The 72,089-nt window shown below is 41.7% G+C and overlaps 1 protein-coding gene and 1 pseudogene across 1 annotated transcript; both read right to left on the reverse strand.

Annotated features, from left to right (window-relative positions):
- Window positions 1-5,602: 5,602 nt before the first annotated feature.
- LOC104845402 (ribosome biogenesis protein NSA2 homolog) lies at window positions 5,603-10,549 on the reverse strand (annotated as a pseudogene).
- Window positions 10,550-23,057: 12,508 nt separating this feature from the next.
- ESX1 (ESX homeobox 1) lies at window positions 23,058-27,921 on the reverse strand. The gene is made up of 4 exons (XM_023553817.2): window positions 27,500-27,921; window positions 27,324-27,396; window positions 26,379-26,561; window positions 23,058-23,450 (listed from the first exon to the last, which is right to left on the reverse strand). The coding sequence occupies exons 1-4, from the start codon at window positions 27,919-27,921 to the stop codon at window positions 23,058-23,060; spliced, it is 1,071 nt and encodes a 356-aa protein (XP_023409585.1).
- Window positions 27,922-72,089: the final 44,168 nt, after the last annotated feature.

Raw genomic sequence — 72,089 nt, forward strand, 5'->3', positions numbered from 1 at the left:
GCCGTGGAGTTAATTCTGACTCATAGTGACCCTACAGGACAGAGTAGAACTGCCCCAAAGGGTTTCCGAGGCTATAAATTTTTATGGAAGCACAGTGGTATGCCTTTCTCCCACAGAGCAGCTGGTGGGTTTGAACCACTGACATTTTGGTTAGTGGCCAAGTGCCTTAACCATTGTGCAACCAGGGGTCCTGAGAACAGAGATACAGAAGATTAAGTGGCTTGTTCAAATTTCAGAGATAGTAGTAGAGCTGTGACAAGAACCCAGACTGCCTGACTTCTAAGCAGACCTCTTTCCATTATGCCATATATGGAAGGTGGACACAACAGGTTATCATGTGATGGTAGGGGATAGTATAAAATAATAGTTGTGAACGTTTCTTGAGTGCTTACTCTGTGGCCACACATTGTGCTAGGTACATTATGTACGTTATGTCATTTAGTCATCTCATTAATTGTATGGGAAAGATACTGCTATTATTCCAATCTTATAGAGAAGGACACTGAAGCCAGGGAGGTTAAGTAACTTGCTTTGGGACAAACAGCTGCGAGGTGGCAGAGCTGGAAGTGGAACCAAATCTCTCTCACACAAGCATTGCGAATGCATGGCCATTGTATTAAACTTGACAACGCGTGGGCTCTGGAGTCAGACAGACTTGACTTTGAACCCTCATTCTTTGTGGCTGTGAGCAACAGTTTTCTCACCTTTAAATGTACCAGACTTTTATGGTTAATGTGAGGATCAAATAAGATCTCCATGTAAATTATTTATCACATTGTTTAACGCAGAAACCAAAAAACCAAACCCATTGCTGTTGAGTCGATACCGACTCATAGTGACCCTATAGGACAGAGTAGAACTGCCCCATAGAGTTTCCAAGGAGCGCCTGGTGGATTTGAACTGCCGACCTCTTGGTTAGCAGCTGTAGCATTTAACCACTACACCGCCAGGGTTTTGTTTTAACACAGAGTAACCAAAAAAAAAAAAAAAAACAAACCCAAAATCATTGCCGTCGAGTCAATTATGACTCATAGTGACCCTATAGGATAGAGTACAACTGACCCATAGGGTTTCCAAGGAATGGCTGGTGGATTCGAACTGCCAACCTTTTGGTTAGCAGCCAAGTTCTTAGCGACTATGCCACCAGGGCTCCAACACAGTGTAAGCTATTCAAAAAAGGAGGGTCGGAGAAAATGACAATGCAATGGCTTGATACAATAGCCACAACAAGGAGCTCAAACATATCAGTGATTATGAAGCTGGCGCAGGACTGGGCAATGTTTCCTTCTGTTAGACAAAAAGTCACCATGAGTTGGAGCCGGCTTGACTTCAACTAACAACGACAAAACTGAAAAGACGGGGTGGGGTTGTAACAGCACTATTGCCACCAATGTGTCCCAGCAAAGGGAGTTGTATCTTCTTCCTGCCAGCCCCTTAGACTAGTCCCATCTTATGCTATCCTAGCAATATATGGTTCGTGATCTGTATTTCTATTCATTTTTAAACTATTTTGAAATGAAAGAATAATTCTTCTGAGCTTAATTGTCAGAGGCACAATAGCTTTGCTGTGGAAATTCCAACTCCAGTCTTCCACAAGCTAGATGGCCTCTTGGGTTTTCATCCTAACAGGTAACTTATCAGACATGTGAAAACTAACGCCAAGTGATTCTGGAAAATCTCTTTTTCCGGAGCTTAAGGGAAAGATGTAGAGTTGAGCAAACCTTTGAATGGTGTGAAAATTTTACAAATCTGATCAACATAGGGAGGGATGATGGGAGTACAATTTCAAGCCCTGCCGTTTTTCCCTTTTCTGAGCACCTACAGATCCCCAAGTGTCTTAAGAATTAAGGTGTTATTATTGTTGTTGTGTGCTGTTGAGTTGATTCCAACTCATAGTGACCCTATATGACAGAGTAGAACTGCCCCATAGGGTTTCCTAGGCTGTAATCTTTATGGGAGCAGGCCACCAGATCTTTTCTCCTGCAGAACTACTGGTAGGTTCCACCTGCCGACCTTTCGGTTACCAGCTGAGTGCTTAGCCATTTCTCCACCAGGGCTCCTTAGGGATGAAGGTAGAAGCAGGGGTGGATTATCCAATAAGTAAGGTAGGCACTCTACCTGGCTTACCAGATCATCTGTAGTGAACAATTTCACTTCAGATGAGTAAGCAAGCACAGGTAAGCCTATGCTTACCTTGGTTACTGGGTCATCCGTCCATGTCAGGATTGCAAATTTGAAAAGAGGCTTTGATTCTGTAGAAAGTGCTGTGGGATTGGAAGAGAGGCAGATGCCAGCCATACCTAGAAGCAGAATCTGGATGTGGTGAAAAAATGTGAAACTGTTCAGTATAGGTGATCTGCAAGCAAGGTATGCACTGTGCTTACCTTGCCTATTGGATAACCCACCCCTGTAGAAGTACAAAAATGGGTGCGCAGGAGTGGACAAAGTGGTACAGGTTGTACCAAGCAAAAACAACTAATTTCCAGAAAGACATATCCTATGTTCTGGAAGCTTTAAGAGACAGGGACCAAGGCCAGGCCTGCTAGCTTTTATTGGCCTCAGGGAAAGAAGGTTAAGGGCAGAAAGCATCAAGGAGAAACTTTTGCACAGCTTTCACTTAGCTAATATATTAGTTTCTTATGGCTCCTCTAACGTAGTAAACCGTCGATTTAGTGGCTTAACACAACACAAGTTTATTATCCTACTGTTTTGTAAGTTAGAGGTCCAACATGAGTTTCGCTGGGCTAAAATCAAAGTGTTGGCAGGGCTGCGTTCCCTCTGGAGGCTCTGGTGGGGAGAATCTGTTTCCTTACTTCTTCCAGTCTACATTACTTGATTTCGTGGCCTCCTTCTTCTGTCTTCAAAGCCAGCAGGAGTGAGTCAACTTCTTCTCACATCGCATCACTCTGACCTACTCTTCTGCCTCCCTCTTTCACTTTTAAGGACCCTTAGGATTACATTGAGTTCCTGGGTGGCACAAACAGTTAAACGCTTGGCTGTTAACCAAAAGGTTGGAGGTTCAAGTCCACCCAGAGGCATCTTGGAAGAAAGGCCTGGCAATGTACTTCTGAAAAATCAATCATTGAAAACCCTATGGAGCACAGTTCTATCCTGAAACATGGAGTTGCCATTTAATCAGAACTGACTCAGTGGCAACTGGTTTGGTTTTTGGTTTGGTGATTACACTGAGCCCACCAGGATAATCCAGGATAATTTCCCTATTATAAGGTCAGCTGATTAGCAACTTAATTCTATCCGCAACCTTAATGTCCCTTCACCATGTAACCTCAATATTCACAGGTTCTGGGAATTAGGATGTGGACATCTTTGGGGGCACATTATTTTGCCTGTCATAGCTAATGACTGTCCCAAAGAGAATGGGCCCCTATTACTAAAGAGGATAGATTAGGGATCATTGCAGGGCTTTAGCTATACTGGTAGAATACGTAAGATTTAGGTGTTATTTGTAAAATGGCCCACAATAGACCTCCTGAATGGGAAGACAGCATATTTGTAAAATGACAATTTGCCTCAAGTGGTTTTCTAATTTTAACACAATTTTGATTAAAGTGGAAAAATAAGCATGAAAACAAAAGGACAATCTAAAGAGTAATAAGTAAGGATTTATCTCACCACACATTAGAACAAGCTACAAAGTACTAATGTTTAAGACAATGATTCTGGCTCGAAAGCAAAATATTTAACAGTGGAACAGAAGAGAGAGGGTAGAAATACCTTTTTGCATACATGACATTTAAAAAAAAGGTGTTATCTAGTTGACAATGACTCACGGTGACCCCATGTGTGTCAGAGTAGGACTGTGGTCCATAGGGTTTCCAACTGCTGAAAATCTACTTTTTTAGAAGTAGATTGCCAGGCCTTTCTTCCAAGTCACCTATGGGTAACTCGAACTTCCAACCCTTTGGTTAGCAGCAGAGCATGTCAACTATTTTCACCACCTAGGGGCTCCTATATGACATTAACATGTCAAATATGCATTGCAAAAAAATGGGCAAAATATTTAGTATTAAATAAGCATGTTGAATTAAGTGAATAGTAATTTGAAAAAATTAACTTAGAACATGCATCTACTATAGGGCACAATAGATCTCAGCTGGAACATTAACTGAATTAAAATCAGATAAAATCAAGTGAAAAAATACAACAAACATCTCTTCATAATACAAATACTTGATAAAATATAATCTCGACTGGGAGGAGGGATAATTAAAAAAATCTTTATTGTGCTTTAGATGAAGGTTTACAGAACAAATTAGTTTCTCATTAAACTATTAATACACATTATTTTGTGACATTGGTTGTCAACCCTGCGATGTGTCAACACTCTCCCCTTCTTGACTTTGGGGTTCCCCATTTCCACTTGTCCAGCTTTCCTGTCCCCTTCTGCCTTCTCATCCTTGTCCCTGGGCTGGTGTGCCCATTTAGTCTCATATATATGGTTGAGCTATGTTTATTATTGTTTGTTGGGCCTGTTTAATCTTTGGCTGAAGGTTAAATGTCAGGAGTGACTTCAGTACTGAGCTGAAAGGGTGTCTGGGGGCCATAGTCTTGAGGTTTCTCCAGTCTCTGTCAGGCCAGTAAGTCTGGGCTTTTTTTGTGAATTAAAATTTTGTTCTACATTTTTCTCCAGCTCTGTCCAGGATCCTCTATTGTGATCCCTATCAGAGCAGTCAGTGATGTTGGCCGGGCACCATCTAGTTGTGCTGGACTCAGTCTGGTGGAGGCTATGGTAGTTGTGGTCCATTAGTCCTTTGGATTAATTTTTCCCAGTGTCTTTGATTTCCTTCATTCTCCCTTGCTCCAGATGGGGTGGGACCAGTGGGGTTGGGAGGGATAATTTTTTTTTCAACTTTTCAATATGTTGATTTTCCTCTTTTCCTTATGTAGCTAGGAAATACAGTATCAAAATATAGTTTCATTCATCCATAAATGAAAGAAGGAAAAAACAAGTTTAAGATGCTGATTCAACGACTTTTTATATAAAGAAGTTCTAAGGAATCACCATGGAGGTGAAAAGATTTAACTAAGTAGGAGCTCTTCTGAACTTTCAGAGAAGGTCCCAGATGTAAAGTTTTCCTGACCTTGGCCCTGTATTTGTGTTCCAACCTTTAAGAAGAGTTCTTGGGTGGCACAAATGGTTAAGCACTTGGCTGCTAACTGAAAGGTTGGAAGTTCGACTCCACCTAGAGGCACCTTGGAAGAAGGGCCTGGCAACCTACTTCCAAAAAATCAGCCATTGAAAACCCTATGGAGCACAGTTCTACTCTGACACACGTGGGGTTGCCATGAATCGAAGTCAACATGAAGGCAACTGGTTAACCTTTATGTATGAAAAAGGTGTTTTAAACTAGCACTGGTCATTTTTTTCAGTAGTGATGATAGATTTGCTTTGTTGAGTACCTGCTCATCACTACAGAGAGTGATGATGTTTATTTCTATAATTGCTCTTTTAATCACTCAGTCTTATGACACCCTGAAAATGCAAAAATAAAGACCAAATTGTAAAATGTGCCATTTTAATGTTTTTTTTTTTTAATCTCGTAATAAATAGTTCTCCTGATGACTGCAGACACGTAAAGTTGTTTGGTAATGGTGGTTTTCCTGATTGGTTTGTAGTCTTTGCCAATAATTATAATGAGTTGCTTGTATGAAACTGCTATAAAACCAGTAAGACTGCATTTATGCATCCATCATTTTCAGGATTGTTGGTAACCCGGGCATATTTCCCCCAAATAACCTTGCCTTCTTGTGTCACAAGGCCCAACTCGCTCACATTCACCTCCATGACAGTACCTTTGGTAATAACACCCAAAGTTGTATATAGTGGAGATGAGGGATTCTTCTTGACACCAAGTATTGGTAGGCAAAAGGTGGCTTTAAGTTCAGGATGTGTGACATGAGCCTTCTTGAAACATAAGCCCATTGGTCTGATGAATCTTTCATATTTAGGTGGTTTTCATGTAAAGCCGTTTCCAACAAAGCAGACTTTAGTAACCATCCTCTCCCATGCTTTCTTTTTTCTCTTTCCTGTTCTAATGACTTTTAATACTTCTGTTTCTACCTGAGCACGGACTTTGGGCAGAGGGACTTCCCATTTTCTTGCTTTCTCTCTTCATTTCTGTTTAATCATATTGGAAAGTACTTTAGTTGGAGACTGCCCCTCTCTGTCCAGCAGATAGGCAGCTACCGCACCTCGTGAAGTCTTCTCACCATTCTTTTGTTTGGTGTTTCTCTTTTCATGCATCTTGACAGTCTTTTTCATTCGTATTTTCTCAGCGTGGCGCTGCTTAGGTTAGAACTTAGCCTTTAGACCAATAATCTTCCTCCCCTTTTTTGAGTGTTCATGAGGCTGTCGACTTCCCTTCTCTTTTTCTCATGGTAACACAAATGATATCCGTAGTGCTTACGGTGTCGATATATTTGTTTTGGGGCTTGATGATGGCAGTAAAGCCGCCGGGAGTGGTCTCCGGGGCATGAAAAAGCTCTCAATTTTGGGGTCTCTGAGACCCACGAGCAGACTACATGCAACCTGAAACAGGAAAGTGCGATAATTTTCAAAGGATTGAAACACTAAAAAAGAAAAAAAAATCAGAAAGGAAAATGCAGACCACAAAACTAAGTGGAAGAGAACAGAATAGGGAAATATTTGCAATAAATGACAGATAAGCATTAGTTATTTCAAATACATGAAGAATGTACTGAACTCTGTAAGAATACCATGAAATCTTTGAAAGCAAAGTGTTCAAAAAAGAAGAGAACAGCCACTTTACAGAACAAGAAGCACATAGAGTAAGCCAACATTTGAGCAATGTGTAAACAAAAAAAATTTTTTTATTGTGTGTAAATAAGGAAGTAAAAATGCAAAAAAGCGCCATTTTATATGTATTTAATCAAAAAATATTTTTAAATTATAAAACCCAATGTTCATGAGGTTGTGGGGAAAAACATATGTTTAAAGTGGCCATCATAACCAGAACAGTTGTTGTTGCTGCTGTCAGGTGCCATCAAGTCTTTTTTGATTCATAGTGACCCTGTGTACCACAGAACAGAACACTGTCTGGTCCTACGCTATCCTCACAATCGTTGTTAGGCTTGAGCCCATTGTTGCAGCCACTGTGTCAATCCATCTGGTTGAGGGCTTTCCTCTTTTCTGATGACCTCTACTTTACCAAGTACGATGTCCTTCTCCAGGGACTGATCCCTCCTGATAACATTTCCAAAGTATATGAAACGAAGTCTCGCCATCCTTGCTTCCAAGGTGCATTCCAGCTGTAATTCTTCTTTGTTCATTCTTCTGATAGTCCATGGCATATTCAATATTCTTTGCCAACACCATAATTCAAAGATATCGATTCTTCTTGGGTCTTCCTTATTCATTGTCCAGCCTTCGCATGCAAATGAGGTGATTGAGAATACCTTGGTTGGGGTCAGCAGCACCTTAGTCTTCAAGGTGGCATCTTTGCTTTTTACCAGTTTAAAGAGGTCTTTTGCAGCAGATTTGCCCAATGCAATGCATCCTTTGATTTCTTGACTGGGTCTTCCATGGGTGTTGATAGTGGATCCAAGTAAAATGAAATTCTTGACAACCTCAATCTTTTCTCTGTTAATCATGATGTTGCTTATTGGTCCAGTTATGAGGATTTTTGTTTTCTTTATGTTGAGGTATAATCCATACTGAAAGCTGTAGTCTTTGAACTTCATGAGTAAGTGCCTCAAGTCCTCTTCACTTTCGGCAAGCAAGTTGTGTCATCTGCATATTGAAGGTTGTCATTGAGCCTTCCTCCAATCCTGATGCCATGTTCTTCATATAGGCCAGCTTCTCAGGTTATTTGCTCAGCATATAGACTGAATAAGTATGGTGAAAGGACACAACTCTGATGCACAATTTTTTTTATTTTAAACTACACAGTATCCTCTTGTTCTGTTTGAATGACTGCCTCTCGGTCTATGTACAGGTTCCACATAAGCACAATTAATTGTTCTGGAATTTCCATTTTTTGCAATGTTATCCATAATTTGTTATGATCCACACAGTTGAATGCCTTTGCATAGTCAATAAAACACAGGTAAACATCTTTCTGGTATTCTCTGCTTTCAGCCAGGATCCATCTGACATCAGCAGTGATATCCCTTGCTCCATGTCCTCTTCTGAATCCAGCTTGAATTTCTGGCAGTTCCCTTTTGATATACTGCTGCAACCTTTTTAGAATTATCTTTAGCAAAATTTTATTTGCATGTGATATTTAATGATATCGTTCAATAATTTCTGCATTCTGTTGGCTCACCTTTCTTAGGAATGGGTTGAATATGGATCTCTTCCAGTCGATTGACCAGGTAGCTGTCTTCCAAATTTCTTGGCATAGACAAGTGAGCACCTCCAGTGCTGCTTCTGTTTGTTGAAACATCTCAATTGTTATTCAGTCAATTCCTGGAGACTTGTTTTTCACCAATGCCTTCAGTGCATCTTGGACTTCTTCCTTCAGTATCATTGGTTCTTGATCATATGCTATCTCCTGAAATGACTGAAGGTTGACCAATTCTTTTTGGTACAGTGACTCTGTGTATTCTTTCCATCTTTTTTTTTTGTACTTTAGGTGAAGGTTTATGGCACAAATTAGCTTCTCATTAAACAGGTAGTACCCATATTGTTTTGTGACATTGGTCACCAACCCCACCACATGTCAACACTCTCCACTTCTCGACCTTGGGTTCCCTATTACCAGATTTCCTGTCCCCTGCTGCCTTTTAGTCCTTTCCTCTGGGCTGGTGTGCCTCTTTAGTCTTGTTTTGTTTTAGGGGTGCGTCTAATCCTTGGCCAAAGGGCGAACCTCAGGAGTGACTTCATTACTGCGCTAAAAGGGTATCCAGGGGCCATACCCTTGAGGTTTCTCTAGTCTGTCCTCCTCAGGCCAGTAAGTCTGGTCTTTTTCTTTGAGTTAGAATTTTGTTCTATATTTTTGTATAGCTCTGTCCAGGACCCTCCACTGTGATCCCTGTCAGAGCAGACAGTGGTGGCAGCGAGGCACCATTCAGTTCTGCTGGACTCAGTCTGGTGGAGGCTGTGGCAGTTGTGGTCCATCGGTCCTTTGGACCAATCCTTCCCCCATGTCTTTAGTTTTCTTCATTCTCCCTTTCTCCAGACAGGGTGATGCCAGTAGAGTGTCTTAGATGACCGCTTACAAGCTTTTAAGACCCCAGATGCTACTCACCAAAGTAGAAGTAGAACACTTTCCTTATAAACTATGCTATGCCAATTGAGCTAGATGTTCCCCAAGACCATGGTTCCCCCAACCCCCAGCCCAGCAATTCAATCCCTCAGGGTGTTTGGATATGTCTATGGAGCCTTCATGATGTTGCCTTGGACAAGCGGTGCTGGCCTCCCCGGGATTGTGTACTGTCCTTCCATCTTCTTTTGATGCTTCCTTCATCGTACAATTTTTTGCCCATAAACCGAAAACCCATTGCTGTCAAGTTGATTCTGAATATTGCAACACAGAGCTTGAATTTTTCTTCCGTTCTTTCAGCTTGAGAAATGCTGAACATGTTCTTCCCTTTTGGTTTTCTAACTCCGATGTTGGAACATTTCGTTATAATACTTTGTCTTCTTGAGTGGCCCTTTGAAATCTTCTGTTCAGATTTTTTACTTTGTTTCTTCCATTCGATTTAGCTATTCTAAGTTCAAGAGCAAGTTTCAGAGTCTCTTCTGACATCCATTTTGGTCTTTTCTTTCTTTCCTGTCTTTTTAATGACCTTTTGCTTTTTTCATGTATGATGTCCCTGATGACATCCCACAACTCGACTGGTCTTTGGTCATTAGTGTTCAGTGCATCAAATCTATTCTTGAGATGGTCTCTAAATTCAGGTAAGATATACTCGAGTTTGTATTTTGGCTCTTGTGGACTTGTTTTAATTTTCTTTAGCTTCAACTTGAACTTGCATATGAGGAATTGATGATCTTTTCTGTTGTCAGCCCCGGCCTTGTTTTGACTGATGATATTGAGCTTTTCCATCATCTCTTTCCACAGATGTAGTTGGTTTGATTCCTGCGTTTTCCATCTGGTGAGGTCCACGTGTACAGTTGCCTTTTATGTTGGAAAAAGGTACTTGCAATGAAGAAGTTGTTGGTCTTGCAAGATTCAATCTCCAGTGTCATTTCTATCACCAAGGCTGTATTTTCCAACTATGGATCTTTCTTGTTTGTCTCCATCTTTCGAATTCCAATCACCAGTAATTATCAATGCATGTTGATTGCATGTTTGATCAATTTCAGACTGCAGAAGTTGGTAAAAATCTTCCATTTCTTCATCTTCGGCATTAGTGTTTGGTGAGTAAATTTCACTAATAGTCGTAGTAACTGGCCTTCCTTGTAGGTTATGGTTATTATCCTATCACTGACAGCTTTGTATTTCAGGATAAATTTTGAAGTATTCTTTTTGATAATGAAAGTGATACTGTTCCTCTTCACTTTGTCATTCCTGGCATTGTAGACCATAAGGTTTCCTGATTCAAAATGGCCAGCACTGTCCATTTCAGCTCTCTAAAGCCTAGGATATCAGTCTTCACGTGTTCCATTTCATTTTTGAATACTTCCAATTTTCTGTGATTTATACTTTGTATATTCCATATTCTGATTGTTAATGGATGTTTGCAGCTGTTTCTTATTTTGAGTTATGCAACATCAGCAAGTGAAGGTCCCCAAAACTTGACTCCATCCATGTCATTAAGATCAGCTCTACTTTGAGGAGGCAGCTCTTCCTCTGTCATATATTGAGTGCCTTCCAACCTGAGGGGCTCATCTTCTGGCACTATATCAGACAATGTTCCACAGCTCTTTATAAGAATTTCACCAACCAATTTTTTCAGAAGTAGATCGCCAGGTCCTTCTTCCCAGTCTGTCTTAGTCTGGAAGCTTTGCTGAAACCTGTCTACCATGGGTGACCCTGCTGGTGTTTGAAGTACTGGTGGCATAGCTCCTAGCATCACAGCAACATGCAAACCACCACAGTAGGACAAACTGACAAATGAGTGGTGAAACCACAATGGTAACCAACATTTTTTAAAACATTTATTTGTGGTGGCAATATAAACAACCACACACCTAACCATTCACAGTTTCTACATGAGCATTTCAATAACATTGGTTACTTACTTCACCTTGTGTCATCATTATCACTAGCTGTACCCATATTGTTTCATCACCATTATTTTGGGGTGTCTGCCCCTTAAAGTTCTCATCTGTGTCAGATTAAGCTTATATAGATAATTCTTATAGGAGTGCTATGCTCGAGGCAAACATTCTTTATTAATTGGGCTAAACTGTTGTTTAAAATGGCTTCATGGGATAGTTTTGGTTCAAGGTTTAAGGATTATTTCTGGGCATTAGTTTTGGGCATTCCCCCAGTCTCAATAGATCTACTAAGTCTGATTTCTGTTTAAGTTTAAAGTTCTGTTCCAAGCTTTCCCTCCTTTTCATCTGGATACATGTATTGGGTCATTGATCAAAACATTCAGTAATGGTAGCCGGGCATCATCCATTTCTTCTAGTCTCATGGTAATGGTGGTAGTAGTTTATGGAGAAAAGGAGTCCTGGTGCAGTGGTTAAGTACTTGGCTACTAATTGAAAGTTTGGCAGTTTGAACCCACCACTGTATGGGAGAAAGATGTGGCAATCTACTTCCACAAAGATTACAGCCTTGGAAATCTTATGGGGCAGTTCTATTCTGCCCTACAGCATCAGATAGGAATTGACTTGATGGCACACAAAAACAACAAGTTTACGGAGGCAATTAAACCTGCAGTCTATTTCTGTCTCTGAGTTCTGGGTCTTCTTCTTCCTCTGCTGTTCCATCCAGGTGAATAGAAACCAGTTGTTCTATCTTGGGCTTAAGCTTTTTTTAAGCTTTTAAGACCCCAGGCGAGCAGCCAACATTTATTATGCTCACCTTCCTCATAACAATTCTGTGCAGGGGAATTATTTTTTTTTCCATTTCATAAATGAGGCAACCGTGACCCAGAGTGGAGAGGTAACTAGTCTAGCATCATACAGCTAGCATGGGCAGAGCCAGCCTAATAAAATTTTGTTGAAATCGAAACCCTATGTTCTTAACCAAAACTCTATATTGTTTCTGGTGGCAATATTTAACAAAAGCAATGAAAAGATTCATACCCGTTGACTAATGTATTCCAGGCCTAGAAAGTTGGCCTAAGAAAATAATTTCTAAGGAAAAAAAAAACATATAGATGTTTATTAATTCAACAAATACCTGTTGATTGCTCATTATTTTGACCCAGGAAACTACTGTAAAGAAATTATAAGATACTGATGCAGACACAACCTTGCTTGCGGAAAGTGAAAAGGACTTGAAGCACTTACTAATGAAGATCAAAGACTGCAGCCTTCAGTATGGATTGCACCTCAACATAAAGAAAACAAAATCCTTACAACTGGGCCAACGAGCAACATCATGATAAATGGAGAAAAGATTGAAGTTGTCAAGGATTTCATTTTGCTTGGATCCACAATCAACAGCCATGGAAGCAGCAGTCAAGAAATCAAAAGACCCACTGCATTGGGCAAATCTGCTGCAAAGGACCTATTTAAAGTGTTGAAGTGCAAAGATGTCACCCTGAAGACTAGGGTGCACCTGACCCAAGCCATGGTATTTTCAATTGCATCATATGCATGTGAGAGCTGGACAATGAATAAGGAAGACCGAAGAATTGACGCCTTTGAATTGTGGTGTTGGCAAAGAATATTGAATATATCATGGACTGCCAAAAGAACAAATAAATCTGTCTTGGAAGAAGTACAACCAGAATGCTCCTTAGAGGCAAGGATGGCTAGACTGCGTCTTACATACTTTGAACATGTTGTCAGGGGGGATCAGTCCCTGGAGAAGGACATCATGCTTGGCAGAGTACAGGGTCAGCAGAAAAGAGGAAGACCCTTAACGAGGTGGATTGACACGGTAGCTGCAACAATGAGCTCAAGCATAATAACGATTGTAAGGATGGTTCAGGACTGGGCAGTGTTTTGTTCTATTGTGCATAGGGTCGCTATGAGTCGGAACTGACTCGATGGCACCTAACAACAACAACAACAATGCAGACACTAAAATGATCAATGTGAAGAATATGATGCAATGTGGAGAAAATTTATGAAATAATGCTAAATGGAAATAATAGACCACACTATTGGATATCCTGTATATTGGGTATCCTTTATTTAAAAACAATGGGTTACAAGATGAGGTACAAGAGCTGAATTTAGTTGGAGAAGTTCTATGACTTGGGGTGGAGGTTGGGGAGAAATTTCTAACCAAAACGTTTTCAACGGAGAGCCCTACTGCCTAACTTTTGTGACATCAGGCTTTCCCATCAATTGCCTATAAAGGCCAACTTTGCAACAGAGGCTGGTCTACCAGCCCCACGGTTGGTGGGCATGCACTTTAATTCTTTAGAGAACATCCCCAACCTCTGCCTTTCTGATTGTCATGATGCTCCTCTTTTCCAGTTTCCTGGGAGCAGCCTGTGCTTCTCGAACTAGAAGTGAGGAAAGGGCAGAGTGCACAGGCAGGTAGGTATAGGTGGCCAGTGGGGTCAGGCTTGCAGAGGGCGGGTCCTCTGGAATCCCAGTCCAGCACAGACAAAGGAATGTGAGAAGGGTCTATAACAAGGTAGCTCCAAAAGTTGGCCAACAACCCAGACCCCAAATCACAGCCAATGGCTTATGGTGTCACAGATCCCAAATAGAGTGACTTACACAGTTGCTACACTGATCCCCCACCCCTTTTTGGCGGAAATTAAACTTATTGAGCGTTATGGGTTTTGGGGGCATTCGACTTCCATTCAAGACCCTGGGAAGCTGCCACACAGAGCACCAAGGAAAGGTTCTGGGGGTGGATGGGTGGGGATCTGGGGAAAGATGGGGGACTCTTTTATAGTATGTGTCTATTTGAATTTGTAGGCCCTTTCCAATCACATCACCATTATTTTTGAAAGAACTTATGGGCTCAAAACTTTAAAACCTTTAAAAATTAATTTTCTTTCTGAATACTTCTTAGCACAAATTTGTGAGCCTTGGCACCTGACCGGGGCACCAGCTTTGCCAACCCCTCTAACACCTGGCTTATCAGGCTTTCTTCTCTGATAACAAACTGTTCTTGCTTTTTAAAGTGTGACACTTCCAGATTTCAATGATATTGTGTGCTCACAGGCTGCTTACCATTCACCTAGAGAAAGGGAAATCGTTTTTACTTTTTAGGACAGTTTAAAGCAGAGAAAAGGGAATCCATTCAAATGGTTCAAGTAGAAGAATCAACCAACGAACAAAAATTCCTGGTTGATACCTAATGCTTTTATCTGCTTAATTTTTATCCAGGAATATTGCATGATGCTATATTAAAGTAAATATTTAATTTATCAAAATGCTTAAGAAGTGGAGTTAGTCTTTGTAATGTAACTTTCTGATGAACCAAGAATTAACAGGATAACCCATATTTTTGTTTATTTCCATCTTTTCTGTTGGAAAAAGTTGTGAAAACATGTTCCTCTCAAAGAGTATAGTGAAGTGAATTGAGTGTTGGATTCACTGATTATGTGTATATGGAAACGGTAGAGACCTTGATTTGAATTCTGTAACAACCACCCATCAGCTGTGTGATCTTAGGCAGATTATTTAAACTCTTTATGCCTTAGTTTCGTCATGTGCAAGATAGTGATAATTGTAATTCATGCATACTGCTTAGCGAAGTATTCGGCAAATAGTAAGCCCTCAGAAAATCTTAGCTGTTACTATTATCACCGTTTATTATTGTTAAATTCAAAGCACCATCCTAGGTCCAGTGGAGAAAACAAGACAAGTAGGAGACTCAGTTGGAAACTTCAGGTGCTTACTGTGGAAGAATTACATCATGAAACAGTTATGTTTCAGTGGGATCCCATAAGTTATGATGGTTATTGTCACATGAGTGATACACACTTCAGGTCCATATGGATTCAGGGAGGGAAGACAACAGATGGGCACGTGAGGTTGAGGAAGAGAAGGAAGAGAGAGGAGGGGTAAAAGGAGGAGGAGGAAATTGCGAGATGGAAATAGGAAGCCCTGAATGATTCAGCTAGACGCAGAAGAGGGGACAGAAAGAGCAAAAGCAAAAGCGTAGGGTCAGAAACGAGTATAGCATGTTCTGGGGATCTGCTGTGAGGTTGAAGTGTTTTAGAGCCATCATTCTGGAGATCAAATTTCATTGCCAGGACTGTAGCTGGAAAAGACATAGGCAACTAGACTGAATGTGTGCTGATCATGTGGACTTTCTCTGAATAGTTATACAGTAAAGCCTGTGAGAGCCAGAACTTGATGGGACTGCCTTGTTTTTCTGGGTCTTGAAAGTTTTCTGCCTTTGACAGGATTCTATCACTCTCTATTAGTGGAAAATATTTGAGTTTTCATCTCTGACAGGTTTCCACCTTATACAGGTTCTAGTGTTTGTAGGTTTTACTGTATAAAACACGACACGATGAACGAACAACAAAAAAAAAAATTAAAAGACTCAAAAGAAGGAAAAAAAAAAAAAGACCATGATGGGTATTTCATGCTTTGACTTGGTTGGGCTATGGTTCCCAGTAGTTTGTCCAAACACTAGCCTAATTGCTCTTATGAAGTAAAAAAGTAGTTACATGTAATTAAATCAATTAGCCTTAAGTAAAGCAGATTACCTTCCATACTGTGGATGGGCCTCAATCAATCAGTTGAAGGCCTTAAGAGCAAAAAAGGACTTTCCTTAGGGTGTGCTCTGTCTCCAGACTATAAATAGATATTTTGGCACAACTGTCACTCTTCCCATCAGCTGACCTATGAATTCTGGGATGCAAGCCTGCAGGATTCTCCAGCCTGTTGGCTGACCTACAAATTTTGGACTTGCCAACCCCCCAGAGTCATCCTGTGAACCAATTGCTTGAAGCAAATCATCTCTCTCTAGATATATATGTACATACAGTTTGCTCTTGACTATGAACTGGAAGCTTGGTGGTTCAAACCCATCCAGCAGCATCCTGGAAGAAAGGCCTGGCAATCTGTTTCTGTGAAGGTTATGGCCAAAAAACTCTGTGGAGCAGTTCTACTCTGTAACACATGGGGTCGCCATGAGTTAGAATCAACTCGATGGTAGTGTTTTTTTGCATACATCTCTATCTCTATATCATCTCTATTTCTGTTGTTGTCGTTAAATGCTGCTGAGTCGATTTTGACTCATAATGACCCCACGTGACAAAGTAGAACTGCCCGGTGCGGTTTTCTTGGCTGTAATCTTTACTGAAGTAGATTGCCAAGTCTTTCTCCCATGGAGATGCTGCATGGGTTCGAACCAGCAGCCTTTCAGTTAGAGGTGGAGCGCGTAACAATTTGAGCCACCAGGGCTCCTTTCTGTTTCTTTAGAGAACTCTAAGACTCTTTCCTGGAGATTTGCCTTTTCCTGCAATAAGTATACAATCCTGATGAGCCAGATTCCCTTGCTAGTGTGATTCCATTTAATTGAGGTATTGATGCATAATATTACATGTCTATTATCTATATCACTGGCTCTGTTTCTCCGTTGTTGTGAGCTGCTACTCATAGCAACCCTATATGACAGAGTAGAACTGCACCATAGGGTTTCCTCGGCTGTAATCTTAAAGAAGCAGATCCCCAGGTCTTCTCTCTCACGTTCGAACTGCTAATCTTTTGGTTAGCAGCTGAGTGCTTAAACATTGTACCACCAGGGCTCCTTTCTGTTTCTCTAGAGAAGAACTCTAAGACTCTTTTCTGGAGATTTACCTTTTCCTGCAACAAGTATGCAACCCTGATGAGCCAAATTTCCTTGCTAGTGTGATTCTATTTAATTGAGATATCGATGCATAATATTATAAGGCTGCCAGTTACGAGAGAGAACAAGCTGCACTTGTGCAAAGGTCTCCGAAATGTGTGGGAGGTATTTATAGAGTTATTCAAAATACCATTTGAATTTTTGTCTGTGGATTGAGGCCTTCCCATGGTTCTCAGGGGGAAGGAATGATGAGAAGAGTGAAGCAAATGGATCTTCATTTCTGGCCTTGGCTTTGCTTACTACTCTTGGACAGCAACCTCATGACTATGAAGATGACTTCCTCATTTTTCACATTCCACGTGTTGACTAGGATCACAGCTAGTAATCAGCTACCGTGCTTCCTGTTTGGGACGAATGGATTGAACACTTTCTTAAGCAGAGAGTTAAGTGAAATTTTGAGACTATATAATGTATCCACCTAACAGAAGATCAGGTTTGGCCATGGAAAGGCCCCAAAGCCTAAGCCTCTATGTTAAATAAACAGCAGAATTCAACACCTTGCAATATTTCTGACTCCATGTTGGAGCTGAGGTTTTGATGTGCTGGGTGAGCCCATGGACTTCCATAGACTTCCTTAGAAATTCCTTCTGGTTAAAATGAAGATATAGAACTGTCCTGGGTGTTTCTCGGAGTGTCGGAGTTGGGGACCTAGGCCAAGGACAATCACACTGTAGGACCTTCTCCTTGTCCTGACTTCTCTTTCTTCATGAATATTTTAATTCTAGTGAAACTCCTTAAGGTCACCTGTTAAGGGAAAAGGAGGATAAGGATGAGAGGAAAAGAGAAAGGGCAGTCTCATTGCTTTACCTTGTTATGGGGTTTATGGAAGGAGATGTTAGGGGCTGATTTACATATGAACCGAAATTCTTTTTTTTTTTTTTTTAGTCTTTTTTTAAGGCCCAGCTGGCCAGAGCCACATCCTTGTGCCCCACTGGCTACCTCCAGAGGCACTACCCAGTTGCCAGTTTCCACTCACCACCCACCTCCCTACTCCCCAGCAACAGCTCTGGTCCCAGACATTGACATGGATTTCTTTCTCCCCTGGGTTTCATGGCCTCCTTTTTAACTGCTGACTTCAAAATTTTTTTGCCTTATGTCTTCATCTCCCTTATTCAAGGCGGACTGGTCAGAGACTTTTCCTTGGCCTCTACTCTGCCTCTATTTTTTTCTAAACCAAGATTCTTGGGCCTGGAATAGAAAGTCGTGTTCCAACTATGCAGTTCTTGTAGAAGCCCTGGATTTGTCTGGGGGCTGTGCTTCGGAAGGGTCCAGGTGTATCAATTATGCTGCCCATGCCTGTATACCACTTCTTCAATCACTTGTGTCCTCTTGTTTGTGAAGCACAACAGAGTGTGCTTTCAGAAGGAGTCTTTTGTACTCCTGGAGTCTAAAAATATTTGCATGTAAATGTTGGGAATCCAGACTGTCTCCTTAAGATCTACACTTCTCATGCGGGGCATACAGTCCATTGGGGTGTATTTAAAAATTAAATTTGCACTGTTGCACCTTGGGTCCCTGCCCCAAAGCACTGCACTGACATCTGAGAAGGAGAGACAGTGACATTGATCAAGGCAAAGCATAAATAACCACATTTCAAAATGAATACTAATTGCATAATGACAGTTTCCAAACTATTAGCCTACTTTACAAAAAAAGTTAATTCAACACAAGCCCAGAGCTGGCTGTTGCTTATGTGTTGTGCTGCCAGTTGGCAGGCATGGCTTTGCAAGGGGATTGGGGGAAATGAGGGTTATTGTAGTGGAAGCACACTCAGCCTTTTGTGAGGAGGGTACAAATTGCATCACTCTCTCAAGCCCCTGCTGTTCAGCGTTCAAGAGTGGACACCAGGATACTGTACGCCTTCAGAGGAAGTTGCTTACTTTTCCTGGAGGTAAAATGGCCCAGTGCCTAGGCTTGGGGAGGAGTCTTGAGTTTGTGGCCCTTTAAAGGACAGAGTTTTGGGCAGGATGGAGGTGATAAGCACTGAGGAGCTGAACCTGGGCTGGTGTATGCTGCTCCTAGCTGGGTGATCCTGGGCCCAGGGGAGGGCATGGGCTCCCAGAGGCTGGCCTTCTTTGGAATGAACTCTGCATACTCTTGGGCAGGCCACTCCACTGTTCTGGGTCTGCGTTCCCTCATCTGTAAAATGAAGGGAGTGGACTGGATGACTGTGAAAAATTCTTTGAGTTCAGAGAGAATATCAGGTCTCTTCCTGTAAGGTGGGTGTCCCCGAGAAGAAGAAAGCACTTTACCTGGAAGAACCCTGCCGTTGAGTTGATTCTTGTTCATAGTAACCCTATAGGACAGAGTAGAACTGCCCCATAGGGTTTCCAAGGAATTCCTGGTGGATTCCAACTGCTGACCTTTTGTTTAGCAGCTGAGCTCTTAACCACTGCACCCCGCAGGGTTCCTTCCCAGGAAGTGGTTTCCTGCCATTACCAACCTTGTACTGCAGGATGCATCAATGTTTGTCTCACTTGTCATATTAAGGTGATCCGTGTGAGAGTATGGCAAAGGAAAATGAGCAAGTGCCTTGCAAAGGAAAATGAGAAAATGACTGCTAAGAAAGAGGAGCTGTCTGAGGCAAGAATTCGCTCTCCTTGGTATACCCTACTGTCCTATCAGGTGAGAGTGTTAGGAAAGTCTGAAGTGAATCTCCAAATAAAAATAATTTCATGCAGCATTCTTAGGATGAGGTGGATGTGGTGAGGGTTATGTTATGGTAACAATTGCCTTCACAGGGTGTCCACGCAAGGTTTAAGAACCCCAGGCAAGCTCTACATACCACTTTTTACTACCTTCCTCATTTACATTAGGAGATCCTGAGCTATGGGAATTCAAATGAGACAAAGTTGGATTTACCAATTAGGAAATTCGGTGAAGAACTCTATTTAAGCACCATGATTCTACTTCCAGGTTATCGATATTTCCTAGAGTAGCCACGCCAGCAACAAATGACTGCGTGGAAAAACAGTATATCCATATGTGCTCAGAGTGTGCCCTATTTTAGGTACAACACCCCATGATCAGAATTCAGGCAAATGTCTTATTGTTTTTTTGAAGACAACTCAGAGCAAGCCCTGTTCCCCTACTTTGTATACACTTACAGTAATTCTTCTCTTTATTTAGAAAGTCACTTTTGACACTCATCTCAAGGGAGACCCTTGTATTCTGAGCTAAAGAATTGTTTGTAGTCCTTTTCTTCTCCTGTCTTTTTTTTCGAAGTACTTGTAGTCAGAATAGTGGCTTGGAATTTTGATTCTCAGGCACTTACATGTTAAATCACCAATGTTCTAATTGTATTATATTTATTTGAAACAAAGTGCAGGTTACATAAATCTAGTTTTAATAAAAAAAATATTCTTCCCCCCAAATAGCTTATACCTTCTCTCTGCTTAATTTAACCATAAAAGTTATTATTGTGGAAACTCTTTGGCCTGCGTTCTTAAATGTGAAACTTTAGAAAGCAAGAGCATGTCCAAAATTATTAATTACTGTAAAGTGCTGAAGCTACTGTGCTCCTCCTGAGATTGCGTTTATAACTTTGCAGCCAAAAACTAACATCTACCCACAAAAAACACCTATCTCAAGTGAACCTATTTGCTGAGAGCCAGTTTCTGTATAATTTTTAATACACCAAAGTCATTTCCTATTATTATTAAAATAATTAATTTTTGACCTATGCTGTCGTGGATTGAATTGTGTCCCCCTGAAATATGTGTCAACTTGGTTAGGCCATGATTCCCAGTATTGTGTGGCTATCCTCTATTTTGTGATTGTAATTTTATGTTAAAGAGGATTAGAGTGGAATTGTAATGCCCTTGCTAAGATCACCTCCCTGATCCAATGTAAAGGGAGTTTTCTTGGGGCGTGGCCTGCACCACTCTTTTCTTACAAGGGATAAAAGGAAAGGGAAGCAAGCAGAGAGTGGGGACCTCATACCACCAAGAAAGAAGCACCAGGAGCAGAGTGTGTCCTTTGGACCTGGATTTCCTGCATGGAGAAGCTCCTAGTCCAGGGGAATATTGACAAGAAGGACCTTCCTCCAGAGCCCACAGAAAGAGTAAGTCTTCCCCTGGAGCTGACGCCCTGAATTTGGACTTTTAGCTTACTGGACTATGAGAGAATAAACTTGTTTGTTAAAGCCATCCACTTGTGTTATTTCTGTTATAGCAGCACTAGATGACTAAGACATATGCCTTAAGGGATATTTGAAATGTACTTTAAGAGAAATGTTGTGAGATTACTTTTTGAAGACTGAGGGGACATTATTACCTGCAGCAGTGTTTTGCATACTTCCTCTGTTCCCATCCTAACACCTTCCCTTAATTCATCTGGCCCCTGGAAAAAGTAGGTATGATTAAAAATACTATACATGACTCTTCAAGATCTCATCCACTTATGGGAAAGGGTATTCACTTTTGTGCTTCCTCCAGGCAGCCCGAGATGAAAAAATGTTTGTTCTCTGTTTGTGTGTATCAGATTGGGTACGAGGGTTAACTGCAGGATTTGTGCTGAGTACTGTTTGGCTTTGAGTTCAGGGTGGCAAGGCTGGCCAGGGTCCTGGAGTTTTTACTTGCGTGGCCCCTGTAGTTCCAAGACGATTTAAATAATTGAGTAGCCTGTTTAACAAGAAGGGAGGGGGGTCAACATTAGGAAATGATGTTTTGGTTTCAAAATCATCTGGTGAGAATGGCAATGGGTACACATGAGTGCATATTGGGAATTTCGTCACTTCCAGTAAGGGTAGGGCCTCTAGGGTAGGGATGTCTTCCTTCTTTCTGCAGAAGTCTCACATTAGATGCTAGCCCTTTCCTGATGTTTGGCATCCGTATGTGTGAAAGGAGGAAAGGAATGAAATGTATTGGACAACACTGCAAAAAACACACATGCTTTCCCAAGAAAACAGCCTCCCTTGAAACTGGGAACAGAGAACTGCTATGAAACAGGTCTTTTATGCCTGTCTGCCACTCTCTTCCCTCCGCCTCCCCAGGAAATTCTGGTGTAACCATGACACCCTTATCTGAAACCACTGCAATCAGTTCATAATAAGACCGTGTTCATAAAATTACTGTACGTTGCTAGATATTGCTCAAAAGGTTATAATAAAAAGAACTTCACGCTTTAGAACAAGTGGAGGTAAGGCTGGCCCCTCTGCCACCCCCCCCCCCCGCCCATTTTTGTTTTTGATGTTTTCTAGCCTGGCAGTTTCATATGAAGATAGCATGAACAAAACAAAGGTCTGACGGCTGCTTTTCAATGAGTGATTATTCTGGAACATTGCTCAGGGGATCATCTCTTGCTTCCAGCAGCACTAAACCAAAAGGTTCTCTTTCAGTGTGATCAGCAAGAACTGGACTTCTCTCAAGGATTCTGAAGGTGACAAAATACACTTGAGCTGGGGAAGGTACAATAACATGGTCTCTTGGCTGGGGCAGGGAAGAGGAGAAAAGCCTCTTTCTGGCCTTGATGGTGTCTCCTCTTGTGTTTCCTTTGATACTGCAGGATCTCTGGGCCAGAATCGCTCCTATTTCTCTATATCCTCCACAAAAAGGGAGGACAGTGGACATCATTTGGAGGACCAGGAGGAGGTTTGGCTGTTACCTTCCCATAAAGCCCTGTGAGTAGCCTCTGAAGAAGTTTCCCTTTGTGTCCAGGGTTGTGTCTGAGCTCATCAGCATGAATGGAGCTTGGCTCTGGCTTAAAACGCGCTGTTCTTTCACTAGAGACTCACTTCGCCCCATCTTGGACTTGTATATTGTCCCAAGCAGGCAAGGTGGGAATGAGGATGAGGAGGGAAGAGAATGTTTGGGTCAGAGTAAACCTGCCATGGGCAGGTGGAAAACTAGTGATGTACATGGCCTAATGATGGCAACTCAGGGACTACCCTGTGAAAGGAAGCCTCCCTGCCATTTTGTTTGAATTGTATTCCCTTAGCAGTTCCCATCCACTCCTTCCTAACCCCATTTGGCACACAAGAAAGAACAAATACATTGAACATTCATATCTTTATTCAGAATACACAAATGTGCCCTTCAAAAATAAACTGGACACTAACTTTGTTCATGTATTCAATTCATCTAACAGGCATTTGGTGAATTACTTGAGATGTTGTGCTAGGCACAATTTGCATCTGGCAGAAAAACGCTTTGGAAAAACTGTCATGGAGACTCTACCTTAGAAAATAGGACCTATGAAATGACCATGGATGACAGGGGCCCATGCCACGCCTATAGGGGCCACACCAAAGGCAGGCACAGGGTACATGGCTGGCACAGGAACCCCAAGTGGCACAGGCTGCCCAGGTGGCACAGGCTGCCCAGGTGGCACAGGCTGCCCAGGTGGCACAGGCTGCCCAGGTGGCACAGGCTGCCCAGGTGGCACAGGTGGTCTGAATGGCTGTGGAACCACAGGAACACATCTCCAAGCAGGCTTCAGAACAGGGATGGCATTATAGGGCCCACCCCAGATGATCCCCACAGGGAAGCCCAGGGTGATGGCATGCATATTTCTGAGCATTTGTACTCTCTGATGTCTCCTCCACTTGGCCCTTCTGTTCTGAAACCAAACCTTCAATCAGAGAGTAAAAAGGGAATGGTTTAGTACATGGAACAGCTAATGTCATAATAGAAAAAAACAATGTACAACTCTATATGCCACTGAGATTTTAAACTGCAACAGAAGGTATTTCCTTATTGCTAAGATATCAGTGGCCTTTTCTGTGGCAAGATATCTTAGGAAAGTTAACACTGCACTTCTCCATTTAACCCTTAACAAGCCAAGCCTAGTCCACAACGTGGTGTATTGCTTTGTCTCTTTCCTTCCACTTCTAATATTCTTTAAAGTCCCCCCACCCAGCTTGTGGATGCATGTCTAGCTGACAAATTGTACCAGCTCCCTGCTATTAATTCTCATGCCTGGTAACAGGAAGCTCTAGTGGCACAATGATTAATAGCTTGACTGCTAACCAAGAGGCTGGCAGTTCAAATCCACCAGCTGCTCCTTGGAAACCCTATGGGGTAGTTCTACTCTGTCCTACAGGGTGGCTGAGTCGGAATTGACTCGACCGGCAACAGGTTTTTTTCTTTTTTTAATGACAGGGTAAAGAAATGTCGGTATCCTGACAGCTTATCATCTGCCCGCTCCTCACCAGGGATAGTGTAACCCTGGTTGCGGGGGAGGCTGAGCATGGTAAAAAGTGGGTCCTATTTCAAGTCATATGGAGAGAAACGGCCCCATATTTGAAAAGTTCAAGCTGCAAAATGAGACAAGGGGACTCCTCTCCTGCCTGATGCCTCGTCTTCTCTCCCCATCATAGGATTTGGAGTCTTTCTGCTACATGAATATATAATCTAAAGGAGGCCAGTGTAACAGAGCTCATTTTGGAGGGATTCAAATGTACCGGTGGTCAGATCTCTCTAAACATTTTGGTCAAAGGCCACAGCTGGCTAACTGCTGTATGTGCCAATGTTGGCTCCTACTCATGTAATGTATTGATATTAGATCCATATTTCCAATGCTGGTTTGATAAAACAGATCTATGTTTGCAAAAGAGGGGGGAAGCATCTTAAAAGTTTCTCAGGGAAAATTCATGCTGTGGAGTTTTGAAATAGATGAGAACGTTGTTTTTTTTCCCTCCCCCTTATCTGTGTCTTGTGGCTCACTTTCCCTTCAGAAATCCATCCAGTGAACAGTGCGTTAACTCGGGGAGGGGGAAAGGCAACTCACCAAACTTCAAGTTTTTGAGTGTGCCTTGACTACCTGAGAAAGTGGAAGGGCAGTCCTGTTAGCCACGCCTGTGGTGTTAGGAGGCCAGAACTCAGCGGCCTGCTTCATTGGGGTGTTTTTCTGGATATCACCCCACCAGATTTGCAGCCTGCTTCCATCACTGCACTCACACCCACGCTCCGGAGCAAAGCTAATCAGCCTATCCAACTTATAATTTTCTATGATCTCAAATAGTCATCTTTTGATCCTGTGACCTATAAATTAGTCTGAGTAAATGAAAAAAAAAAAACAAACCTCAAATTAACACACAAAAAAAATCTCAAATTCTGGCCTGAAATGAGACAACCCCCCCAACCTAGCAAATCCCACTCATTCAAAATCAACCAAAAAGGGGGAAAAACTTAGATGTTAGAAATTGCTCAAGAGCATATTCACTTACGCATTTGGGAGTTCCATAAAGTTGAATTTGTGTGGCATCTGCAATGGATATGTTTGACTGTGTACAATTCTTCTCTAACCTTTTCGCCCTTCTTAGGTTAGTGCAACTTAACTCAAAATTGTTCTTTTTGTTTCATTTTTTAGACAAATTTCCAAAGCTTGCAAATCCTGCGTCCATTATCACCATAATGTGACTTTTTTAGCCATGCTTCCAGCCTGACACATCAAAGTATTCTAGAAAAGTAAAAGTTAGGGCTGCTACTCTCTACACTGCTTTACAAAACACTTAGAAATAACAGCAGGAGGACCAGACACTTGGCCTTTTGAGCTATCTACCCCCATCAGTCTCAGTTTAACTAAACATACATTAGTTACTCATGTACTGTGTTCTGTGTGTGAATTATTTCCTCACCCCAATGTCTAAATATTTATAAATTCACTCATTTAGCTAAGAGCTTATGCTTGGTTTTAAATATTTTATATAATTTAATACAGTTGAACCTTCTTATAACTTGGCTCTTCTGTGCATTCATTTGAATACTTCCCAGGTTAGATTAAGCCTCAACATGACTACACATAGAAATATTCCTTTAGGGAGGGCTATCATCCTCCCTAAAGGATACCTGTGTTAAGAGCTGAACTTTATTTATTGGACTATATATACATATATATACATATGTACACACACACACAAATATACAGTAAAACCTGCAAAAGCCAGAACCTGTGTAAGGCGGAAACCTGTCAGAGAAGGAAAACAAATATTTTCCACTAAAGAGAGCAGTAGAGAAGTAGTAATACTGCACCCTGTCAAAGGCAGAAAACTTTCGGGACCTGGAAAAACAAGGCAGGCCTGTCGAGTTCTGGTTCTCACAAGTTTCATTGTATACTACATATACCTGACCGTACCCGTTGCCATGGAGTCGATTTGACCCTATAGGACAGAGCAGAACTGCCCCACGGCATTTCCAAGGGGCGCCTGGTGGATTCGAACTGCCAGCCTTTTTGGTTAGCTCTTAACCACTATACCACCAGGATTTCCATATTACATATAGTATATATCATGCGTATAATATAAATATTAGGAGAAGTTCTTTTTTTTTCCTTTTAGGAAATCACGCTTCCTCTGGTAATGGGCAACGTCCCTAAGCTCCAGTTTACTTATCCCATTTTTCACTCCCAAAGCTCCCAGTGTTCAAAAGTTATTTGCCTAACGTGGAAAAGACAACACAAACACAACAACTTGAGAATGTCTAGGACAAAATTGTCCAGGTCCTGAAGCACGTTTTAGAATGGCTGCACTGCCAAATGGCGTTTTCAAGATTTACTAACCTGCACTCTGGCTTCAGTCAAATCCAGGCGTCCTGCAATCTCCTCTCTGAGGGGGGAATTGCAAACGTTCAGTATTTGGAATTGTGGATGAAATGAAATATATGACTGCACATTTCTTGCTTGTTTTAAATTTTCCAAGCCCCCTTCACCACCCCACCCCCACCCCCGCCCCAGTACAGTTTTCTGTAATATAGCTTAAGGCTTGCTTTAGGGAGTGTTTTCCCATGGACAACTTATCTGTTAAATAAGATAGGAAAAAGGAATATATGTGAAAGTGCCTTCAAGTGTGTTAGTTGAATATGACTCAATTTTTCTGTTTGTGGAACGGCAAAGAACAACCCTGGAAATCCTGGGAGGTCCCTCCGTGAAAATAAATAAAAACGCCAAAACACCTTTAGAGCGGTGTTTTGAACCAATTTTTTTATTTCTGTTTATTGTAAAAGCGTGAGGTGAATGCTCAAGTTGGGAACACCAAATCACACCCACCAAGCGCTCAAAAGAAATTTGTTTTTTATTTTGTGGCGGGCGAAGGCTGGGTACAGTGGAAACAAACCCCACACCGACCAGTTGTTCTCCATTCCAGCCAGGTCCGAATAAGCCTGCCCCTTTGTACATTACACGGATCCAGACTGAGAGGGCTCCTGGGAAGGCAAGGGAAGGGAAAGGGCCACCCTCAGTCCTTGAAAAGTTCAAGCTCCGCGATTCGGTTGGAAAACAGCGCTCCAGGTGGCAGGGCGGGGGAATAGAGGGAGGCGAGTGCAGCAACCATCTCGCGCGCAAAATTTAAAGGGGCGCTAAAAAAAAAAAAACTTAGTGATCAATAAATAACATTTTAATGCAATATTTAAAGGCATAAAAACAACGCAAAAAACTACGATGCACAAATGATCAAAATTTTATATAAAGACAGGAGGGTCCTCCCTATCTCACCTACCTCACTAGTACCGTCCGTTTCACAGCCGCGAAAACCGCATAGGCACCGTCCCAAGCGTTGAGCTCAAGGGAGGGCTCCGGCGTTCTTGAGCCCCCTAGGGGACTTTTGGCTCATAAGGGGGAAGGGCGGCCCGGGACAAGCCCCAGGCCCCCGGAGAACTGGGCGCCTCCCGGAAGAAGCCTCTTACCGCGCGAACACGTCGGGGTATTGATTGTGCCGGAAAATGAGCTCCAGCTCCCGCTGCTGCCACAGGGTGAAGGCGGTGCGGTAGCGGCGCTGTCCCCGCTCTCTGGGCTGTGGCCCCTCCGCGGCCAGGGGGGCCGGCTCCTCCTGCTGTTGCTCGGCCTCGGGACGGGGGCCGCCACCGTCCTCCGGGTTGTCGTCGTCCACGGGGCCGACAGTTCCAGCGCCAGCATAGTCGTTTTCTGAGGCTGCTGCTCCGTGCTGAGATTCGGAGCGTGCGATCTCGTCTCTTCCAGCTAGAATCATCGAGGTCTCGGTAAGCTTCGAATCTGGGGAAGGAGGGAAGCAGAGAGAGACCAAGGCATTGTAGCCCACGGGCGGGAGGCGAGGGGCCGCAACCGAAGAGCGGCGCTGGCGGCCGCGCATTGTCCCCTCCAATCGCCTCTCCCAGGGAAAATTCATTTCTTGGAGTTCGGGAAGCACCTGTCCCCGTCCAGGAACTGACCATCTGGTTTTTCTCCATCTTTGGCAACTCCCAGGCTGCGGTCGCCATTGTCATTGCGGCTGTACTTGGCCTGAGGCTCCATCCTCTGAGTGCTGTCGATGAAGCGGTGCGCCTCTGCAGACTGGGCTGGTGTCTGCGGCGATGCCCAGGTCCGGGCTAGAGCTGGGCTAGCAGCCGGGTCGGGTACTCTTCTGGTGCCGGGACCTCTTTCGGGCGCTGAGCCTGTTGCTTGCGCTCCTTATATATTGGTACGGAGCCCTCCGCAGGTTCAAATCCTACGCGCTCCAGTCCGTTACACCCCGGCTGTTAGCATTCAAGTTGCATCTAGTTTGCGTAGGTGGGACTTGCTAGGGGCGCGCACGCGGCCGGGGCGTGTAAATAAAATAGGGCGAGTGAGTCTGAGAGTGGTACTGTTATTGGGAATGCTTGTGAAGGAATTGTGGCTGTAACTTGCAGTTTGACTACTCTTAATTCGAGCGGGGTGCCTGATTAGGGAAAGGGGCTGTGCTGGATTGTGTAAGCCCTTTAGCGTGTGTGTGTGTGTGGGGGGAGGGGCGAGTCATCATACTAGCTCCTAGAGCCCTTGTGGAAGCTTATGGATAATGTTCCTCCGCCCAGCGCTGGATGTACCGCAACCGGCGTCTGGCACAGTGCCGTTTGCTTCTCCAGAGTAAAAGACTGGGAAAGCGCAGAGCCCTCAGGAGCCCAAGCACTTTGAAGCCAAGTTAGTCTGTCCTGACGTGGGCTCTGAGCACTCTCCCCTCCGGGAAGGTGGCAACCAATGGACAGGGCTGTTCAATTCTATACCGTTTGCACCCAAAAGTCCTTAAACCGGGTTTGTGATTAATATGAAATGATTAGCTAGGAGGCTGCTTGTTCTTTTTTTTTTTTTTTTTCCCACGACACTGAAAACAGAGCGCCATATATCCGGGGATGCCAGGGAGCGGGAGGGAGCTGGGAGCTGGGTTTGCAAAGCAGTCCGAGTGCTCAGAGGTACGTTGCAAGACACCCCACGCGCCTCTTGGGAGGTACGTTGCAAGACACCCCGCGCGCCACTTGAGAAAGCTCCAAGGACTCCAGATTTTTAATAATGAACTCAGAGTGCAAATGCAGAAACTTGCCAAGTGTTTAGTGTGTCCATGAATGCCTACACTACACAGGTATCTATCGTAGGTTCGTGGCGTATGCAACGTTTGCTGTGCTCTATTCCAGCGCTGCTTGCTTTAACCGTATTGCCGGGCGTGTGCGAGACATGAGCGAGTTCCCTCCGTCCCCACTGCCGCTTCCTCCTCCCCCTCACTTTCTCTAGGACAATTTTTCCTGAACTCCTGCTTGCCATTGATGAGTATCAAAAAAGGGTTTGGCCACGATAGAAGGCTCTATGGTTTTCCCTCCAAGAAGTATTTGTAGGTTTCCAGGAAGTGTTACTATACTTAATATTATAAGAATAGCTTTTAATAATGGGCCGTATGCTTGACATTGCACATGATTTATCCTGTTTTTATCTTCACAATCACCATTATTAGCATTCTCATTTTTTACACAGAAAACTGAGCCCCAGGGAGGCCAGGCAACGTGCCCATGACCACAGAGTTAGTCTGACTACTAAGTCCATGCACTTTTACCATAATACTGCTGTCATTTAAAAAAATAAATTTATTTCATTTTTTTGTTGTTCAAAATCTACACAGCAGAACATACACCAATTCAACAATTTCTACATGTACGATTTAGTGACATTGATTACTTTCTTTAAGTTATATAACCATTCCTATCCTCCTTTTCTGAATCGTTTCTCCCCCATTAAAATAAACTCACTGCCCCTTAAGCTTCCTATCTAACCTTTAGAGTTGCTGTTGTCAGTTTGATTCCATATAGATAGTTCTTTAAAAGATCTCCATGCTCAGGGAAGACATTCTTTATTAATTAAGCCAAACTACTGTTTGGTTTAAAGAAGGCTTCAGGGAGTATTTTTGGTTTAAGGTTTAAAGCTTAAAGATTATCTCAGGGCAATAGTTTCAGGGGTTCATCCACCCTCAATGGCTCCGGAAAGTCTGGATTCCATGAGAATTTGAAATTCCGTTCTGCATTTTCCCCCTTTTGATCAGAATTCTATAGACTCTTTGATCAAAATGTTTAGTTATGGTAGCCAGGCACCCTCTAGTGCTTTCTTAATTCAAAGGCAGGAGTGGAGGAGCAGAAGGGTATTTTTTGGGAAGAAGGCCTTTGAAAACCCATTGCAGTCGAGTTGATTCCGACTCATGCCGACCCTATAGGACAGAGTAGAACTGCCCCATCCATAGGGTTTCCAAAAAGCAGCTGGTGGATTCAAGCTGCTGACCTTTTGGTTAGCAGCCAAGCTCTTAATTACTGTGCCCACCAGGGCTCCCGAAGGCCATTAGGCAGTCTTTAAAAATCCTGAATGCAAGGAGTCTCCTCCTCCTCTTGCACTAGTTCTGGCTTCCTCCTCTCGTACCAGGGTTTCAAATGGGTCTCTCTAAACCGGAGGCTATTGCTCCAGCAATGGTGAGTTTCTCAGCCTGCCTCTTCACTTTTGCTCAACACTGAGTGAACAATAAGAGGAACAGTGTACAGAGTGCATTGGTTGCTGAGCTGGTTCTTCAAAGACCCTGTCAGGAGGGAGAGGTCCTGAGCCCTTCCCTCCTATCAGGGCAGCATTTTTACTTTGATAGATCCTTGGTACTTTTGCCTTCATGGCCCCTTCCTTGATTAAAAAAAAAAGGTTAAAATTATATTTTGTAAATGTGTTGGCATAAAGATGAATATAATCCAGACTAGATTATGTTCATTTTTTTCTTCTGACTTCAAAACAAATTAAAACATTTCCATGGGCCTCTAAAAGTATGGTGGGCCCTTGGCACTGTGACTACTGTACCTAATGAATAAGTCCCTCCTGTCTGATTTTCCTGGAGGGTGGTGAGTAAGAAACCAGCTAATATGGTTGGCTAACTTTCTCTTTCAAAAAGATGTCAAGGGATGGCAACCCTACAGTCTCTTTCTGATTTTAATCAAGACATTTCTTCCTTAGGTTGGCTCTTGCTGCGTTCTGCAGGCGTCCTTCTCTTCTGGCTAGATACCCTGTGAATAATTTTGGCCTGGAATCAGTTATCACATAAATGATCTATGGTGTGCAGTAGCCTAACCAGCAGTGGCTTCACTAGGGTTGATGTCACCCAGTGTGGTAACTCATGGTGTCACCCCCCATTCTAATTACCACAGTATTGTAGCTAGAACACCAGAAAATTTGACAAAATCAGTGAGTATAAAAACACCAGCTGCAATGAAAACAGCAAGTGCTCATAGTGCTTGCAGATGAAACCAGTAATTCAAAGCATCGTTGTAATTGGCTAATAATGACAACTCTGACTGGAGTGTATTAGAAAGTTCAAAAAGTGAATTAGCATAGAGTTTTAGCCTGGGAGGTATATTGATACATGTAAGCCAGGCTTATGAAAAAAAATTATTATTATAAAAATTAATAAATTTCTGCTGAAACACTGCACAAAAATTTTATAGAGAGTCATTTTGGTGTCACCCCCTCTGACAGTATCATCAGGGGCACCCCCCTAGTGATGCCACTGTTAGATAGTACATTGGTAATAACTCAGGTGGTGTGTTTTGTCATAGCTCACATTTCCATGGTTTACTCCAGTGTTTTGTAAACCTCAGTCATTCATGTGCCCCTTTCCAAATCTTGCTACATCTGGGTACTAGCCATGGTAGTATTTACTTAAATTGATTCACTTTTTGAAAACCTTAAGTACCTAATTGAGCCTCATCCTAGGTAAATATAACCATGAATTCAAGGGCTTGAAGTACCATATTTATGTGAGGCAAACTGTGGCAATAGATGAGATTAGGGACCCTGCAGCCAGGCTGTTCGCATCTAAATACTGCCTTTGCTTGCCACTTGCTAGGTGGCTAACCTGGTGAGTTGATTATATTCCTTGTGCCTTGGTTTTCTCCTCTGTAAAATGGGAATAACAATAGTACCTACTTCATAGGGTTGCGAGGATTAATTGAAATGATAACAATAATAGCTGTCAGCTAATTTACCTGTGTTTTACTGACTATGCAAAAACATTCAACTGTGTGGATCATAACAAATTATGGATAACATTGTGAAGAATGGAAATTCCAGAACACTTAATTGTGCTCATGAGGAACCTGTACATAGAACAAGAGGCTGTCGTTCAAACAGAACAAGTGGATACTGCGTGGTTTAAAATCAGGAAAGGTGTGCGTCAGGGTTGTATCCTCTCACCATACTTATTCAACCTGTATGCTGAGCAAATAATCCTAGAAGCTGGACTATATGAAGAAGAATTCGGCATTATGATTGCAGGAAAACTCATTAACAACCTGTGTGATATGCAGATGACACAACCTTGCTTGCTGAATGCAAAGAGGATTTGAAACACTTACTGATGAAGGTCGAAGACTATAGGCTTCCGTATGGATTACACCTCAACATAAACAGAACAAAAATCCTCACAACTGGACCAATGAGCAACATCATGATAAACGGAGAAAAGATTGAAGTTGTCAAGGATTTCATTTTACTTGGATCCACAACCAACACCCATGGAAGCAGCAGCCAAGAAATCAAACGATGTATTGCATTGGGTAAATCTGCTGCAAAGGACTTCTTTAAAGTGTTGAAAAGCAAAGATGTCACCTTGAAGACTAAGGTGCTTTTGACTCAAGCCGTGGTATTTTCAATCGCATCATATGCTTATGAAAGCTGGACAATGAATAAGGAAGACTGAAGAAGAATTGACTCCTTTGAATTGTGGTGTTGGCGAAGAATATTGAATATACCATGGACTGCCAAAAGAACAAACAAAACTGTCTTGGAAGAAGTACAGCCAGAATGCACCTTAGAAGCAAGGATGGCGAGACTGCATCTCATATACTTTGGACATGTTATCAGGCGGGACCAATCTCTGGAGAAGGACATCATGCTTGGTAAGGTAGAGGGTCAGCGAAAAAGAGGAAGACCCTCAACGAGATGGATTGACAGCGGCTGCAGGAATGGGCTCAAGCATAACAGGGATTGTGAGAGTGGTGCAGGACTGGGCAGTGTTTTGTTCTGTTGTACATAGGGTTCCTTTGAGTAGGAACTGACTCGACGGCACCTAACAACAACAGCTAACTCTACTATGTGTGTATGTATGTATTCCAACTCAGTGTCCAAGTACTGTGTACAAGGGCTGCACAGATGAGTGAGATGTGGAGAGAAAGAAAATGCGTAAGTGGTTTTAATATGGGGTTGTTATGTTACATGCCATCAAGTTGGTTTCGACTCAGAGTGACCTCATGTGACAGAGCAGAACTGCCCCATACGGTTTTCTAGAAGTCGGAATCGACTCAACAGCAATGGGTTTGCTTTTTTTTTTTTTAATCTTTACAGGAGCAGGTCATCAGGTGTTTCTCTCACAGAACTGCTGGGTGGGTTTGAACTGCCAATATTTTGGTTGGAAGCTGAGTGCTTAACCATTGTGCCAACAGGGCTCCTTTTAATATAAAGTGGAACAGTGTAAATGACACGAGAGGAAAAATGTTAGTGGGAATTCAAAGGAGAAAGAGATCATAACTCACTACAAATCTGGAAACTAACATGTAAGGGGTAGAATTTATGGTGACCTTTGAAGTATGAGTGAGGGTTCCTTTTTGGTTTCTTAAAATGCTTTTTTCCTCCTAGTCACAAAAGTAACGAATGATTGGTGTTTGATAAATTTGGGAAGTATGGGAAAGGATAAAGAAGCCAAAACAAAACAAAACAAAAACCCACCAAACCCATGCCACTGAGTTGATTCTGACTCATAGTGACCTTATAGGACAGGGTAGAACTGCCCCATAGGGCTTCCAAGGCTGTAAATCTTTATGGAAGCAAACTGCCACATCTTTCTCTCGAGGAGTGGCTGCTGAGTTCCAACCACTGACCTTCCAGTTAGCAGCTGAGTGCTTTAAGCACTGCCACAGGGCTCCTCAAAATAAGAAAACTCACCCGTAATCTTCTGTATCATCCAGAAGTGATAGTAGTGGCAACTTTCAGTTTTTTTTCCTATAATTTTTAGAAGTACTACATTCTATTAACTATCTGGTATTTCCTACCTTAACAAAAATAAAAAGTTTTTGTAAGCTTTGAATAAATGATTGCTTAATTGTGTTATTCATTCATCCGTTCTCTCAGTCAATTGTTCAACAATATTTACGGCCACCCATACCCATTCTTGTATTTCAATGTCAGGCTCAGTGCCTGGCACCTGTTGGGTGCTCAATACGTATTTGCTGAGCCAGTGAATGAATGAATAGGTGCCAGGCATTATGCTAGACCTGTAACATAATTTACTTAACCATTATTATTATTTTTTTTAGTGTTGAACATTTAGGATTTCTTCCCCTCTCCCTATTTTTATAACCAATTTGTGCATGAATCCTTTATGGGAAGATTTTCAATCAATAGAATTGAAGGATGGAGGAGAGAGTCTAGGCAGATAACAAAGATGGCACAGAAATTGCATATCTATGGGATAGCAAATAGTTCAGTTTGACTGGAGATGAGATAGGGGAGAAGTGGAAGCCAGGGCTGAAAAGTGATATTAATTCCTCAGATTTGTATGTTGCTGTTGTTGTCTGCCACCGAGTCAATTCCAACTCAGGGCGACCCTATCAGACGGAGTAAAACTGCCCCATCGGGTTTCCTAGGCTTATGGAGTGCCTTAATGGACATTATCTTACATACTTTTTACAACATTATTATCTCCACTTTACAAATGAGAAAACTGAGAATCAGGGAATTTGAGTTGCTCAAGATCACACAGCTTGTAAGTGATAGACTTGGAATTGGGTCTTGAACCATACGTTTAAGACTTTGGGTTTCACTGTGAGAGCAATGGGAAGTCGTTGGAGGGTTTTATTACCGTTATTATTAGTAGGAACAGTATAAATTTTTTTATTTTGAAATAATTTACAACTCACGGAAGTTACAAAAATAGTAATACAGATGATTTCTGTGTACCTTTCACCTAGCTTTCCCCAATGTTAATAACTTATATAACCAAAGTACATGGGAAAAACAAAAAAAAAAAAAACATAGGAAATTGACATTAGTCCAATATTATTAACTCAGGGTTCCTCTACCTCAGTACTTGGTTATTTTGGGCTGAATAATTCTTGGCTAGGGCGGGGAGGGTTCCACACTGTAGGATGTTTAGCAGCATCCCTGACCTCTACCCAGTAGATCCCTGCACAGTGTGGAATCACCTTACTAAAAAAAAAAACCAATTTGACTTTTTGGTCCTGGTTTCTGGGCCCTGTCTGGTTTAACCTATACTGCCTAGTCTGGACTTTACAGGGATTGGCTGGGGAGTAATTTGGTCCCTCCGGGGATTTGGATGTGTTTATGGAGCTTCCATGACCTTGTCTGTAAACGTTGCCTTGGTTTCTTTTTGTATGTAATACTGGAGAGGCCAGCACAACTTGACCAAGGCAAGAGTTTTTATAATAGTCGCTTCGTACAATATTTGTCCTTTTGTGATTGACTTATTTTACTCAGCATAATGCCCTCCGGATTCATCCATGTTGTGAGATGTTTCGAAGATTCAACATCGTTCTTTTATCTCTGTGTAGTATTCCATTGTGTGTATGTACTGTGATTTCTTTATCCATTCGCCTGTTGATGGGCACTTAGATTGTTTACATCTTTTTGCTGTTGTGAATAATGCAATGAACATGCATATGTATATGTCTATTCGTGTGACGGCTCTTATTTCTCTAGGATATATTCCTAGGAGTGGGATTGCTGGATCATATGGGATTTCTATTTATAGCTTTTTAAGGAAGCTCCATATTGTTTTCCAAAATGGTTGTACCATTTTGCTTTCCCACCAGCAGTGCCTAAGAGTTCCAGTCTCCCCTCAGCCTCTCCAACATTTGTTATTTTCAGGTTGTTTTTTTTTTTGATTCGTGTAGGTAATGTCAGGGTGGGACCGTCTCTCATTGCAGGTTTGATTTGCATTTTTTTTTTAATGGCTAGTGATTGCAATCATTTCCTCATATGTCTGTTGATTCTGACTCATAGCAACCCTTTAGGACAGAATAGAACTGCCCAATATAGGGTTTCCAAAGAGCGCCTTGTGGATTCGAACTGCTGACTTTTTCATTAGCAGTCATAGCTCTTAACCACTACGCCACGGGGGTTTCCCATGTGTCTGTTAGATGCCTGAATGTCTTCTTTGGTGAAGTGTCAGTTCATATTGTTTGCCCATTTTTTAATTGGATTATTTGTCTTTTTGTTGTAGAGGTGTTGGATTTTCCTGTAGATTTTAGAGATTAGAGCTTTGTTGGACTGGTCATAGCCCAAATTTTTTTTCCCAGTCTGTAGATTCTCTTTTTACTCTTTTGGTGAAGTCTTTTGATGAGCGTAAGTGTTTAATTTTTAGAAGATACCCATTACCTAGCTTATCTTCTGGTGTTTGTGTATTGTTAGTTATGGTTCGTATCCTGTTTATGCTGTGTATTAGGGCTTTTACCCTGTTTTTTCTTCTATGATCTTTATAGTTTTTGGCTTTATATTTAGGTCTTTGATCCATTTTGAGTTAGTTTTTGTGTATGGTGTGAGGTATGGGTCCTGTTTCATTTTTTTGCAGATAGACATCCAGTTTCACCAGCACCATTTGTTAAAAGACTGCCTTTTCCTCTTTTGATGGACTGTGGGACTTTGTCGAATATCAGGTGACCATAGGTGGATGGATTTACCTATGGGTTCTCAATTCTGTTCCATTGGTCAATGTATCTGTCCTTGTACCAGTACCAGGCTGTGCAGTAGTTTCTGAGGTCATGTAGTGCGAGTCCTCCTACTTTATTCTTTTCGATAGTGCTTCTTCCCTTTCCATATAAAGTTAATGATTAGATTTTCCATCTCTTTAAAGAATGCTGTTGGTATCTGGATCGGGGTGGCATTGTATTTGTAGATTGCTTTGGGTGGAACTGACGTTTTCACAATGTTGAGTCTACCTATTCATGAGCATGGCATGTTTTTCCATTTATGTAGGTCTCTTTTGGTTTCTTGCAGTAGTGTTTCATAGTTTTCTTTGTATAGGTCTTGTACATCCCTGGTTAAATTTATTCCTAAGTATTTTATTTTTTTAGCAGCTATTATAAATGGTATTGTTTTCCTGATTTCCTTTTCATCATTCTCTTTATTGGTGTATAGTAATCCAACTGATTCATGTATGTTTGTCTTGTATCCTGCTACTCTGCTCAATCTTTCTATTAGTTCCAGTAGTTTTATTGTGGAGCCTTTTCAGTTTTCTATGTATAGCGTCATATCATCCACAAATAGGGGCAGTTTTACTTTCTCTTTACCAATTTGGATGCCCCTTATTTTTTTCTTGCCTTACTGCTCTAGCTAGGACTTCCAGCACAATGTTAAATAGGAGTGGTGATAAAGGGCATCATTGTCTTGTTCCTGTTCTCAAGGGGAATGTTTTTCAGTCTCTCTCTGTTACGAACGATGTTGGCTGTTGGTTTTGTATAGATGCCCTTTATTATGTTGAGGAATTTTCCTTCTATGCCTATTTTATTGACAGTTTTTATCAGGAATGGGTGTTGGACTTTGTCAGATGCCTTTTCTACGTCGATTGAGATGATCATGTGATTCTTTCATTTTATTTTTTGTATGTGGTGGATTATGTTGATTGATTTTCTAATGTTGAATCATCTTTGCATATCTGGTATGACTCCTACTTGGTCATGGTGTATTTTTTTTTATATTATGCTGAGTCCTATTGGCTAGAATTTTGTTGAGAATTTTTACATGTATATCCATGAGAGATATTGGTCTGTAACTTTTTTTTTTTTTGTGGTGTCCTTGCTATGAGACTCGACGGCACTGGCTTGTTTTTACTGGTGCTTGGTTTTGGTATCAGATTTATGCTGGCTTCATAGAATGAATTCAACAGTATCCCTTCCTTTTCTGTGTTCTGAAATAGCTTGAGTAGTTCTGGTGTAAGCTCTTCTCTGAATGTTTGGTAGAATTCTCCAGTGAAGCCATCTGGGCCAGGGCTTTTGTTTTCTTGGAAGTTGCATAAAATTTTTTTTTTTTTTTACCTTTTCAGTCTCTTTTCTTGTTATGGGTGTGTTTAGATTTTCAACATCAGTTTGTGTAGGTAGTGTGTTTCTAGAAGTTTGTCCATGTCCTCAAGGTTCTCAAATTTGTTGGAGCATAGTTTTTCATAAAACTCTGTTGTGATCCTTTTTATTTCAGTTGGGTCTGTTGTAATGTCCCCCATTCCATTTCTTATTTGGGTTATTTGCACCCTCTTCTGTTTTTCTTTTGTCTGTTTGGCCAATGGTTTGTTGATCCTTTCAAAGAACCAACTTTTGGTTTTGTGGATTCTTTCTATTGTTTTTCTATTCTCTATTTCATATATTTCTGCTCTTTATTATTTCCTTTCTTTTGGTGGCTTTGCGCTTCTTTTGCTGTTCTCTCTTTGTACAAGTTGTATAGCTAATGTTTTGATTTTGTTCCTTTCTTCTTTTTTGATTGTGCATCTATTGCTGTAAATTGACCTTTGAGCATTGCCTTTGCTGTGTCCCAAAGGTTTTGGTATGATGTGTTTTCATTCTTGTTTGATTCTAGGATTTTTTTGATTCCATCTTTGATTTCTTCTGTTACCCTGTGGCTTTTAATCAGGGTGTTACTCAGTTTCCTTGAGTTTTTTTCCTTGCTCTTCCTGTTATTAATTTCTACTTTGATGGCATCATGATCAGAGAAGATACTTTGTATTATCTCAGTGTTTTGGATTTTTTCAAAGGTGGCTTTGTGGCGTATGATGTGATCTATTCTGGAGAATGTTCCATGTGAGATGGAAAAGAACACGTACTTTGCTGCTGTTGGGTGGAGTGTTCTATAAATGTCTACCAGGTCAAATTGGTTGTTTGTGACCTTTAGACCGTCTGTATCTTTGTTGAGTTTCTTTATAGATGTTCTGTCCTTTACTGAAAGTGGTGTGTTGACATCTCCTACTATTATTGTGGAACTGTCAATTTCTCTTTTCAGTGCTGTTAGAGTTTGTTTTATGTATTTTGGAACCTGTCATTGTGTAGATATTTATTATTGTTATGTCTTCATGGTGGGTTGTCCCTTTAATCATTATATAATGTCCTTCTTTGTCTTTTATGATGGATTTTGTTTTAAAGTCTATTTTATCTGAGATTAGTATTGCCACGCCTGCTCCTTTTTGGTAGCTGTTTGCTTGATATATTTTCTTTCATTTTTAATATATTTATGTCTTTATTTCTAAAGTGTGTCTCTTGTAGACAGCATATTGATGGGTCCTTTTTTTTTAATCCATTCTGTTACTCTCTGTCTCTTTAGGGGTGCATTTATGCCATTACATTCTGTGTGATTATTGATAGGTGTGAGTTTATTGCTGTCACTTTGTAGCGCTATTTTGTGGTGCTGACGTTTTCTTTGTTCCTCTTTGTGGATTTTTCATTTGTTTGTTTCATTTTTGTAGATTTTGTGTTTACTGAGTCTTTATGTTTTTCTTCTTTATTTTGATGAGTAGGTTTTTTAACTTTCTTTGTCGTAACCTTGAAATTTACTCCTATCTTCCTAAGTTTTTACAATTCTTTTATTACTTGATAATGCTTTGACTTCCTTTCTATATGAAAGTTCTATACCTAAACCGTTTATTCCCTCTTTTATTGTTCTTATGTTGTCATTTACAGATTAACCTCTCTGATTCCCTGTTGTAAATCTTTTAGTTTTGTTTTATCCTTGAGAGTTCATTATGTAGCTTGGTATCTGGCTGGTGTGCTCTTGCATCCTAGATTCAGGCTGTTGTCTGATGTTGTTGGTTCTCTAACTGAAGGACTGTCTTTAATAATTATTGCAAGTTTGGTTTGGTTTTTACATATTCCCTTAATTTCTATTTATCTGGAAATGTCCTAAGTTCGCCATCATATTTGAGTCAGAGTTTTGCAGGGTATATTATTCTTGTTTGGCAGTTGTTTTCTTTCAAGGTTTTGCATATGTCATCCCATTGCCTTCTTGTCTGCATGGTTTCTGCTGACTAATCAGAGCTTAGTCTTTTTGTTTTTCCCTCTGAATGTGACTTTTCATTTTTCTCGAGCTGCTGTCAGGATTCTTTTTTTGTCTTTGGTTTCAGCGAGTGTGATTATGATATGTCTTGGTAATTTTCTTTCGGAGTAGGTCCTATATGGGATTCATTGAACTTCTTGGATGGTCACCTTTCCATCTTTCATGATATTAGGGAAGTTTTCTGTCAGCAATCTTCAATGATCCTCTCTGTGTTTTCCGTTTTCTCCCCCTGTTCTGGAACTCTGATCACATGTAGATTTTTTCTTTTGATTGTATCCCACATTGTTTCTTCATTCTTTTTTTTCTGATTTTTCCTCAAACAGAGTGGTATCCAAGGATTTGTCTTCAATTTTGCTGATCCTGTCTACTACTGTTTCATATTTGCTCCTCAATCCTTCGATGACACTGTTCATTTCTGAAATCTTGTTGTTTACCTTTTGGATTTTTAATTGCTGTTTTTGTATGATTTTTAGTTTATTTATTTTCACATTTCCTGAATTCTTCCATTGTTTTGTCTGTCTTTTTCATGATTTTGTTCTATTTCTTGTTATTTTTGTTTGCATTTTCCTTAATCTCATGTGGCACTCTGAATATGAGAATTTTGAATTCCCTATTAGGTAGATCCAGAGCTTTTTCTTCTGCCTGAAGGTCATCTGTTGTTTTATTTTGGATACTTCCTAGAGCCATCCTTTTCTTTTCTTTTTTAATATGTTTTGATATTGTCTGTTCCCTTCGGACATTCAGGAACTATTTTCTTTTTTTATGGATTGTAGATTTGTCTGTTTCATCTTGCTTTTTTGTTTTATTTGGTTATGTCTGGCCAGGCAGGCTGGGTGTTCTTTGTTGTTTGCTTGTCTGTGGGGTCAATACTTCTCACCACCTTGTCCAGGTGGGCATGGCTAATTGCTCAGCTGTCGAGCACCAGGGCAGTTTGAACAAAGGAGGAGGGGTGGGGTTGGGTCATACTGGGGCCAACAGGGTGAGGCCGGGGTGGGGGGCAGTGCAGGGTGGGGTCTGGTGGTCTGCACCTATGCTGCTCGGGTATGGGTCACTCAGCACATGGTGCAGATAGGTGGGAAGGGGGAGGATGTGATGTGTGGAGCTAAGTGGGTGTGGGAAACAGAGAAAGAAGAACGAGAAACAGAAGCTCCCCCCACCAAATGGTGCTGAGGGAGCCTCCTGGTGGAGTGGCTTGGACTCAGAAGGCCCCTAATTACATTGCAAATATATAAACTAATGCCCTTAACTATGACAGTGCCAAATGTTTACTGGACTAGTTGGCTTTCAAGAATGCAGCTTTGAAAAGACAAGACACAGGGCAGGTGTCAAAGTTGAAGGGGAGCATTTCAGATGCCCCAAGGGACCTAGGGCAATGATTTTTTTTAACTTAGTCTTTCCCAAAAATAGTTCAAGAGATGATTTTGTGTGGTACATTGAGTAACTTTCTAAAAAATGGCCTGTGCAGTGACCAATTCACATTTCCATTTCCTATTTGACCACATTTCCTAGTCTCATTTTCTTCCCTGAATTATGGCTTTTGGCATCTCCCTATAGAAGGTGGTATAGCATAATAAATAAGTTGGAGGCTCTGCATCAGAAACTAGATTTTAAATTCTGGTTACACCACTGACTGACTGTATGAGCAGGCAAATTCCTTAACCTCTTTGAGCCTCAGTTTCTCATCTGGGAAGTGGAAAAAATAATGACTTCTACCTCATAGAAATGTTTCAAAGATTAAGTCACACATAAAGTGGTAGCATGGTGCTTCATACATAGTCAGCACACAAATCATGTTAGCTATAACAACAATAAGAACAACGATAATTGTTATTCTTTTTGGGATTTGGGCACCTCATTTAGTACCCATTCTGATGCTGTGATTGACTTGCTGTTTTAGCTTCTCGGATTACAAACTGAACATATTTTTGTTGGAAGGACCCCTGTAGCTGGTCCTGTACTTCCACCTTCCATGTATGTCCAAATGTCAAGTTGCATTGAGTGTGATAATCGACAAGTTTCCCTGAGCAGAGGGAAGCGGGGAGTTGGGAAAAGTTAAAGACAGAGGCTGCAGCTTGGAGTGGTAAATCTGCCAGGTGCCCCTAGCACTGATCAGCACTTTGGGGCTCCCTATGCTGTGCAATCAAGCTTCAGTCCTGAGACCAGCCTCCTGAGTTAGCGCTAACTCTGGCACTGGGTTTCTGGGGTAGAATCAATCACAGGCTAGTATAAAAAGGGTAGATAAGTGGGAGAATATAACCCATAATCACAAAAACATACAAATAGACACATACTGAGAGCTTATGGAATATCAAGTACTGAGCTAGGAGGAGGAGCTAAAAAGACAAATACTGCCTGATCTTTGACGGAGGAGACAGATGCGTGAGCAGACAAATGTGATCAAGAGTCCTAGAGACTTGCCCGAAGTTTGTTGTTGGCATAGCCAGGGGTTTGCAGAGGGAAGCACTGGACACATCTGCTTGGCAGTACGGGGAGGTTTGTAAAAGGAAAGCCTTCACAGAGACGGGTGACCCTGCGTCCTGAAAGAAAATCCCGTGTCCTCCTGGCAGATAAGGAGGAAATGATAGAAGGACGCAGGGGAGCAAAAACACAGGGACCTCGCTGCCTGGCTTAGCCAGAAACACCGCTGCGACAATTTAGATCTAGGTCTCCTGAAGCAGGACTCCTGGTGGCAAGGTCGTTAAGAGCTTGGCTGCTAAGCATAAGGTCCGCAATTCAAATTCATCAACCACTCCTTGGAAACCCTATGCGGCAGTTCTACTCTGTCCTATAGAGTTACTCTGAGTCAAAATTGACTCAACTGGCAATGGATTTGGTTTGGTTTTGTTTTTCCTGAAGCAAGATGCTGATCTTTTGGTTTGGTTTTCTTTGCTTGTTATATCACACTGCTTTTAGGCATAAAGGAATATTCTTGCTGTGCATTTTAAGGGCATATTTGTTGTTTAAAGTTAATTATAAGGTATACTGTCATTGTTAGGTGCCCTCGAGTTGATTCCAACTCATAGCCAGTCCATGTGGCTTAGCCTGTTGCACCAGTTGTAAGATATTAGGTTCATAATATGGAAATTTTTAGTATAGAAGCAAGTACATTCCCAAAGATTGACTTTTTTTTAGTTCTGTTCTGGAAACTAGTTATATTTATTTATTAGCTTTTTTATTGTTTTAAAAATAATATAACACAATGTCTGCCAATTCAACATTTTCCAGGGGTGATATTAATTACATTAATCATGTTGTATAGCCATCACCCATAATTGTTGCCAAATTTCCCATCACCATAAACAGAAACTCACTGCTTCCTAAACAATGATTCCTCCTCCCCCACAAAGGTTGACTTTTGCAGTGTTTTCGATAGTTACCATACTGTATTTTAAGAGAAGCAATTTTAACTGGGACTTAAAGCATAACTTGACGTTATAGAGCTGAGGGTGTAGTAATCATTTACTAGCTTCGGATGGTGTGTTATTTCATAAATCATTGTCAACAAGAAGATAAATAAAATTTAGGGGAAAAAACCCCACAAACTAGTAATTATATATTTATTCATTCAAAAAACTTGGTACCAGAACTGTGTGAAGGGACCAGAGATCCAATGACAACAAGATACAGGCTCCTTAGTGAAAGAGGCCCACCTCCTGCCTTCCAAGTGTTTATGGTCTAGAACATTTCATCATTAGTGCCACCATTTTCGGCAAACAAAGACAATGGTTTGCCTCATTGGAGGACAGTCTCAACAGGGCATGTTAGAATGGCCACTTAATCCAGGCTGGGGGTGGGAGCAGAAGCAGAGCAGCCTGGGGCTCAGAATTCCATGGATAATTCCTGAAACTCATTCCCAAAGACAAATGGGGGATAGGAAACCAAAACCAAAACCCTTTGCTGTGGAGTTGATTCCAAGCAGGAGTAAATTAAGCTTTTCAAAAGGCATCCAATCTACAAGTTTAGACTTGTTGAATGGATAAATGTATTAGTCTAAGTTTTTTAACTGGCGATTTCAGATCTGTTGTTGTGTGCTCTTGACTTGATTCTGACACTTAACCATTGTTCCATCAGGTAAATTTCTTAACCCTTGCACCACCATAGTCTATTTCCCTTAAAATAGATGGTAGACACTAGATGTTTTAAAAGAACATTATTCTAAGAGATGAATTTCCCCTGGAATCATAACTGCCTGGATTGATTTACCACACCCCAACTTTCATCTCTGCCTTAAAAAAAAGAGATTCTGCTTTTAGAAGATGGAGGAAGGGCATTCATTGCCGTCAAGTCGATACTGACTCAAAGTGACCCTACAGGACAGAGTAGAACTGGCCCATAGAGTTTCCAGGGCTGTAAACCTTTACGGAAGCAGACTGCCACATCTTTCGCAGAACCACGGACCTTTCAGCAACTGAGCACTTCACCACGGCTCCACCCGGGGTTCTTCCAGAATTCCAAGCCAGAGCCTAATTCCATAGTTTGAGGCACGAATTGCTGTCAAAATTCAAATCTCCTCGGGGATGGAGGACATTCAGCTATCATGATTATTATCATTACCATTTCCTTCCATTGTGACATGTGATTATCATCATTATCTGTCTTATACCTGGGTGCGAATAAGGGCTCTGGGCAAAAAATGTTGGAAGAAGGGGAAAAGAAGCCTAAAGGGCTCTGGGCAAAAAATGTTGGAAGAAGGAGAAAAGAAGCCTTAGAGGGCTCTGGGCATCTGGAGAAGAAAAAGGGATGTGAGGTGTAGAAGGCTCTCGGACAATAAGGTAAAAGGGGGCCACCAGCAATGCAAGCAGAAAACAGTGAAGCTGAACTCAGAAGGCGTCAGTTTTGCTAAGGTTGGAATTACCACTCCTCTTTTCTGTCCCATCAGGATTTGCAAAAGGACCAGTAGATATTCAGCACTTTGACACACACCCCCTCCCCAAAACCAAAACCCCAACCCACTGCTGTACAGTCGATTCCGACTCACAGCGAACCTGTAAGGACAGAGTAGAACTGCCCCATAGGGTTTCCAAGCCTCTAAATCTTTATGGAAACTGATTGCCACATCTTCCTCCGTCCGAGCGGATGGTGGCTTCGAACCACCGACCTTTCGATTCGCAACCAAGCGCTTTAACCACTGTGCCACCAGAGGTCCGTCCTTCCCTCCCAAGTGCCTGGAAATCCCTGAGCTAGAAAAAGTAACTTTAGCACGCCCTCAGGTGGCCAAACGGAATACTGCAGCAGAGGCTTTTGATGGAGATTGGCTCTGGTGGAAAAGCATCCCGGAATAGGCACTGGCGCTTGGCAAGTTGCTAGGCACCAGGCAGGGCAACTTGTGTAGAGATGGCACTCTGCCCTGTAGGGCACCGATTCTCTGATTGGCACAGGAGCCCTGGAATAATCTTCCCAGGTTTATTTTGGACTCTCTGCATGTCTCCTCCTCACTGCTGGGTGGCGTAGGTCTATTTTTGAAATTCAAGTGAGCTTGAATTATTTCTTAGATTTAAATAAATATTATTATATACTCTTTCAGCTAAGGGAAGCTACCTCTAGAGGGGCTAAAAAATGATTTGTGTATGGATTTCCCTTCTAAACAGACTAGAGGGACAAGGATGGATGAGTACGGGTATTTTAAACTTTTTTATTTTGGACTAATTTCAGGCTCGCAGAAAAGTTATAAAGATAATACAAAGGATTCCTGTATACTCTTCACCCAGATTTTCCTAAAGTTAACATTTTACTACATTTGCTTTATCATTTTCTTTCTAAATATAAATACGTATTTTTTTTCCTGATCTGTTTAAGGATACGTTGCAGATACAACGCTCCTTTATTTTCTAAAAGCAAGGATGTTTTCTATATAACATGATACAATTATCAAAATCAGGAAAGTAATATTGATGCTACTCTTTACTAATCTACAGACCTTATTCAAATTGTGCAGATTGTCTCACCAATATCCATTATGGAAAATATAAGTACAGGATCCAATCCAGCATCACTCCTTTAGTTGCCATGTCTCTTTAATGTCTTTTAATCTAGAACAGTTTCTTACTTGTTCTGTCTTTCATGGCCTTGACATTTTAAAAGGGTACAGGCCAACTATTTTGTTAAATGTTCTCGAATTTGTGTTTGATGTTTCCTCATGATGAGGTTCAGGTTACGTATTCGGGGCGAGAATATCGCAGAAGCAATGCTGTGTCCTTCTCTGTATACAGGATGGCCCTTTGTCTTGACCACGGATTTTGGTCTAGATCTTAGCATTATGAATGTTGAAAATCACATATGTAAATAAGCTCATGTTTCCTATAGGCACACAGGAATTTCAGTTGTGGGGTGGGACAAAAGCAGGAACGTGGAGAAATCATCCCTTCTCTACTGATCAGTCTAAGAATGCTTTCTGGAGGGGGTGGGATTTTAGAAACCTTAGGCTGAGACAAGCTGACATATGTCAGGAAATATTTTGGTATGTGAAGATCTTGGTTTTAAGTTCCCAGGTTTTTTTTTTTTTCTGTCATCCTCTCTTGAGAATTAAGAAGCGAAGTTTCCTGGGTTTTACTCTCAGCTGTAGTTCAGTTAAGGTCCCTGTGTGGTATAAACGGTTTGTGCTCAACTGCTAACCTAAAGGTTGGTGGTTTGAATGCATCCAGTGGTGCTGCAGAAGAAAGGCCTGGCAGTCTGCTTCCCTAAAGATTACAGCCAAGAAACCCTATGGAGTAGTTCTACTCTGTAACACGTGGGGTCACTATGAGTTGGAATGGGTTTAGTTTTGGTTTGTAGTTCAGTTGTGGGGTGGCACTCTGGGATAGCCAGCTGGTGTCCTTTCCCGGCTGCCTAACTCACATAGAGAAGGTTGCTTTGAAAGCTTTGGCTAGAGAAATGGAGAGAGGACATGAGTATTCATAAGCCAGATTCATCATGTTGCGAAACTGAACTCTTTGCTCCTCTAGGGTACTCTTCGCTCCTATAATCTAATTTAATGTGTTTCCATATAGCTCTTAACTTTAGACTGAGGACTCACCATTACTGGAGAACACTGAGCCTTTTATATATATTCATATACAACGGAAATGTAGACCTGAATATAAGCACCTAATTTCAGCCACTGATAGTGAACTTTGGAGCGCTGGTGGCGCAGTGGTTAAGAGCTACAGCTGCTAACCAAAAGGTCAGCAGTTTGAATCCACCAGCCGCTCCTTGGAAATCCTAGGCGGCAGTTAGTTCTACTCTTGTCTTGTAGAGTCTCTATGAGCCAGAATCAACTCGATGACAATGGATTTGGTTTTTTGGTTTTTAACAGCGAACTTTAAGCTTCCACTGGGTAACTGGAGAAGTTCTATAGTGCTAGGTATTTATGGTTAGAAATGTGCAGAGATGGCTTTTAAAGTAAAAGTAACAGTCATTACTTTCTAGGCTCAGGTGTTTAAATGCACATGGCATTTTTTTCCCCTCTTTCCTTCTTGTTGCAAATTTTGTTCGCTGTTTGGGGACCCCATAAGTTTTGATTTCATTTCAGTGTATTTCTATTTTCTGAGCTGTAACTGGTGCTATGAATTGCATTGATCATTACCCAAAGATGTGGAGAACTTTTGGCCACTGACCTTTTTTTAAATGTTGTAACAGGCTGATTGGATATTTAATTTCTTATAGATGTGCTCTCTGACACCACATTTATAATCTTGAACTTTTTCAATTTTCTGATGTTGTGCAATGTTTAATTCAGGTGCGACTGTCATAATGAGGCAATGTAATTTTCCAGTCTTTGCACAAATGTTTTCATAGTTTAAATAGAGACTCTTATCATATCAATCTAGAAAGGAACCTTTTGCATGAATAAGAGACAAGAGTAAAACCACAGCAGATTAAAAAGAAAGAGTTTTCCTCCTGATGGGCAGTGCATTGTATCCTAATTTAGGGCCTGGTAAGCATCGGCATTGGCAGCTGTGGTTCAGTAGTAGCACTCCTGCCTTCCATGCGGGAGACCTGGGTTCGATTACTGGCTAATGCACCTCATGTGCCCCCACCACCCGTCAGCCAGTGGTGGCTTGCATACTGCTTTGAAGCGGAGCAGGTTTCAGCAGAGCTTCCAGACTAGGATGGACTAGGAAGAAGGGCCTGGACAGAGTTTCATTTATTGCATATGGGATCATCATGAGTCTCAATGGCAGCTAAGAACAAATTCATTCATATGAACGAACAATTACAAGATGTAGCAATTGGGTGAACATGGGGTGTTGTGGCTAATCTGATATTGGGGAGGTCCAAGGAAGACTTTCTGGAGGAAGTGATATCATCGTCAAGTTCTGCCTACTCCACCTACCCAAAGACACATCCCTGATCCAACCACTTCTCTCCATCTCCACTGTCACCCCTCTAGTGCAAGCCTCACCATCTTCTACAATAACTACATAACAGGTCCGCAGAAGACTGAAAACTCCAAGAGCTAAAATATTTCACCTGGTTTCACTGATAGATCCCAAACAGTGCCTGACCATAGTGGGTGGGCAATACATATTCTTGAATGAGTCTTCATTCATTCTCCTTCATTGCTAACCCCCAAAACCCACTGCTGTTGAGTTGATTCTGACTCGTAGCGACCCTATAGGACAGAGTAGAACTGCCCCATAGGGTTTTCAAGGAGTGGCTGGTAGATTTGAACTGCTGATCTTTTGGTTAGCAGCCACTTCACCACTGTGACACCAGGACTCCCATTCACTGTTGCCCATTGCCGTGGAGTCATTCTGACTTACAGCGACCATATAGGACAGAGTAGAACTGCCTCATAGAATTTCCAAGGAGCGCCTGGCAGATTCGAACTGCTGACCTTTTGGTTAGCAGCCATAGCACTTAGCCACTACACCCCATTCACTGTTAGCCCACTGAAATTCAGCACCAAAACTGATTTTTAAAAAAAACGCAGTTGCCTCATCTTCTGCCACTTCCCATCTCCCCGACCTCATCCTCCAGCAGTTCTGAAATAGTTAGTTTTTCAATTCCTGGACCATCCCCCTTCTCATATATCCATTTGGAATCTTATTTTTATCCAAAAACTTCAGTTCATATATTTTCTTCTGCCCTCATGAATCTTACAATCATGTGAGGGAGACAGATGTCAAACAACTAAGTAGATAAACACAAGAATTTTAAAAGTGTTAAGTGACGTAAAGATATAAAACAAAACAATGCGAAAGAGAGTAATTGCCTTGTGGAATAGCTAGAGTAGACCTCCCTGAAAAGGTGACATGTGAGCTGACACCTAAATGATTTAAAGGAGCCAGACATGCAAATATCCAGGAGAATTGCTCTCTGGGACAGAGGAAACAGCAAATGCAAAGACCCTGAAGGAGGGGGCAGCTTTGTTTGTTGGTAATAACTAATGAGGATGGAACAAAAGCCAGAAAGTGCTAGGTATGAGCCAAATTTTGGAGGGTCTTTTAGGTCATAGTAAAGTTTTAATTTTATTTTAAATGTGATGGAAAGCTTGAAACCATTCCATCACAGTTAGAACAAAACCCAAATTCTTTACTACGGCCTACCAACCCTATGTGATCTTCCTCCTCATCCCATACTGTTCCCTTCTCCCTATATGTTCACCCACACTGGTCTTATTTCTGTTCCATGAACATGCCAAGCTTGTCCCTGCCTCAGACCTTTGCATTAGCCGTTCTCTGTCTGGACTGTACTTTCCCCAGTTCTTCCCAGGGCTAGCTATTTCTCATCATTCAAGGTTCAGCTTAAAAATCACCTTGTCAGAGAGTCCTTCCCTGACCTTTCAATCTAAGTTAACCATCGAGTCACTCCCTAGCACATCACCCTACTTGATTCATTATCTAAAAGTATCTGGTTTATTTATTTTTTATTTATTGTCTTTTTCCTCCTCACCTAGAATTCTAAACTTTGTGAGGGCAGGGACCTTATTTGTATTGTTCACTGCTATATCCCCAGTGCCTAGCATAGTGCCTAAACTCTTAGAAAATATTTTTTGAAGGAATGAATGAGGACATGAAAAAACTGAGATTTAAAGGGTGAATGCAGTTGGTGACACAAGGAAGAACGGGGAACAGAAAAGAGTATTTCCAGGCAGAATGAGCAAAAGCTAATGGGTGATAGGGTGGAACATAAGATTTCCTGGGGAAGGGGCTAGGGGATCAGGAGATCCTGAAGAGCCTTGTAAAGCCATGTTGATGGATCTCTCTGAAGTCTTCCAGACTAGATAACACCAAGGTTTCTGCTCTGTATAATACAGGAATGATCCTTTCAGGGCACATCCATTTTCACATGGACCCTTACCTTTTTTGTCACTCCTTAACAACCTATTGGATCTGGAAGCTGAGGAAGTTCTCTTTTGCTGGCCTCTGAAATTGTTAGTCTCACTTGACTTCCTTCCTTAGTGCTCCTCCATAGAGGCTAATTCAAAACTATTAAGCAGCTTTCTTAAGTCCCTACCTCAGAACCACTCCCACCATTCTCAACATACAATTTTATAGCCAAATAGAACACAGAGGCCAGCAAGAAAGAATTTCCTCAGCCAGGGCTAGGGTTAGGGTGAGGTGAGGGAGGCACTTGCCTCAGGCGCAAAATTTAAGGGGTCACCAAAAAGCTCAGTAATCTAGGTAACTTTTTTTTTAAACGTTTTTTAAATTGTGCTTTAGATGAAGGTTTACAGAGCAAATTAGTTTTCTCATTAAACAATTAACACGATATTGTTTTGTAACATTGGTTGCCAACCCCATGACATGCCAATACTTTCCCCTTCTTGACCTTGGGTTCCCCATTACCAGCTTTCCTGTCCCCTCCTGCCTTCTCTTCCTTGCCCCTGAGCTGGTGTGCCCATTTAATCTTGTTTTGTTTTATGGGCCTGTCTAATCTTTGGTTGAAAGGTGAACCTTGGGAGTGACCTCAGTACTGAGTTAAAAAGGTGTCTGGGGGCCATACCCTCGGGGTTTCTCCGGTCTCCATCAGACCAGTAAGCCTGGTCTTTTTTTTTTTTTATTTGGAATTTTGTTCTACATTTTTCTCCAGCTCTATCCGGGACCCTCTATTGTGATCCCTTTTAGAGCAGTCTGTGGTAGTAGCCGGGTACGTAAATATTTCAATGCAATATTAAACATAAAAATTCATGCAAATACGCTATGATCAACAAAATTTCAATAAAACAAGATCAGTAACAGTGCCTTGCTGATTGCAGTGGAGCCTGAGGTAAAAGGAAAGATGTGTGTCTCATATACATACTTTTAATTTTTTTTTTCAGAACATTAAAGTCACTCTAAAGGATATTGAAAAATTCAAAGTAGATGTATTAAAACTCACAACATTATTTTAAGTTTACATATTTTATTTATACCAAAATCAGGATTTACTATAATTTTTCTTTTTCCAGCTTTACTGGAAGCAAATTCATCAATAATAAAAAACAAAAAAATACCAAACCCATTGCCGTTCAGTCGATTCCGACTCATAGTGACCCCATAGGACAGAGTAGAACTGCCCCACAGAGTTTCCAAGGAGCGCCTGGAGGATTTGAACTGCCGACCTTTTGGTTAGTAGCTGTAGCACTTAACCACTACACCACCAGGGTTTCCAAATTCATCAGTAGTATTTCCAAAATCTACATCGATAATATTTTCAAAATCTACATCTTTACTTATCTCACTTTCATTCGAGAGAACTGCCATGTTTGACAATTTCTCTTTTTTTTAAGTGATGATCTTAAATCATTAACTGCAGCTTACTGAATATGCTTTCACACTACATCGCTGTGACTGGTGTTATAAAAAAATTCTCAAGGCCACGTCCAAATCTGTATACGATTGTACTAACCAATATTGTGAATTATTTTTGAAAGATCAAACACAGTGGTAATTTTGTATTAGAAATTGTTGATATTATATGGTGCTTCAAACTATTTCAGGTGAAATTCCTATATAACAAATTCCTATAGGACTTAAATTGTCAGGGTATTTAAGAGCCGTGGCAAATGACTTTTCTCTAGTTAAAAATTCAAAATCTGAAGGCAGTTAAATTTTTCATATCTTCATTTCCAATGTGAAATTGGGACTTCTATAATCTCCTTAATTTCTATTTGATACACACTTTCCCCATAATAATTGATGCTGTCATCCAGTGAGGCATACCTTTCCAATTTCTTTACTTTTCTTTTTCATTTATTTTCAAATTGAGAAAATATATGCCTGTTTCTTGCCAACGTTTTACATTTGTCAAATATACTTTCAAAGTTACTTTCTCTTATTTGTTGTAATTTACAACTCTCAATTGGAAATGAAATAAGAGAAAGAGTAGATTTTTTTATTAACTTTTATTGAGCTTCAAGTGAACGTTTACAAATCAAGTCAGTCTGTCACATATAAGTTTACATACATCTTACTCCGTACTCCCACTTGCTCTCCCCCTATTGAGTCAGCCCTTTCAGTCTCTCCTTTCGTGACAATTTTGCCAGCTTCCCTCTCTCTCTATCCTCCCATCCCCCCTCCAGACAAGAGTTGCCAGCACACTCTCAAGTGTCCACCTGATATAATTAGCTCACTCTTCATCAGCATCTCTCTCCCACCCACTGTCCAGTCCCTTCCATGTCTGATGAGTTGTCTTCGGGAATGGTTCCTGTCCTGTGCCAACAGAAGGTCTGGGGACCATGACCGCCGGAATTCCTCTCGTCTCAGTCAGACCATTAAGTCTGGTCTTTTTATGAGAATTTGGGGTCTGCGTCCCACTGATCTCCTGCTCCCTCAGGGGTTCTCTGTTGTGCTCCCTGTCAGGGCAGACATCGGTTGTGGCCAGGCACCAACTAGTTCTTCTGGTCTCAGGGTGATGTAGGTCTCTGGTTCATGTGGCCCTTTCTGTCTCTTGGGCTCTTAGTTGTCGTGTGACCTTGGTGTTCTTCATTCTCCTTTGCGCCAAGTGGGTTGAGACCAATTGATGCATCTTAGATGGCCGCTTGATAGCATTTAAGACTCCAGACGCCACATTTCAAAGTGGGATGCAGAATGTTTTCATAATAGAATTATTTTGCCAATTGACTTAGAAGTCCCCTTAAACCATGGTTCCCAAACCACCGCCCTTGCTCCTCTGACCTTTTTCTTTTCTTAACTTTTATTAAGCTTCAAGTGAACGTTTACAAATCAAGTCAGTCTGTCACATATAAGTTAATATTCATCTTACTCCTTACTCTCACTTGCTGTCCCCCTAATGAGTCAGCCCTTCCAGTCTTTCCTTTTGTGAAAACTTTGCCAGCCTCCAACTCTCTCTATCCTCCCATCCCCCCTCCAGACAGGAGATGCCAACACAATCTCAAGTGTCCACCTGATACACATAGCTCACTCTTCATCACCATCTCTCTCCAACCCATTGTCCAGTCCCTTCCATGTCTGATGAGTTGTCTTCGGGAATGGTTCCTGTCCTGTGCCAACAGAAGGTTTGGGGACCATGACCGCAGGGATTCCTCTCGTCTCAGTCAGACCATTAAGTATGGTCTTTTTATGAGAATTTGGGGTCTGCATCCCACTGATCTCCTGCTCCCTCAGGGGTTCTCTGTTGTGCTCCCTGTCAGGGCAGTCATCGGTTGTGGCCGGGCACCATCTAGTTCTTCTGGTCTCAGGATGATGTAGGTCTCTGGTTCATGTGGCCCTTTCTGTCTCTTGGGCTCTTAGTTATCGTGTGACCTTGGTGTTCTTCATTCTCCTTTGATCCAGGTGGGTTGAGACCAATTGATGCATCTTAGATGGCCGCTTGTTAGCATTTAAGACCCCAGACACCACATTTCAAAGTGGGATGCAGAATGTTTTCATAATAGAATTATTTTGCCAATTGACTTAGAAGTCCCCTTAAACCATGGTCCCCAAACCCCCGCCGTTGCTCCGCTGACCTCCGAAGCATTCAGTTTATCCCGGAAACTTCAAGAGAAAGAGTAGATCTTGAAAGTACTGTTTGTGAGTTTGCTTCCATTAAAGTCCACCAGCAGCAGCAGTTGCCATGGAGTTGATTCGGATTCATAGCGATCCCATGTGTGTCAGAGTAGAACTGTGCACCACAGGGTTTTCAATGGCTGTGACCTTTTGGAAGCAGATTGCCAGACCTTTCTTCCAAGGCACCTCTGGGTGAGTTTGAACCACCAAGCTTTCAGTTAGTTAGCTGAGTGTCTAACTGTACCACCCAGGGACTCTTCCATTAAAATCAGGAAAGAAAAATTATAATAAATTCTATTTTGAGTATAAATAAAATGTTTAAACTTAAAATAATGTTGTTATGATCTCGCTTATATGATACAAGCAAATATATAGAAACCAAAGTTTATTAGTGGTTACTAGGGGTGGCAGGAAGGGAGAAAGGGGGAGTTTTTGCTCAGGGGGCATTGAGTTTATGTTAATGGTGGTAGAATGCTTTTCTAAAAAAGGATAAGAATGGGTGCAAAACTTAAAGAATGTAATCAGTGTTACTGGATTATACACATAGAAATTGTTGAGATGGCGTGTGTTTTGTTATGTGTATTTTCATTGCAACAAAATAAAAAGGTAATGTTGTGAGTTTTAAAGTGTTAAAAAGCAAAGATGTCACTTTAAGGACTAAGGTGTGCCTGAGCCAAGCCATGGTGTTTTCAATTGCCTCATTTGCTTGCAAAAGCTGGACGATGAAGAAGGAAGACCGAAGAAGAATTAATGTTTTTGAATTGTGGTGTTGGTGAAGAATATTGCATATACCATGGACTGCCAGAAGAACGAACAAATTTGTCTTCAGAGAAGTACAGCCAGAATGCTCCTTAGAAGCAAGGATGGTGAGACTTTGTCCACATACTTTGGACATGTTATCAGGAGGGACTCGTCCCTGGAGAAGGACATCATGCTTGGTAAAGTAGAGAGCGAAAAAGAGGAAGACTCTTAGCGAAATGGATTGACAGTGGCTACAACAATGGGCTCAAGCATAGCGACGATTGTGAGGATGGGTCAGGACCGGGCGGTGTTTCGTTCTGGTGTACATAGGGTCATTATGAGTTGGAACCGACGCACCGGTACCTAACAGCAACAACAACTTTTAAATTTTTTTCAACTAATTTAATGTTCTGGAAAAAAGTATACATTAAAAAGTGTATAGGGGCATACATTTTTCCTTTTACCTCCGGCTCCAGTAAGGCATGGCACAGCATTGTCCTCCTTTTCTAGCTCCCCAGAATTGTGAGACAACTCAGCTAGCTAAGGGATATACACATGTTTGTTATTACTGGGGTTTAACATCTGAAAAATGGCAAGTGGCAGAAATGAGGCTGGAGAGGTAGGCAGGGGCCAGATCATGTACCTTCTTGTAAAATATGTTAACCCTTCTTATCAGAAGTATATAGGTCATATGCAAAGTCAGTTAGGCAGATGTGGTACCTGTATTCTGGCAGTTTATCTGAGATTTGTCATCTGGGAAATTTTGCACTGTAATACATTGCTTTCCCCTTATCTGGAATGGTAATTAAGACTGATCTTGATTAATAGTGTTTTCTGTTTCTCTTTGACCAAAACATATATGAGACTTAATAGTGCTGTTTAAGGAATATTTATTTTGTACCTGGTAAGAACCAGGTGGAGCCCTGGTGACATAGTGATTAAGACCTTAGCTGTTCAAATCGGCCGCTCTTTGGAAATCCTATGGGGTAGTTCTGCTCCGTTCTATAAGGTCCTACCCCGTTCTATAAGGTCCATGTGAGTTGGAATCAACTTGATGGCAACAGTTTTTTTTTTTTTAAAGAACTAGGTACTTTCCCAATGTGCCACTTTAAATTAGCACAAATTTATTTGAAGTCTCATATTTTATCTTTAAGGAAATCATGAGATTTTTACATTCTACGCTCTATCTTTTTTAAATCATTAGGGTCGCTATGAGTTGGAATTAACTCGACGGCAATTTTCTAAATGTACACTCCGATGACTTTGATTATGTTCTCCATATTTGTTTTGATACACAATGTTATCCTTTCCCTTCTCCCTCTTAGAGTAAAATGGACGCTCCTGGAAATCCACTTGCATCTTGTGGCTGCTTTCACCCCAAGTTTACTTCCTCCAGTTCCAGAAGCACTTTCCTGCCTTCATAAAAATGTCTCTGTTACACAGATGAGCCACTTAGAGTCCAGAACTGTCCTGTAACTGGATCAATGTCATAGACCTACTTCATGCAGAGCCAAGATTTGAACTCAGCTCTCTCAAGGATTGTTTCCACTCTACCACAGTCATTTAGATTCTGGAGGCTTCTCTAGAAAGCACAAGACGCAGCCTGAGATTTCCATGAGTTTCGAGCATAATTGAAGAGATGAGTATGAAAAATAAGTACCAGTACAGGGTTGTGTCTCATTCAGTGCAAGGGAATAGTCTAGACAATGAGGAGTATTAGTCTGAGAGAACTGTTTTAATTGTCTTGGAAAACATGGCTAATATCTTGTTGGATCAAGTATTTTACTAATTGTCAAAAGCAGCCCTTCACTTCAGGCAGTTGGTTTATGTGCTTGAACCCTTCCCCAAGCCTAACACAGTACAGTATCACTGCTGTTTCAAATTGCGTTTCTTACCCCTCCCTTTCCTCCCAGTGCTAGGACGTACCTAGCACTGTATGGTTTCCCAATAGTTCCTCTGTGACCCAGAGAGACACCAGGTGAATGTGAGAATGAACTCAAGAATTCCACCTCGGCAGTCGCCACTCAGTGATGCCACTGAGCTAGGAGGGAGATGCATCTACCTGGGCGCCTTTCTTTGTGTGCCAGACATAGCTGCCGCCCCAGCGGGTTAATTTTTTTTTTAATTTTTATTGTGCTTTTAGCGAAAGTTTACAAATCAAGTCAGTCTCTCATACAAAAATTTATATACACCTTGCTATATACTCCTAGTTGCTCTCCCCCTAATGAGACAGCACACTCCTTCTCTCCACCCTCTATTTTCGTGTCCATTTGGCCAGCTTCTGACGCCCTCTGCCTTTTCACCTCATCTCCAGATAGGAGCTGCTCACACAGTCTCATGTGTCTACTTGAGCCAAGAAGCTCACTCTTCACCAGTATCATTTTCTATCCCATAGTCCAGACCTATCCCTGTCTGAAGAGTTGCCAGCGGGCTATTTGAGGGCCTCTTTTTCAGAGCGCTGCAGAAAGGTGGTAGCAAGTGGCTCAGAGTTTGGAGGAGAGAAGTGGCCATTTCTAGCCTCTCATGGTTTTGGTCGTGTCAGGTACATGCCTTTGCTAATAAGCCTGTGTGCCTCCTTCCTGCCCGGTTGGGATGTTCACGAGGCATTTAGCTTTGAGTGGCAAGGGCTTGCCATTTCTGGATTTAAATAGAGTTTAACAGGGGCAGTTGCATTTCTTCACATTCTAGAGCTATATTTTTCCCTTGCAGGTTAAAAAAAATTGCACATGAAAAAGCCCCAACTTCATTATGCTTCGGTCACAGCAGGGAATTTATAGCAAGAACCCAGCTGTTTGCAGCTCACACCAGAGTTTTTTGATCCTAATGTAATCGAGCTCACATTTTTGAATCGGAGACTAGTGTTCAGAGGAGCCGACTTCAGAGTTTTCAGGTTTCCAGGCCAAGCAACAGGGTCCTAAATCTATTTTGGGCTGTTCTTCCCCTTGTACCTTTTCCTCTTCACCCTCAGAGCTCCTTTCCCGGAACTAAGCCTGTGGCTGTGCAAGTCTCTTTTTGTGCATACACTGTTCTAACTATCCCTTTTGAAGGAAAAAAAAATTCTCCACAATTTTGTGCCTTAACACTTAAGTAGCCTTTGCTACTTAAAACTCATTTCTATTAATGATGTTTCCACACATTCAAACAATACTAAATATAACTGTCATTTCTTGAGAGTGGGGCCAGACAGGTGCTAAGGGCTTTATGCGCCTTATATCTTTTGAGCCTCCCAACAACTCCCTGAAGAAAGCACTGTTATTGCTCCTATTTTACAGATCAGGTATCGGAGGCTTAGAGAGGTGAACTCAAGGTCACACAGTGGTGGAACTGGTCGTTTGGTTCCAGAACCAACAATCTTAACCCTTCTGTTGTACTGAACTGACCACCTGAAACTGTGTGACGAGTTCCAGGTTCTGTGGGGGCTGCCAACGGAATAGTAGACATAGTTTTTGCCCCCATAGAGCCTGAATTGGAGTTGGAGAAAGCACTAAGCATAGTGTGAAGATCAAGTACCTCACTTTTGCCAGCTGAATGGGGTTCTTCTGAGGCCAGTGGCGTCACTAGGGTTGGGGTCACCCAGTGTGGTAACTCATGGTGTCACCCCCCCACACTAATTACCACAATATTGTAGCTAAAACACCAGGAAATTTGACAAAATCAGCAACTATAAAAACAGAGGCAGCAGTGAAAACAACAGTGTGTGTTTGTGGCACGTGCAGGCAAAACCTCGTGATTCCAAGCGTCATTGTAACTGGGTAAAAATGATAGCTCTGATTGGAGTGCGTTAGAACAATGTTCAAAAAATCGACTTAGCGTAGAGTTTTAGCCTTGTAGGTATGTGGATACATGTAAGCTGGGCTTACAAAAAATGTTTTTGTTGTTCTAACTAACTACAGAATATTTTTATAAAAAAATTAATTTATGCTGCAACACTGCACAAAAATTTTATAGATGGTCTTTTGGTGCCACTCCCTCTGACAGTGTCATCCAGGGCAGTCTGCAACCCCTGAACTCCCTCCCCCCCCGCCAGTGAAGACACTGAGGGTAAAATGAAGTGACATGTGAAATCACTTGGTATAAGGTTGAGTGATATATGATGTTAATTATTGGTATTATTTCAGCAGCAACCCAGTCTTGAGCCAGTTACCTGCCTGTCTGGCAGGGCAGGCATAGGAGGGTGGCACAGTGCAAACTGTTAAAACTACAGACTCATAGACTCTCTTGTTTATGGTGGGCTTTCTTCTGCCACACCCTGATCAGCCTAGCACTCACGCTTCCAGTTTGACTGGGAAGATAAGAACGACAAGAAACATAATTCTTACTATGTGCCGGCCACTGTTCTAAATGCTTCACAAATATTAACTCATTGAATTTTATTTGAAGCCTTGATTGTGTGTGAGCATCACAATCCTAGATTCCTCACTCAGGGCTCGGTTTCCCATCAGTAACTAAAAAAGTTACTAAGTCCTGCTAATTCTACTTCCTGCAATATCTTCTATATCCATCCCCCTCTTCACCATCTACACTGCCTTCACCACTGTTGTAGTTCAGGTTTACATTCTCTCTCACCTGGAGAATGGTAGCAGCAGCTTTTCTGGGCTTTGCTGGCACTGCACCCAAGCCCTCCATTTGCCCAAGACAAGAGCAGGCTTCTTTTCGTTGTTGCTGTTCCTGCTGTTTTGGTTCTTAGTCTGTTATTCTATTGCATTTAATAGAGCCATTTTTCATTCTTTTAAATGTCTAGCCCAATTCAATCTTTAAGGCTTGGCTCTCTGCTCTTGTGGATCATATGGAAGGTCTATTAATATCTAGGAAGGAAGAAAGTGGGTTGGAACTCCCAGTGTACCATGAATGATTTTCCCTGTGTTACTCAGCAGTGATTCCTGCTTTCTTCATGCCTCTTCAAAGTCCTTTATCCCAAAATCAGGCTCAGGGCTGCATCAAAGTACCCGTTGGTGGGGGCCAGGGCAGCTGCAGTTTCTGTGCTCTGCAAAGGAGAAATGGGCATGAGGAAATGATGCCTGCTTTGGATGAGGCCCAGCTTTTCCTCAAGAAGAACCCAGTAAGCTTCCTGGAACACTAACCTCAATGCCACTGTCAGCTGCCCACACCGCCCCCACCCCCGGCCCCATCACAGTCATTTGCAGGTAATGGCTCAGTCTAGATCTGGTTCCCAAAACCATCCAAATATAGAGGGGAAAACTGTCCCCTACACTCAGAGTGCAATTGTGCTGAGGAGATTTATTTTTACGTTGATTTGGAACATAAATACTGTAAATATCTTCTACACTGTTAGCCTTTTTTTTTTTTCAGAGCTATGGTTAATGGGCTAACTTTCTGGCTTGCCACTTTATCAAGTTGATAGAACTGTTTAATGAAACCCACGGAAATTGGACAATTTAGTCTAATGGTCAGTTGCAACCCTTGATGTAAGTAATTTCCAGCAATGCTATATGCATCAAATGTCCAAGCTGCCAGTGGTTATCAATATCCATTATGCTTTTGGTTGGCTTGAACCATTAATAACCTGTCAGATTAAGCAATTAGGCTGTCTCTAGTTGCCAGGGGAAATTGTTTTCCCCTAACTGATGATATTGGTTTTGTGGTTGTGCGGATAAGTACTTGGTCAAAATGTTTGGCGCCTTCCTAGCTGGCAAGTGAGCCTTTTTGATCGATAAGGAGCAAGAACTGGAACTCAAGGGGCTGAGAGGAATCTGCAGACAATCTCTGAGAAAAATCACCTCAACCATTGCAGTGTGCTTTGTAAGAGTAGCTTAATTATCACCGGTGCTTTCTAGTGAGGGACTTCACTGGATGTGTCACCCAGGTGGGACTACGCGTCTCCATGGAGCCCCAGCAAAGCCAGAGCATTCAAGTTTCAATTTGAAATGTGAACGATAGAAAAAACACGTCAGGGGCACTCTTGGGGCTTTGGCATTTTACACACTTTCAAAAGGAAGATGGAGAGAAGGCTTAGGGGAAAAATTGAATAGAAATCTATGAACCCTCTTCTGTGGGGTTTGTTTCTGGTCTCTCCTGAATTTTTTGGTTTTGTGATTTTCCATTTACAATTTTTATTTAACAGTACAGGAGAAGTGTTACTTCCAACTTGTATGTCTTGGCATATTCCAGTCACCTTCACCTGCTGTGCCCTCCTTTTCCCCTTTACCAATCTACATAAAAATAAAAAAAATACAGCCATCAAATTGAAGGGCCTGGCTGGAAAGTCACTGCCAGAGAGACCTTCCAGATTAACTCCACCCATTCTGATCATGCATTTACTCAGTCTTCTAATACCCGTGTCATTAGTTCATATTTATCGATTCATTGCTTTTATTCTGTTTTTAAAATTAGCATTTAATACATTTTATAAGGAGCTCTGGTGGTGCAGTGGTTAAGTGCTCGGTCGCTAACCAAAAGTTCGGGGTTTGAACCCACCAGCTTCTCCTCCGGAGAAAGATGAGCCTGTCTGCTTCCGTAAAGATTACTGCCTTGAAAACCCTGGGGGGCAGTTCTACTCTCCTATAGGGTCTCTATGAGTCGGAATCGACTCATCAGCAAAGGGTTTTTTTTTTTTTTGGTATACGCTTTGTATCTTTAATTTTTCACTAATTTCAAAAGCAGTATCAGTGCGACGTGGAAAAAAAAGAAAACACATTAAAGCACAAAGGAGAAAGCCAAGTATCGCCCAAAATCGTACTGCCCGAAGATAACCCTTGTTAACATTTTGGCGTGTGTTATTCATTCACTCAGCAAGGATTTATTGGCCCTCTTGGAAGCTTTGGGGATAAATAGTAAGCAAAACAGTCGCTGTCTTTATTTCCCTGGAGCTCAGAGTCTAACGAGGATAACAGGTGTTTTTTCAACCATCGCGAAATTAAATATGCAATTACAATCTGTATTAAGTGCTATGAAGAAAAGGCACACTGTACCCTGAGAGTGTGTGAGAGGGGGGCCGGTTTGAGAAAGTGGCGTCCGAGTTGAAATCTGAGAGATGACTAGGAAGTAGGTTGGACAAGGAGGTTTGAGAGATGGGGAAGTTGTGGAGGGCAGGGAAGGTTGACGTGGGCGTGGCTAGATCCTTTCAGGCAGAGGGGACAGTACGTAGGAAAGCAAAAGTCCAGTGACTGGAGGGAGTGTGGGATGACCTCAGACAGGGGTGGGGCAACATTGGTCTGCGGGCGCCACTTCCTGTTTTTGTAAATAAAGTTTTCTCAAAACAAGGCACGCCCCCTCCTTATTGTTTATGGCTGCTTTTGCTCCCCAACGGCAGAGATGAGTAGTTGCAACAGAAACTGTGTGGCTCGTCTATAAAGCCTAAGATATTTACTCTCTGCCCCTTTTCAGAAAAAGTTTGCTCCCCTCCTGTTGTTATGCTGTTGTTAGGTGCCATGAGTCGGCTCTAAGTCTTGTTATTATTGAGGGTCATCTAATCGATTCTGACTCACAGTGACCCTATAGGACAGAGTAGAACTGCCCCCTAGGGTTTTCACAGCTGTAATCTTTATGAAGACAGATCGCCAGGCCTTTCTTATGCAGCACCACTAAGTGGGCATGAACCACCACCCTTTTGGTTAGCTGCGGAGCGCTTAACCATTGCACCACCAGGGCTTCTTCCAAATTATAGTGACCTTATGTATAACAGAACAAATCGTTGCCTGGTCCTGCATCATCCTCACAATCATTGCTATGTTTGAGTTCATTGCTACAGCCACTGTGTTAGCCCATCTCATTGAGGGTCTGCTTGTTTTTCGATGACCCCCTACCAAGCATGATGTCTTTCTCCAGGGACTGGACCCTCCTGATGACATGTCCAAAGTAGGAAGACATAGTCTCACCATCCTGGCTTCTAAGGAGCATTCTAGCTGTGACAGAAAAGGGGAAATGTGGGGAGTGGTGAGGCTGAATCTGAAGCAGGGACCAGACATCCCATGCACGCTAAGGGTTTTAGACTTCATTCTAAGAACAGTGGAAAGTGAACGGTTTTAGGCAGGGGCTTGGAAGAAGCTATTCTTTCAGGACATACTGTTTTTCAGCCTTTTTTTTTCCCCCCAGTTTGGCAGTTTGTCTTGTATACTTTCCCATTCTTCAGCCACATGATCTTCAATGGTTTATCTACTCTTCTATCACATGGATGTACTGTAACTTAAAAAGTTACCCACCTTTTGAAATTATCTGTACACAGCGGTGGCGATCCTTTTGTGTATCTTATTTCCTTAGGATGATTTTTTAGAAGTGAAATTTTTGAGTCCACAGGTATATGCATTTTAAAGTCTTTTGCTTCTCCTGTATTTCTAGTTCTTCAGAAGTAATGTTTACTCTCACCAGGGAGGTATGAGAGTACCTGATTTCCTCATTCTCATCAAACATTAAAATATGTTTACCAATTTGATACAAGAAAAATTGTATTTTGTCATTGCTTTAAATTGCACTTCTGCAATTACCAGAGAAGGAAATATTTTTTCCTTATATGAGTTTCTTCTTTTGTGAAATGTTTATTCATATCTTCTGCTTATTTTTCTATTGGGATATTTATCTTTTATAATTTATTTTTATGAGCTCATTGTATATTGAAGATATTAACTCTTTGGCATCCATATTACAAATATTTTTTTTCCAAACTTGTCTTTTACATTTAAATTTTATTTGTGGTATTTTTGACAGCATTTATAAATATTCATTTAGTTAATAAATAAAACTTTTCTTTGGATTTTCTGCCCTTGAGGTTATGCTTGGAAAGACTTTCACCACACTGAGATTATATAACATGCATATATATTTCCTACTATTTTTAACTACTTTTTTCTTTATATTTTAATCTTTATTCCATCTGGTATTTATTTTGGTAGTGGTATGAGATAGGGATTTAACAGATTTTTTAAAGAAGGGAAATCTCTTTTTAGGGCACAGGAAGAAACACTTCTTGGAAAAATTGGAGTTTTTGGTCAGAAACCCCAAAGACTATATCTGAAAGAATTGGTTCTTTGAGGGAGGTGCAGGCATTTGAGACATTCCAAAATCAAATAAGTTTACTTATTCTAGGACATAGTTGTTATGTATGTTTTTTAAAAAAATAAATCTCTTGCTTCACAGTTGATATCTTGAACAACTTCCACCTCAAAACACCTACTACCCCAAAGCTTCAAGCCTCATTGTTACATCAAGAAAGCAGTTGCTATTCAGATCCTACTCCTGATAAGCCCATGTGTATCTGAGTAGAACTGTGCTCTACAGGGTTTCAGTGGCTGATTTTTTCGAAAGTAGATTGCCAGGCCTTTCTTTCGAGGCTCCTCTGGGTGGACTTGAACCTCTAACCTTTTGGTTACTAGCCAAGCGAGCTAACTTTTTGCACCACCCAGACTTTATCACATCAAGAAGGACTCTCTAAAATGACTTTAAAAAAAAGTGTAAAGTGCTTATATCGTGGAAACCCTGGTGGCATAGTGGCTAAGAGCTATGGCTGCTAGCCAAAAGGTAGGCAGTTCCAATCCACCAGGTGTTTCTTGGAAACCCTATGGAGCAGTTCTACTTTGTTGTCATAGCATCACTATGATGCAGAATTGACTTGACGGCAACGGGTTTGGTTTTTTGGTTTATGTCATCTTTTGCTATTTTATATTCTGTCTATATGAGGCATGCATTTCCAAATAGAACTGTATTTGTGACTTTCCCTCGCTTCTCCCTTATTCTTTGTCTTATATATGTAGAGGACTCGTTGTTTTATCTATTTCACGAACACTCGTGTAGAATTTACTATGTACTTGTGGTATTTACTATTTTTTTTTTAGGCACTGTTCCCTGGGTGCTGCCAACAGTTAACGTGTTTGGCTGTTAATTAAAAGGTTAGAGGTTGAAGTCCACCTACAGGTGTCTCAGAAGAAGGGTCTGGTGATCTCCTTCTGAAACATTGGCCATTGAAAACCCCATGGAGCACAGTTTTACTCTGACACACGTGGAATTGCCATGAGTCGGAGTCAACTCCACGGCAACTGGTAAGCGCCATTCTAAGTGCTTTAAAAATATTAACACATTTACTTCTCATTATAGCCCTGTGGTACAGGTAAAGCTATTATCTTTATTTTATAGATGAGAAAACTGAGGCACACAGAGGTTCAGTGACTTGATGGAGGTCACACAGCTAGCAAGTCACTACTATATTGTGTTGCCTTAAATGAAAGAGTAGGGAAAGCCTTTTTTTTTTTTTTTTTTGGTGTGGAAAATCACCTCTGTGTGGCAGAAACAAATACTACCACAGGCAGAAACTAAAGTCTGAGCTCATGACATCATTTATTCCATCTCGAAATGTGAATCATGTGGTTTCGAGGCTATTGCCCTCACATAAGCCTTTTTTTAAAAATTTTTGTTGTGTTTTAAGTGAAAGTTTACTAATCAAGTCAGTCTCTCACACAAAAACTTATATACACCTTGCTACATACTCCCAATTACTCTCCCCGTAATGAGACAGCCCGCTCCCTCCCTCCACTCTCTCTTTCCGTGTCCATTTCGCCAGCTTCTAACCCCCTCCACCCTCTCATCTCCTCTCCAGGGAGGAGATGCCAACATAGTTTCAAGTATCCACCTGATCCAAGAAGCTCACTCCTCACCAGCATCCCTCTCCAACCCATTGTCCAGTCCAATCCATGTCTGAAGAGTTGGCTTTGGGAATGGTTCCTGTCCTGGGCCAACAGAAGGTCTGGGGGCCATGACCACTGAGGTCATTCCAATCTCAGTCAGACCATTAAGTCTGGTCTTTTTATAAGAATTTGAGGCCGGCATCCCACTGCTCTCCTGCTCCCTCAGGGGTTCTCTGTAGTGTTCCCTGTCAGGGCAGTCATCGGTTGTAGCCGGGCACCATCTAGTTCTTCTGGTCTCAGGCTGATGGAGCCTCTGGTTCATGTGGCGCTTTCTGTCTTTTGGGCTTGTAATTACCTTGTGTCCCTGGTGTTCTTCATTCTCCTTTGATCCAGGTGGGTTGAGACCAATTGATGCATCTGAGATGGCCGCTTGCTAGTGTTTAAGACCCCAGACACCGCTCTCCAAAGTGGGATGTCACATAAGCTTTTGTAGTTATGTTTTTATCTCTACTTTCGTTATTCTACCAGTATCCATGTACATTCGGCTTGTATTGTATATGTGTTTTTAATGTAAGCCATCTAGAATCTTTTTAGATGTAGACAAGTTATAAATTATATTAAAAATTCTGGAACATGTTCAAAGCATTCCGACAAAAATAACCTTAAGGCAAAGGAAAATAATTTGTATAATGCTAATAGGAGTGTTATCATAACTGTTTAAAGCCAGAAACAACTAAGCAAGAGGTGAATGGCTAGTCAACAAGATGGAATGCCCATGATCACTAAAAATGACATGTATGAGAACTGTATTGGTATATGGAAATTTGTAAGTGAAGTAGTATTAAATAAAAAAGACAGAACCAAAAATAATAGGTGTACACTTCTATATGTGAGAAAATGTATACGTATGACAATAATGGGAAAGCGATTTGGAATGATATCAGAAGCTAAATTTAGTGTTATTGGGGGTTTTGGGGTAGAGTATTTAAAATCATAATCAGAAAACAATAAATTAAGAAAGCACATGTTTCCCGGCGTAAAGGAGATGCTTCCCTGAGAGGCACTGTAGTACTTTGGTCCTAGAAAGGGGTCTTTTCCATCCTCTGGGTGCACAGCAAGGGTATTTCTGGGTGGGCCAGAGAGGGATCTGGTCTCTGACATTTTCGCATGGGGGCTTGCAATTCTTCTGTACGTTCAGGAAGTGCATATTGGGCTTTCATTTGGAACAGGTCCAGTTCAGCATTCTTGTCATCACCAGCTGGGGATGAAGAGGCCAAGTTAGTGGAATGCTAGGGGAAATGCAGGGACAACAGAGGTGGCTCTAAGTGGAGCTGTGCAGTTACAAATGAAGTCCAGACTGAGGTGTAGCAAATCCCTTGCAGTTCTGACAGGTGCAGAAAATATGGTCCAGGGGTGTCCAGTTGTTGCAACTACAGAAGTGCACAGCAGCTATAGCAGGAATGTCAGATGTAGAGCAAGTGAACCCAGGGGACTCTCAAAATAAGCTGGGAGAGGTGGAACCAGGACACAAGCGGTGCTGGAGGCTGGTAGCTGGAACCCACAAATTGGCTGGAGTACAGAGCAAGGCTTTCCCTCCCTCTGGGCATCAAAGCTGTGAGGAGCATAAAGATGTCTTGAGTGCCCAACAGATCTGAGCAGAAGGGGGCAGAGAGAGAGGATTGATCTCCTTTCCGGAGGTGGTTGTGATGGTCTTAATGGTATGTGCCCAAATTTTTTGATACTTCTCCCTTCAAGAGGTGAAGCCTAATTCCCCTCCCCTTGAAAGTGGGCTGGACTTAGTGACTTAGTGCTCTAATGACTAGAAGTGATGGGATGTCACTTCCAGGATTAGGTTATGAAAACACTGTGGCTTCCATCACGGGGACTTTCTCTCAGACTGTTCTCTCTGGGGGAATCCAGCTTCAATGTCATGTGAACAGCCTTATGGAGAGGCCCATGTGGCAAGGAACTGAAGCCCCCTTCCAGCAGGACAAGTGTGAGCTTGGAAGCCAATCCTCCAGCCCCGTCAAATGACTTCAGCCTTGGCTGACAACTGCAATCTCCTAGGAGACCCTGAGCCAGAGCCACCAAGCTAAGTTGCTCCTGGATTCCTGACCTTCAGACTCTGTGTGACATAATACATGTTTGTTTTTAAGCTGTTAAGTTTTGGGATCATTTGCTGTGCATCCAAAACCAAAACTAAACCCATTGACACTGAGTCAATTCTGACTCATAGCGACCCTATAAAACAGAGTAGAACTGCCCCATAGAGTTTCCAAGGAGCGGATGGTGGATTCAAACTGCTGACCTTTTGGTTAGCAGCCAGACTCTTAACCACTACACCGTTGGGGCTCCATGTTATGCAGCAGTAGATAATTATTAGTTCAGTGGTAGCCTGGTGTCTGACTATATTGTGAAAATGTTTGGCACCTTGGCCTAGTGTTGGGGAACAGCCAAAAAGGAATGGGGCAGCATTTAGATAGCTGAATGCTTATTCCAAACAGCTGGGCTAAGGCTGATGTGGGGAAGCTACTGACAATCCTGGATGGTAAATGCTCAATGAGATATTGTTCTGTGCGCACTGATGAGGGTCTTCAAGGCTTTCAGAAGCAGATCATAGAGCCTGTCATCTGAAGTGCCTCTGGGTAGGTTCGAACCACCAACTTTTCAGCTGGTAGTTGAGTGCTTAACTGTTTGTGCCACCCAGGGCTACTCTTAGGAGGGATGAGAATCTATAATAAATCTCTATTGGTTGCACTGTCTCCTGCAACCTGAGAAATGTGTCACATGTAGCTAGCTAGGTCAGGCTTGGCTCCGGCTGCTGTTGAGGGTGTGATGGTCCTTCCTGGGTATGGCGAACATCTCTAGAGGGCCTATCAGCTAGTGCTAAAATACGTGTTCAAGTGTCTGCTGATTCTATCGACCGAATGCTGCATGGCCCTCTCACAGAATGACATTTCACAGCTTTCAGTTGTCATAAATCACTGACCTCAGGAGCCTCAGGGTTCAGTACCTAATCCATCAGGCTAGCCAGGCACTTGAGGCGCTTTAAGACTTTGAATAGAAACAGGTCCAAAGACATGCTGTCCCTAAAGCCATTCCATTCTGGAATTATTAAATGTCTGTGCCCCAGAGGTTTTCTATGATAGTTTAGAAAATTGGTACAAATATACTCAGTTTGTGTGTGTGTGTATGTGTGTGTGTGTGTTTGTGTGTGTTCAGGCATCAAAATCCTGATGGAGAAGAATCGGTGCCATTCTAGCTTTTTGGGAGTGTCTTTGAGATACAAACCCTTTGTCTTAGCTGAGCTGCCATTTGGGCATTATGTCCCCCAGAGGAGGGATTTGGAGCCCTGAGGTCAAAATCCTAAATTTGAAAATCACTGCACTTTGTGTTTTAGTAGAGCTTGCCAGCAAGGAGATGCAGAGCAAACTAAGACAGACGAGCCAGTTGGCACCTTTAGCTCATCTGGCTCTTGGTTTCATTCCTAGCTAAGCTCCTCAGGGACATTCTGTGCTAGAAAACAATCTCCCTTATTCCTTCTGGTACAGTTGAAACAATTTCCGAAGTGAAAATTATTCTGTAAGTTGTCTCAAAAGTTAAAGTTCAATTTAAATATACTGCGTAAGTAGTTTTGCAGAGTCAGCTGACCAGCTTATATGGTAAGGCAAAGATGACTAATTAATCACCAAAAAAATTAATATTCCCCTTCTTTATGAGATTTTCACTGGGATTGTGTTTTCTAGCTTCCCTTGCATCTAGATGGTGCCATGTGACTAATGTTTGCTCATGGATTGTGAACAGAAGTAATTTTGTCACTTCTAGAAACAGATGTCCCTTCTACATCCTCTTTCTTTCCATTTCTTGATGTAGACCTTGGAAGTATTGTTGAAGATGGAAGAACCACAAGATATAAGGAGTGTGAGTCCCAATATTTCCATATGAAAAGTAACCTGCTTACTAGAAGCACCCACACTGGGCTGTTAGGTGAGAAGAAATACATTTCTATTGTGTTAAGCCACTGGGTTCATTTGTTACAGCAGCTAGCATTATCTTAAACAACATACATGATTAACATGAGTTTTGGGATTCTTGGGTAAAATTTACTTTGTAGGGTTATGATTAGGTAAGCTGTATTCTTGGTTAACTACCACCCATCCGTCAGTTTTTTGTGCTGTGGTGGCTTGCCTGTTGCTATGATGCTAGAAGCTAAGCCACTGATATTTCAAATATTGTCAGGGTCATACATGTTGGACAGTCTCTAACAGAGCTTCCAGACTAAGACATACTAGGAAGAAAGGCCTAGTGATCTACTTCCAAAAATTAGGCAATGGATCAACTCGATAGCAACTGGTTTGGTTTAATGATAGCTTGGACATGGTAGGTGAAGGAGAGGGAATATTAAAAAATGGTACAGAATGGTCAAGAATAGAACAGAATATTGTCTGATATAGTGCTGGAAGATGAGCCTTCTAGGTTGGAAGGCACTCAAAATACACAATGACCACAACAATGGATTCGAGCATGTTAATGATCGTGAAGATGATGCGGGACTAGGCAACGTTTTGTTGTTTTATGTGTGGTCACCATGAGTTGGAGCTGACTCAACAGCAACTAACAACAACAACATTCTTGGCTAAACTCAATTTTCGAGCTGAATGGCAATAAGGCATATAATACCCTATCCTGAATGTTTTATTGCCTCCTCCTCACTCTAATTCATTTGTTCATTCCACAAAAATGTATTGAGAGCTTACAATGTGCCCTGTAGGTAGGCACTGGGGATACAATAGTAAGGAAAACAGACCTGGTTGCTGCCCTCATGAATCTTAAAGTCTAGAAGGAGAGACAATAAGTTCCAGAACTAAGGCAATTGACAGGGGGACTAGAGAGAAGGGGGTGGACTAGAACAGTGTTTCTCAAATACTGGCCCTTAGACCATCAGCCTTCTAATTACCTGGAGGCTTGTAAAAAGTATAGATTTCAGATCCCACCGCCACAGAATCTGAATCGGTAGGACTAGAGTGGAGTCCAAACAGCTGCATTTTTAACCATCTCCTCCCAGGTGATTCTGGTTCACAATGACTTTTGAGAACCACTGGCTTAGAAAGAGAGAGAGAGATTTAGAAGGCAGAATTGACAGGACGTAACGATAGCTTCGGAGTTCCTGGGTGGTGCAAACGATTAACATGCTCAGCTACTAAATGAAAGGCTGACAGTTCAAGTCCACCCAGAGGCACCTCAGAAGAAAGGCCTGGCAATCTACTTTAATCAGCCGTTGAAAACCCTATGGAGCACAGTCCTACCGAGACATACATGGAGTCTCCATGAGTCAGGATCAAGTCGAAAGCAGCTGGTTTGGTTTCATGATAGCTTGGAAATGGTACGTGAAGGAGAGGGAATATTTAAAGATGGCCCTGAGGTTTTTGGCACAAACCACTGGGTGGATGGTGGTTTTGAAATAGGCAACACAGGAAGGCAAGTTGGTTTCACTTGAGGTAGAGATAATAAGTTCAGCTCTGGACATATTTGGAGCCCTGGTGGTGTAGTGGTTAAGAGCTTGGCTGCTAACCAAAAGGTTGACAGTTCGAATCCACCAGCTGCTCCTTGGAAACTCTATGGGGCAGTTCTACTCTGTCCTTATAAGATTGCTATTAGTCAGAATTAACTAGATGGCAATGGGTTTGGTTTTTTTTGGTTTTTGGACATATTGAGTTTGAAGGGCCCATGTACTATCCAGGTGGAGATGCCCAGGAAGTAGTACGTTTGGTATATACAGTGGGAGTAGAGAGTAAGATTGTTAGATACATAGGAGGTCAGCTGAACTGAGCCTGGAAACTGGTCAGGTATGCCATAAGACACAGCCCTTTCTTTCAAGAAGTTCACAGTCAAGTGATACTGAATAAGGCTGATCTCAAGGAATCCTGGATGGCGTAGTGCCATCCTGTTTCTCTACTGTACACAACATTTTGGGATGCTGAATACACTGAATACACCTGCAACAGTGGGTAAATTGTACACACAAAAACAATTGATCCTGTCCCTTTAAACCTAGCCAGGAAAACAGCATTTTTCTCACTCATTTGCCCATGTCCAGGACCCCCTCCCAGTTTTTTCCCCTCCTACCCTTGCTCTCATATCCCTGGTCCTCCAATTTCTGGCATTGCTCCTTAAAAAAAAAAACAAAGAACCTGTGTTCAGTCTCGTAGGTCTAGGTGATGTTTTCTAGATTCTCTTCTTGGCTTATTAGATCCAGCTTCTCCCCTCATTCTCAGCTCTGCTTGCTTCTTAGAGTGTGGCATCCCTTGATGTATTGAGTGAGAGGGTTCCCTGAATCCCTGAAAGGAAGATGGGGTCAGACAGAGATGATGTACGTGAAAGCACTCCAGGAATGTCAGCTATTCTTCTGACTTGACTTGTTTCATAAGCAAATCAAGATCTAAAGTATGCTGCAAAGGGAGATGGCTCAAAGTGGTCATAAGTCTATGCTTTCAGTTCTTCATGCATTTCTGGCACCTTGTGACATTTTTCTAAAAAGCAAATAGCCTCTATCTCATGAGTGTCAGTGAATTCATAAACCTCTGGAAAATCTTGATGAAAACCAATAGGGAAATTTCCAAAAAGAAGGGAAATTCACTGATTTCTTGTCAAGAGCAAAGCTTGAATTTTAAATTTCCCTCTGTCTGACTTCACTTTCAGCTAAAATCACTTCATACCCAAAATATCAGAGT

This window comes from Loxodonta africana, chromosome X (assembly GCF_030014295.1).
Source record: "Loxodonta africana isolate mLoxAfr1 chromosome X, mLoxAfr1.hap2, whole genome shotgun sequence".
Lineage (NCBI taxonomy): Eukaryota > Metazoa > Chordata > Mammalia > Proboscidea > Elephantidae > Loxodonta > Loxodonta africana.

Excerpts from the sequence above, each read along its gene's own strand:
- ESX1 (XM_023553817.2), bottom strand. The coding sequence starts at position 27,921 with ATGCGCGGCCGCCAGCGCCGCTCTTCGGTTGCGGCCCCTCGCCTCCCG. Across the intron at positions 26,562-27,323 it reads TCGCGGCTGTGAAACGGACG|AAAACTGTACTGGGGCGGGG; the intron begins GTACTAGTGAGG and ends GCTATATTACAG. Across the intron at positions 23,451-26,378 it reads TGACTGAAGCCAGAGTGCAG|GTTTGGTTTCAGAACAGAAG; the intron begins GTTAGTAAATCT and ends CTCTGATTGAAG.